The following is a 72,089-nucleotide window of genomic DNA, read 5'->3' on the forward strand; positions in this document are numbered from 1 at the left end:
AAAGTATCTATTGGCATATTTAGCAATGGGGAAAGGGGGAGAGAAGATGAACAGAGACACCGTTATGTTAATATAAATATAAATGATAAATTAGGAGGTGGTGGTTGATGCGTGAGTCCCATATTCTGATAGATCCCAAGGCTCCCACACTTTAGTAAATTGGGGAATGGAATCATGTACAGATGCCATTAGGAACTCCATCCTCCGGATCTCAGCCACTAATTACAGAAATCTAGACCATGGAGGAGGTGTATTGGACAGTCAGCATAATGGAATAAGCCGTTTGGCAGATAGCAGGATGTAAGAGATTAACCAGTATGTTCTTTTGGGTACTCCTGGAATAGGGAGGCCCAGCAGGCAATTTAAGGGATCTAGTGGAAGGGTCACGTCCATCACCTTCTGTATGAGTTTGTTCACATCGTACCAAAAGGATTGAATCAGGGAACATTGCCAAAAAATCTGAAATAAGGAACCTATGTCAGTTCCGCATCGCCAACAGTGCGGCGAAACTGAGGGGTCATATTTATGAGTTACATCACGGGTCTTATACCAGAACATAAGAATCTTAATGGATGTCTCCCTTTGAGTGACACACTTGGAGGATTTGAAGACAGAAGACCAAATCTTGTCCCATAGCTGTACTGTAATAGGTCGGGCCAGTAGATCAGACCATCTTTTCATATAGTGGTGCATGGTCTCCTCTAGAGGAGTCAACTCATGGAGGATGCGATAGAAACAGGATATTAAATGTCGTTGGTGTGGGCCCTGAGCGCATAAATGTTCAAAGGCGGTTGGGTTATCGAGGGTCAAGGTTGAAGATTGAGAGTGAAAGAATTGTCTAACCTGTAGGTAAAAATGGAAAAGATGGGAAGATATATCAAATTTCTCACATAGAGTATTGAAGGAATGTAATCTACGTGTGATGGGATGGACCAAATTCCGTAACTGAAAAAGAGGTGCGTGGAGCCATGGGAAGACCCCACCCAGCGACATACTGTCTGAAATGAATAGGTTGAACAGCACATTCACTAGAGGAGGGCAAGGTGAGGTGAGAGGATAGGCCCTGGAACATTTACGCCAGATGGTTAGGGTAAAGGTCATTGGAGCAGTGCACTGACGCTTATATATGGGATCCAGGGAGTGAGGGGTGCCCCATATCAAGGAGCACGGGTGAACCGGGTATAACACTCCTTTTTCAATGGCAGTCCACTGATTTGCAGCGTGCAGAGAGGACCATGAAGTAATGGCCCCTAAGTGTGTAGCGAAATAATATTTAGCAATGTCCGGGGCTCCCAGACCCCCCCTGGAGTGCTTTTAGCTGAGAAGAAGGCAGGGCAACCGGTAGCGTTTCAAAGTGGTAAAGCAGTCGGGGTAAAATAGACATTTTAAGGACGTTGATCTTACCTAATAGGGACAAAGGATACTTTGTCCAAATCGACAGGGATTTGTTAATATCTAGAATCGGAGGGGGGAAGTTAGCAGAGTAGAGGGATGAGTAGGAGGGGGTAAGAAGGACACCCAAATATTTGAGAGAGGCAGTGCACCATTTCTCAGGTTCTTTCTGCGTTCTGTTAGTTCGTTCTGACCAGCCCACTGTTTTGAAGCCATGTTGCAGTTACGTACTCATCATAGAGTTCATGCTATGTGGGGGGAAGAAAAGTTCATGGATGAAGAATTGGTTGCTCCAGTGTGACCAATTCTCGCATGCCTTTGCCGTGGGAGATCCATGAAAATAATCCTGATGATTTCAGGAATTATCTCCGGATGACAGACCCCGTTTTTCACCATCTATTGGCTTTGCTTTCCCCCTATATTACCAAGCAGGACGCCTGCATGCAGCAAGCCATCACTCCTGAACAAAGGCTAGTCGGCACCTTGCGGTACTTGGCAACGGGGAGAAGTCTGCAGGACATCAAGTTCTCGACAGGCATCCCCCCCCAGGCTCTGGGGATCATTATTCCAGAGATCTGTTCTGCCATCATTTAGGTCCTGCAGAAGGACTATATTAGGGTAAGTTTGCTCCTTTAACATTTATTTCATTATTCCCCAATTACCATAAATGTAATATGCTGTGAATGTCCCCTTTATCCTCACGCATGCTTGAATTTTTGTATGGTCTTTTTTGTCCTTCATGCATATTTGCCTTCACTAACCTCCCCAGCATGCTATCCTGGGCCCATACACACCTAGCCTAGTCACTTAACAATGTATTTTGTCAGCTCCATAGTAGTGTTTTACCCTAAACACCCCCTAAAATGTGTACAAATGTTATTGTTGTCCTTAAATTCAGCCAGAGTGCAAGAGGCTTTTTTTGGGGGGGCCCAAACTCATTTGGAACCCTCCCCCCAACCGCTAAGTCAGTCGATACCAATACTCTATCTGCTGACTCTGCCAAACCCATACATACTATACCTACCTCTTTTGTGGTCAGATTTATGGATGAATTCACCAAAGCATGTAGTGAAAGGGCCTGCCTGAATACTTTCAAATGGTACTGTTTAAAGTTTTGTTATCCTATTATCTTGATAGGTAATTGCTGAATGTAAAAATGTGCTTCAATTTGCACAGTGTGTATTCATATTTTTGTATTATGACACTTCTTACCTGTCCAGTGGGCTGCCAATAGTGTAAGTAAGGAGAGGCTGGCCAAAGTAACACACATTATTTATGCATCCATCTCTCAATGAAGTGGAGAGGGTTACCTGTCCAAAACATCCCCCCCTAAAATTTTTACAATGGGCCAACAGAGGGGATGAGGAATCTGATAAGTGGACTGTCATGAATATTGGAATAGTGACTGATTCATACCGTTGGGACTCCTACTGTTAAATGCTAATGTCATCAATTCCAGCTACCTGTCTGTTGTCTGCTAAAATGTGTATTGTAAATAAGTCTCTAGTATGGGATCTAAGAGTCATTAGATCCCCATTGTTGTTTGTGTTTAATTAACTCTGCTATTGTGATAATGTTGATTGAATTTTCTGAACTACAAGATGGCCAGTCTGGCCTAAAGGTCATGTCTGAGTCATCTAGGCTATCTAAAGGGATTACTTAATTAGCTCATGTTAATTAGGTTAATTAGGTTACAGCTGTATTGTTAGAGTAATATGAGCAGGAGGTCTGCACCTCCACTTTTAGTGTATAAAAGCCTGTATTTTGCAATAAAGTAGATTCCTGGTTGAACTTACATACAGCCTGCCTGGTGTTTGTTCTGAGCTATCACAACTGAGTTGGAACGGCACATAGCTGTGGTTCTAATCCCAGAGCATTGGATGACCGAGCAATCAGATGTTGCGATCTGCAATCTGATTCTATAGCAGCAGAGGAGTGTCGGGAGAGTGGAACCGAGCAGGAAAGGGGCTCGTTACATTGGTTGGCAGCTGTGGGATTTGCTCTCCAGTTACTGGGACACTCCAAACCACCACAGTGAATGGCCAGCTATGCAGCCTGCAGGAGAGCCACGCTGAAAGATTTACTTGAGAGCCGTTGAGGGACCGGTGGGACAAAGAACAAGGCCACCCTGATCAGTGAGCTAGCCAAGATGGATCAGAGGGATGGTGATGCAGGACCCCGGTCAGTTGAAGATTTGTTTCAGCAACGAGTTTGAGAGTGGTTGTCATTATATGGTGCTAACCCATCAGAGACCGCCATACAGAATGCCATTAGAGACATCCAGCGGCAGGATGAGCGACAAGAGAGAGAACTAGAGCGGCAACATGAGCGGAGAATAGCTGAAATACAGCAATCTAAGACAACACCTAAAGATACAGTGCCTTTCCGTAAGTTACCCTTTCGGGCGTTCAAACTATTTAAGGAAGGAGAGGAGGAAATTGAAGCATTCCTGCAGGACTTTGAGAGACTATGCCAGATACATAATGTACTGTCCCAAGATTGGGTTGCTTTACTGGTGAGTAATTTGACTGGCAGAGCAGCCGATGCGTATCGGGCCATGGAGGACGATGACGCTAATGATTATGACCGGGTAAAAGAAGCTCTGCTTGCCCGATTTGCCATTACACCCGAAGCCAGTCGGAGTAAGTTTAGAGAATCCCGGAAACAAGCCAACATAACATACGTGGAGTGGGCACATCGTCTGCAGCGGAACCTTAAGGGCTGATTCCAGGAAAGCCACGCTCATACCATAAAGGACATCACCCAGCTAGTACTCTTAGAACAGTTCTTTAACCACACCCCTCCGGTAGTACGGGTTTGGGTGCGAGATAAGCGACCAAAGACTGTACAGCAAGCGGCTACTTTGGCTGATGAATATCTGGACTCTCAAAGGTCAGGCGAAAGCGAGCGCTATCCACTATCTCGACCCAGTTTACCAGCCTCTAACCCAACTTCAGTACCTCAGTGGTCTGCCTCTAGACCCTCAACCCGACCCAACCCTCCTCCGGACCTAAGTGCTATACCTGTAACCAAACCGGTCATCTGCAGCGATATTGTCCTACCCGATCCACGAGGTACAGAGAGACTGCTCATCCATCCAGACCAGTGGCTCATTGCTTCCAGAACGAGCCCAACCATCGAGATGTTCAGGAAGAGTTTGGCAAACTTTTTGAGGCTGATCCTGTCCAAGCTGCTGCCGGAGATAATCGGCAGCACCATCGTCAGGCAGTATGGGTTAATGGGCAGCCAGCCCAGGGACTCCGCGATTCCGGGGCTACAATTACCCTCATCCAGCCTCACATGATTCCCCAGTCGGCCCGGACTGGCCAGACTGTTGCAGTCAGGGTAGCAGGGGGCAAGGTGCTACATTTATCCACCACCAAAGTCCTCTTGGATTGGGGCTCAGGGGAGCGACAAGTGCAAGTGGGATTACTACGTGGGTTACCCGCGGAAGTACTTTTGGGGAACGATTTGGGGCATTTGACTTCCTCATATGCCCCAGAGGCCGCCATGGCCATGACCACCGGACGTTAGAGCCAACTTCAAGGCAACTCTACTCCTATGGGGACCCAAGTAAGACCAAATCCTCCTACATTACCCCGACTTGACAGCCCTGTGTCCTGGGATTCTCCCTCCGACATTAGGCAAGAGACTCAGAATGACCCAACATTAGCTGGTTATCGGGACAGGGCGGGCAAGGATCCAGGGGGGTTGGGGGAAGACAGAATAGAGTGGGAGGAGGGGTTTCTATATCGTTACACCGAGGGAATGGGTACCGGTAAGCGGTAGGGTCCCCACAAACAGCTAGTTGTACCCCAGAAATACAGACGGGAGCTATTGCGGCTGGCTCACAACATCCCCTTGGCCGGACATTTAGGGATAGCTAAGACCCGGAGTCGGTTGTCTAGAGGCGTTCTTCTGGCCCAGGTTACATGCTGAGGTGTGAGAATACTGCCGGACCTGTGAGACTTGTCAGAAAGTAGGGAAGACAGGGGATCACCCAAAAGCCTTGCTGCAACCCCTGCTGATCATTAGAGAACTCTTTAGCCGCATAGCGGTTGATATTATAGGCCCACTGGCCCGCCCCAGTGCCACTGGGAAGAAGTATATTCTTACGGTGGTGGATTACGCCACCCACTACCCGGAGGCCTTTCCCTTATCCAATATCCAGGCTGATACAGTAGCAGATGCCTTACTGCGGGTATTCACTAGGGTAAGGTTTCCCCAGGAGATATTGTCCGATCAGGGTACCCAGTTCACATCCGAGCTGACGCAGCAGCTCTGGCGTCTCTGTGGGATTAAACCCCTCCAGAGCGCCCCCTACCACCCTCAGACTAACGGGCTGTGTGAGAGATTTAACGGGACCCTGAAGCAGCTGCTTCGTGGAGAGTAGGAAGGATTGGGAGAAATATCTTCCCCATCTACTGTTCGCCTATAGAGAGGTACCCCAAGAGTCCACAGGGTTTTCCCCATTTGAGCTGTTGTATGGGCGAAGGGTTAGGGGACCCTTAGACTTAGTGAGGGCCCAGTGGGAGGGGATAGAGGATCCAGAAGGCCTCCCCATCCTTAGTTATGTCTTGGAACTCAGGGAGCGCCTGCGGGAACTTACTGATCTAGTCCATGAGAATATGCAATCGGCCCAGAGTCAGCAGAAGGTTTGGTATGATCGGTCTGCGCGGAATCGCACCTTTTATATCGGACAGAAAGTCCTGGTACTAAAACCCCTGAAGCAAAATAAATTACAGGCCTCCTGGCAGGGCCCCTATCAGGTGGTAAAACAGCTGTGCGATACCACCTACGTGGTTGCCAGCTGTGCAGACACAAACATTAAGAGGACGTTCCACATTAATATGATGAAGGCCTATCATGAGAGGACAGAGGCCGTAGCCGCCATATGCGCTCCTGCCACCGGGGACTCTGAATATCTACCGATGCTGGAGCTTCCCGAAATCAGTAACTGTTCCAGGGGTGTGGAAGATATACGGCTAGGAGATAGATTAGGATCCCAAGAACGAGAACAGGCCAGAGAATTACTCCAGGACCGGCAGTAGATATTCTCGATACTCCCTGGGTACACTCACATGTGCACAAGGTAGAGACCCCTGGGCAGAAGCCCCTGAGACAACCAGCCTATAGGATTCCCGGAGCAGTGCAAGAAGGGATGAGAGCGGAGATTAGGGAGATGCTCGAGTTAGGGGTGATCGAACCATCGGCAAGCCCCTGGGCTTCCCCTGTAGTATTAGTCCCAAAACGGGATGGCACGACCTGATTTTGTGTGGACTATAGGCGACTGAATGACTGTACTGTGACAGATGCCTACCCTATGCCCCGAGTGGACGAATTGCTGGACAAAATAGCTCAGGGACACTATCTGAGGACTATTGACTTATGTAAGGGCTACTGGCAGATTTCCTTGGAAGCAGAAGCAATTCCAAAGTCGGCCTTCATCACCCCGTTCGGCCTTTACCAGTTTCGGGTAATGCCATTCGGGATGAAGAATGCTCCGGCTACCTTCCAGCGGATGATAGATGAACTCCTCGATGGTCTGCAAGATTTTGCATGCGCATATCTTGATGACATCACAATCTATTGCCAGACATGGGAGGAACATCTTAGACACCTGGGAATAGTGCTAGATAGGATCCGAGCCGCTAACCTGACCCTGAAGCCAGACAAATGTAATATCGGGATGTCTGAGGTGCATTATCTGGGACATAGAGTGGGGTGTGGGAAGCAGAGGCCATAACCTGCAAAAATCGAGGCCGTCCTGAACTGGCCAGTTCCCAGAACCAAGACCCAGGTACTTGCATTTTTAGGGACAGCAGGGTACTACAGGAAGTTTGTACCCCACTATAGTGACATAGCCAAACCCCTGACGGACCTGACCAAAAAGACTCTCCCTAGACAGGTCCCGTGGTCCCCGGAATGCGAGACAGGTGGCACCCGATCCTAACAAACGCTTTGTCATTCATACTGATGCCTCCATGTTCGGACTGGGAGCCGTACTAAGTCAAGTTGGCGATGACGGGAAAGAGCACCCGGTGGCGTATCTCAGCCGCAAGTTGTTACCCCGCGAAGTTGGATATGCTGCCGTGGAAAAAGAGTGTTTGGCCTTAGTCTGGGCTTTAAAGAAACTGCAGCCCTATGTGTATGGATGCTCTTTTACCGTCATGACGGACCACAATCCTTTGATATGGCTTAACCGGGTGGCGGGAGAGAGCGGCCGATTACTAAGGTGGAGCCTGGCTTTGCAACCGTACAATTTCACCATACAATATCGGCCAGGGCCTCAAAACGGGAATGCGGATGGGTTATTCCGGCAGACGGACTTGGAACCTTAAGACTACTTTTCCAACATGCTTGAGTTGACCCATTCGGGGTCCCACTGTGGCTGTTGGACTGTTTCCCGGGGGGGAGTATTGTCATGAATATTGGAAGAGTGACTGATTCATACCGTTGGGACTCCTACTGTTAAATGCTAATGTCATCAATTCCAGCTACCTGTCTGTTGTCTGCTAAAATGTGTATTGTAAATAAGTCTCTAGTATGGGTTCTAAGAGTCATTAGATCCCCATTGTTGTTTGTGTTTAATTAACTCTGCTATTGTGATAATGTTGATTGGATTTTCTGAACTACAAGATGGCCAGTCTGGCCTAAAGGTCATGTCTGAGTCATCTAGGCTATCTAAAGGGATTAGTTAATTAGCTCATGTTAATTAGGTTAATTAGGTTACAGCTGTATTGTTAGAGTAATATGAGCAGGTCTGCACCTCCACTTTTAGTGTATAAAAGCCTGTATTTTGCAATAAAGTAGATTCCTGGTTGAACTTACATACAGCCTGCCTGGTGTTTGTTCTGAGCTATCACAACTGGGTTGGAACGGCACATAGCTGTGGTTCTAATCCCGGAGCATTGGATGACCGAGCAATCAGATGTTGCGATCTGCAATCTGATTTTATAGCAGCAGAGGAGTGTTGGGAGAGTGGAACCGAGTGGGAAAGGGGCTCGTTACATGGACCTTATTATACTTTTGTCTTTAAATACTAATTTCAATAAATATCCTACTTATGTTGGCCAAGAATGTTTGTGTCATGTTTGTGTCTATCTGCTTGCAATGTTATGTGCAAAAGTACTATTTTTTTTTCTTGTTTCACTTCACAGTTTCCTTCAACGCCACAGGAATGGAAGATTGTGGCTTCCCAATTTGCCCAGCGGTGGGACTTTCCCAACTGCAGAGGGGCAATTGATGGGAAACACGTCCACATCGTGCTAACTCCCAACTCAGGGTCATACTATTATAATTACAAGGGGATGGCCGGATGTCAGATGGTGGAGTCATCACCCAGACTGAGTTCTATGGACAGCTCCAGAGTGGTGGCTTGGGCTTGCCACCTGCAGAAGACAATGTGGCTGGTCTTCCCTTCGTCTTTGTCGCTGATGAAGCATTTGGGCTGGGTGATCACCTGATGCGGCCGTTCCTGATAAGGATCCTCACCCTGGACCAGAGGGATTTTAACTACTGGCTGGCCAGTATCAGAAGAGTGGTGGAGAATGCTTTCGGGATAATGGCCAGCCGGTTCCGCCTGTTCCTGACGCCAATCAACATGGCGGAATATAAACAAAAACCATATAATACTTGCATGCTGCATTCTACACTATTTTCTCAGGAGAAATGCTACAAACTATCTGGCCTCAGTTGGGCCTGAGGCCAGATTTCCAGAACAAACAACAACCCTGACAGCGCTTGAAGCTGGCCATCCTGGCTTGCCTCCCCAAAGTGCCCGCGAGGTCCGTCAAAAATATATGGAATACTTTGCAGGAAGCTGGGCCATTGATATGCTAGAAAATGTTTGAGAAACCTTTTTAAAATAAAATTTTTGGCTAGAAAGAATATTTAATTTGACTTACTGCTGTGTTTCTTTTAGCTGTCTCCTAGGTTCTCCAATGGGCTTTTCTTTTTGGCCATTCTCTTCAATGTCTTCAAACGTAATTTAGTTGATACATGAGGTGACAATCTCTTCATCAGCTATTATGTTGTGGGTCTGCTACACACACACAATGTTTTTGTTGTTAATGTATGTAATGCATTAATGATAAAAAAACACATCCTTTTCAGCACCATGAAGTAATTGTTTTAAGTCCCCAAACTGGCCTGATTGGGGCAAATTTTAGAGCACTGTGGGGGTTATTTACTAAAGGCAAATCCACTTTGCACTACAAGTGCATTGAAACAGCACTTGTAGTGCAAAGTGGATTTGATTTTAGTAAATAACCCCCATTGTCACTGTAAACACCAAATTACTCCAAAAACTGGTATTGAGTATTGAAAGAAGAAGCCACACTTTGTTGCGTAGAAAACATTTCACTCAAAGCACATTCACATGTGCGTTAGAAAAGGGTTTTTGAACAAACCAGCATATTTGTTGTATAACATTTTTAGGCTTGACAGTACAAAAAGCCTTTTTTGGGTTAAACAGGCATGTTTAAAACCATAAACACACACAACTCAGGAACTTACAAAGTTCAACTTTGACAAAGTGAAGGCAATATCAGACATTAGTATGTCCAAACTGTGTTGATATTGCCTTCATCAGATGGGGTGATGTCACCCCTGTGAAAGCCAAATTTTGAAGATGCACACAAATTGGGAGTCAAAATGTGGATTTCCCTCCTGATCCGATGCCTAATGTCAACATGTGCTAGCTCCCATCATGGGTAATCAATGGATGTGCTTCGGGGGTGCAACCCCTTCCTCTCATCTACTTTAGTTGCGAAGAAGGGGTTGCACCCCCAAAACGCATACCTTGATATCCCATGATGGCAGATAGCACATGTTAATACACTGTATGCATCTTCAAAATTTGGCTTTTTAAAAAATATTTAAAATGTGTGACAATAATAAAAATACAACCAAACTAGAAGAATTTTGGGGTGTTTTAGATTTTGCCTAAAACATCAATGATGTTTTTGAGTCTTTTTTCCACATCATTGATGTCTTCCTTGATTTTCTGTAAATGACGACTGCACACCATGATCTCCCCGATGAGGACGTGTGCACTTGCACTTGTGAAATGAGATTCTTCTTCCACAACATCCACATCACCTAAAATAAAAAAAACACCATGTATTATAAATATGCAGGCATACATCTATTACCTGAAGCTGTGGTCTCAGACACTCACCTATTGTGGTCACTATTTCACACACTTCATAAACCTCTTCTTCTTCCACATTCTGAGGTTGTGGTGTTGTCAGTTCCCCTTCTTTCGTAGGTCGGGGGTCCCTGGTGACCACAGACGTCCCAAGTCTTTTCTCCCCTATGTGAATTAAAAAATAGGTATACTTAGCACACAGATATTTGAGGCCAGAAATGGGAATATGAAACATTGCTTGAAGTGTTGTACAATTGTCTGGTTTGGCAGAGTTCCAAGCTGAAAACATGATTTTTTTGCTTTTTGAAAGCTGGAATAATTACCTTTTTTGTGCAAGTTTCACAGATGGAGACACCCCTAGTATCCACTGGAGCACCTGTGTGGGACAACCTGCGTCCAGATGTGTAAACAGCTGCTGAGTGTCCTCTCCTTACACTGAATCAAGCTTGCATTTCATTCTAGTTACAAACCCATCTAGACAACAATGTAATAAACTTCTTTTAAAACAAATAGGCATGAACAAATGTAGTTAACCTGCATCTGCAAAAAACATCGTATTAGTGGGCGAACAAACGATGTTTACTACGAATGATTACTGTGCCCACGAACCTGAAACTTGCCATTTTAAACTGTACAGAAAAAGAAAAGCGCATGGAGCAGCATGAAAGTAATAATAATAATATGAACACACGACAAAATACTTACTTTTTTGCAGTACTCTCTTGATTCTTCTGTACTGAACCTACTCCCTCAATTTGAGGTCTGACCAGCGTTTCCTCAGTTGATCCTTGGATCGCCGTACCCCAAAATTCTTCTGCAGACTTTTCACAAGTTTAGCCATGATCTTGGGCTTTCTCACATTTGGGTTTGGGTAAGGTCCATGCTTCCCATCATAGTCGGCCCTCTTCAAGATGTCCACCATCACCACCATCTCTCCAAAGGACATATTAGAGGCCTTAAATCTCCTGGATCGGGACGTTTGTTGACGTGCTTTCGTCGTCCTCCTCGTTGCTGCTCTCCTCTGCATGCACTTGTACTTTCTTCGCCATGTGCTCTCCCACTGCACCGAAAGAGAAGAATATACTAGAAAGAAGGTCAGGGGCGGGCGGAGTTTCACGCATGCGCAGTGTATGTAAAGCGTAACACACGTGCGTCGTACGTACGATCTGTGAGCGAAGGACGGAGTAGAGTAAGCGCCGATCGTGATAACAAAGGTACAATTTTAACTTGGGGCATCAGTGGTCTATACTGCTTCTAGATTGAGGCCTATATTGGGAAAAGATTAGAAGAGTTTAGCCTGACATTAGGGTTTGTCTTGTGTTGTGTCTTGCAGAGAAAATGGATCGATTCAATGATCACGACTTCCTCCCCCAATTCATTGATATGTACAGAGAGCTGTCCTGTCTGTGGCAGGTGAAACACCCCTTTTATACTAATAAAAGAAAGAGGCAGGGGCAGGCAGCGCTGGATCAATTGCTGTAATTGGTGAAGCCGCAGATCCCCACGGCAAACATTAACTATTTGAAGGCCAAAATTGGTGGCCTGAGGAGCACATATAAAAGGGAGCGCAAAAAGGTCTCAGGAAACAGGAAAGCCTCAGCCAGGAGGAGGCTATGGAAAGTGGTAACTAGGAGGTGGCGGGGGAAAGTGGCACCAAGGAGGTGCGGGGGGAAAGTGGCAGCCAGGAGGTGGCCAGGCCCAGTAGCCTGACCGAATCCCATGTTCCTCCCCTCCACCTTCCAACAAAAGTACCAGGAAGGGGAGGAACATGCAGGAGTCAGCGCTTTCTTTGATTTGGGAGTCTATTGCTGCCCTCAGAACCACCCCCAATCTTCAAGAGGCCTATGCCTGCATGATAGCCAGCGAAATGCAGGAAATGGAGGTGGGTCAATGCCTCTTTTGTGAGGAAGTGATCTATCTGGCCCTAAATAAAAGGTTGAGAGGCGAAATCACAAGCAAAACCCACCTGTGTGAGTTGGACCATCCTCCTCCTCCACCTCCTGCCACAACTCCAACACCAGAGCCACAAGCAAGCGTGGAAGGAAGCATGTAAGGAAGACAAGAGAGTGATGGTCTGGGTTCAGTCTGGTCTGACAAAAGACACAGGCTGTTGTAAGACCACAGCCTCAGGACATAAATGTCATCTGCTGCTGCTCCCTATCTCTCAGTGTCCAGGACCGTATTGTGCTCCCTATTAAATGGACTCCTCAGGCTACCAATTTTGCCTGTCAAATAATTGATGTGTGCCCTGGGGTACAAAGGCTTTGCCAATCTCACCAGTTTATCCAGCATTGCCTACCTCTTTATTTTGTTATGACCCCTAATAAATGCCTATTTTATTTTCACAAATACTTGACTATGTGTTTTAGTTCAAAAAGGACAGTTTGTTTGTGAGTAGGCAGGTATATTTCAAAAAGACAATGTGAAATTAACAAGGGACACCAACAACAACCAATATCTTTAAGGTTAAAAAGTACAAGATAATAATGGTGCTGTGGTAACTTGACACACGAAATGAGAAAAAAAATTATGGAGTTTACTATAAAAAAAAAAAAAACAGGAGATCTTGATAAAAAAAAGTAGATCACTATAAAAATAAATAAAACATTATTCTGGAGATCTCGCAAAAAAAAAAAAAAGATTATTCATGAGATCTCAAAGAATAATAAAGAAATCAGTTTGTCAGAACTCTGTGTGAATATCAGCAGCAAAACAACTTCATTATTCTAGCATTCTAAAGAAGAAGAGAATGCGCTGCATTAAAAGATTAAAAACTTTGCAGCGTGACGAATGTGCTATCTTCATTACGAACGCTAGTTTTACCAGGCTGAGCACTTCCGTCTCATACTGGATTCAGAGCAAGCATGGAATTTTGTGCGTCGGAAATGTGTACACACGCTCGGAATTTACGACAACGGATTTTGTTGTTGGAAAATTTGAGAACCAGCTCTCAAATTTTGCTGGTCGGAAATTCAGACAAAAAATGTCCGATGGAGCCTACACATGGTCGGAATTTCCAACAACAAGCTCACATTAAACATTTGTTGTCGGAAATTAGGATCGTCTGTACGCGGCATAAGAGTGCAAAAAGTTCTGCACTCCTGTGACCTGTTTTCCCACTGTCTGCTGATGTCTGCTGGTCCAAATGCCTGGACCCACAGCTTGCTTAGCCTTTCAGTGAGCCGCTGAGAGCCTGAGCCATCTGCTCCCACCCCCTCCACAGCCCAGGGCTCCAGTGAGTGCTGCAGGGGCACAGCAATTTGACGACCACCCTGGTTTATGCAGGCAGACTACCCGGACCCTCGGATCTATGAGACACCACATAAGACACAGGAAACAAGCTTTGAGTGTTTTCACAAGGTGTCTGTCTTTATTGAGTACAACAGTAGCTTATATACCAGTAAAAATATGTGTCTAAGGGTTATACAAAAATTACAGTCAGGACTTTCTTATCAAGAGTTAAACTGCTGACTAGATAACAAGAAATAGCTGATGACTTGCTGGCATAGGACGTTACTCCCAGAATCGGCTTTACCACAGTACTTCATAGGGTGTGGTTCTATGCAAACTTGTTAGTTTAAGCTAATTATTGCAAAACTCATACATACAAAAAGTTCACTTCTACTTTATGTAAAATGGAGGGGAATCTAAGATGGAGTCAGTTGTTTATACATTCTCTTAAATCCCCTCTTAAGTCATGAACATGACTAACTTAAAATACCAGTCAGGGAAACGACTTCTACCCATTGTTGGAAAAGTAACAATTTTGTTTACATATAAACTTGATATGTTGGTTAAAACAACGGGAGGAGTTCCATTTAGAAAAAGTGTTATAGTTAAAGGTACAGCAATAAGGGGAACACAGGCTGTACTAGGATGCAGTTTACTACATATCCAACATTTCTCATACCCTGATTTCTGGGCATAATTATATTTGAATTTCATTAGCAACATTTTGTCTGTAAAACTATTGTTTTTAACGCCTTCATTATCTGATGTGTGTATCTCTCTTGTGTCTGGTATGTGTATTATCGGTGGTGTTATTGGGTGACCCACATATGCCTCCCAAATCCTTAGGATGATAAATACAATTAGTTATGATCCATGTAGGTAGGAACACTTGCAGAGAGATTAGGTACAGGAGGCAAAATGCCTTCCCAGAAGTCTGTGGTTCAATAAGCAAGGTCATCTTGTTCAGAGACTCTTTCACCTGCTTCACTCGCTTTTTGAGGATTTATTTCACCTCCTTTATCCTTGGCTTGCTTCTTAGGTGTTTGGTTCACCTTCTTCACATGACTGGCATGAATCCAGGACTGTTGTCCCTTGGTAAGGATTGCGGTATGTGTGACTGCGATCACAGTGGTCGGGGGTTGGAACGGGTACTCTCACTTCTTAGTACGATTCAGCTGTTGGACCACCACTATGTCTCCTACCTGGAAAGGGTGTGTAGGTTCCTGTGAAGAGAAAGGAGAGGTGCAAGCAACATTTCTTTCAACTCTGTCCAGAGTTTCAATGAGTTTCCTAATATACTCTCCCTGTATTACTTCTAGGTCCCCTCTTTTTAACATAAGTGGTTGTCTGGCCCACGGGGTGGGAAATGGCCTAACCATAAGGACCTCAAATGGAGAGTATCCTGTTTTCTTAGAGGGGGTCATTCTTATTTCGGCCAAAACTGCTGGTAGGACTTTCTGACACTTATTATATGTGCCTCCTGTTGCTTTTATTATTTAAAGCGGGGGTCCACCTATCTATCGTTTTTTTTTTTTTTTAGTTCATTCACAAACTTTTCTTCTCAGCATTACATACTCACATATTGTGTGTAATATGTCCCCCTGTCTCAGATTTCGTCGGATAGAATAACTTATATTATTCACTGCAGGCGGTTTCCATCTTCATTGTGGGCATTTGAAGCCCACAAGCATTTATTTCCTGGATGTGGTGAATGCTGTGCTCTCAGCATTCACCGCTCGTTCCCGCACATGCTCAGTGGCATCCTGGGAAGCCTGAGACTAGCTCCCAGGAGTCTGGGAGAGGCTAGAAACACGCCTACTCCCACGGGAGGAGAACCAGGAAGTGCAAAGAAGAATAGAAAAATAAAAGGTAATTACGGCGATTTAAATTTTTTTTAAAGGGCATGTCAGCATCTAGGCAAGGAAGAGAATACATACAGATATTGTTCAAAATTTGGGTGGAACTCCGCTTTAATTTTAATGGTTCTGTTCATTCTCTCAACAATACCTGAACTTTGCGGGTGGTAAGGTATATGACATTTCCAATCAATTTTAAGTGCTTTCACTAAATCTTGGCACACTTTTGAAATAAAGGCAGGACCATTGTCAGAATTTATTTGGAGCGGGCATCCCCATATAGGGTTAATTTCCTGCATGAGGACTTTTATAACTGTTTGTGCATCTTCCTTTGTGGTGACAAATGCTTCTGTCCATCTTGAGAACATGTCTACTATCACAAGTAATTATTCCTTTCTTTTACCTAACTTAGGCATATGGGTGAAGTCAATCTGTAAATGTGTAAAAGGTTGTGGATGGATATGTAAGGTGTTCATGTTTTGCCTTGTGTGCATTTCTTGAGTTGTTTCAAAAGCATGTGATGCCTTTGGCAACATATGATTCGACCAAAGAGGGAAGACCGGGGACAAAAATATCATTATCCAATAATTCACATGTGACTTGCCAGCCTCTGTGCCCTACCCCATGATACTGAGAAATAAATAAAGGTGCACTAGCTAGAGGTATACATGGTCTCCCCTCTTGACAGACAAGTCCAGTATCTGGGCTTTTCTGCACTCCTGCAATATTACATTGTTTAATATCTGTGTCTGTAGCATATGTCTGAAAATCTGTCAAGGTTTGGTCTAGCAGGGGCATTTCAGATGCAAGTGATGGCTTTTATATGGTAGCTTCTTCTTTAGAAGCTGCTTCCTTTGCTGCTTTATCAGCTAAGGCATTTGCTTTTGAAACATCATCTTGGTTTGTGGTATGTGCCTTGCAATGGTGGATAGCTATAGAGCAAGGCAATTTAATTGCTTCCAAAAGGCTGGACACTAATGTTGAATGCGAAACTGATTTGTCATCTGCTGCTATGTACCCTCTTCTTAACCAGATAATACCAAAATTGTGGGCTACACCGAATGTGTATTTAGAATCAGTATAAATGTTCACATCTTGTCCTTCAAAGAGCTGGCATGCTTTTGTAAGGACAATCAGTTCTGCAGCCTCTGCTGATTGAAATGGGACTGGGTCTGCTTCAAGCACTAGATCAGGCAACTGGACTACAGCATATCCTGCATGATATGTGAGATTGCAGTGGAAGACATATCTGCACATGGAGATGTGTCCTGGTGGGTTATTTCAATGCATTCATGTTGAGGAACTACCTCATCCTCTTCTCCTTTTAGACCTAGTAACGCATTTAGGATCGGGGCTGGACCTGAAATAGGTGAAGCATATTTTATTTCGAGATTTGGATTTGAGAGGAGAATAACCTCGTATCCACTCAATCTTTGGGCTGACATATGTTGGGTATGAATATTTTTCAACATAATGGATACATTATGAGTAGTATGTAAGGTGGTTGATACATTATGAGTAGTATGTAAGGTGGTTGGATGTCCTAGAGTAAAAGAAGTAGCCATTTCTACAGGATGCCAAAGCTCTGAGACACATCGACATGCCCTGTACCGCCATTGGCACTACTCTTGAAAAAAATGCAATAGGGTGGAGTTTTTATCCGTGTTCCTGCGCCAGGACCCCCGCCATTGTTTTACAATTATCCCTGGCAAACATGTGAAACATGTCTTAAGGTACACAAATGCATCACACATTTCATCTGTCCATTTTACACAATCTGGCAGGTCTGAGCCTGTGGCTTGCCTCAGGAGGTTATCATAAAAAAGAGCAGTCAGGTATCCATTGGTGGCAGTAACCAATCATACCAAGAAAAGATAACATATCTTTCTTTGTCAGTGGGCAGGGCAGACCCACAAGAGGCACAGCTCTCTTGTGACTGACTCTTCTTTCTCCTTTTGTGAGGGTAAAACCAAGATATTCAACAGTCTCTTGACACCATTGCAATTTCTTTTTAGAGACTTTGTGACCATTTTCTGCTAACTAGTACAATAAATCTTTACCATCCTCTCTGCTGGCAACCTGGCTCGGACTGCATAACAACAAATCATCAACATACTGTAATAGAACTGAACCATGGTGGGGAGTCCAGGACCACAGGGTTGCCTGGAGTACAACTGAATAGACTACAGTGTAGTCTACATACCCTTGGGGCATTCTGCACCAGGTCATCTGGCGATTGATAAAACAAAATGCAAGAATAGGCTGTGTCTCTTCATTCACCGGGATGCTAAAAAATGCATTTGCTAAATCAATTACTGTGAAATACTCTGCATCGGATGGTATGGAAGTCAGGAGTGATGGCACATCAGGTACTATAGGTGCTATGGGCACTACAAGATTATTTATGGCACTAAGGTCTTGAACAAACCTATAACTGCCATTCGGCTTTTTGACTGGATTTATAGGAGTGTTGTAAGGTGAAATTGTTTCCTTTAAAATTCCTCCTTTAAGGAAATTTTTCACCATGGGAGCAATTCCGTCCGCCTTTTCTTTTGACAAAGGGCATTGTTTGTGGTATATGGGTTCTGCCCAAGGTTTGAGGGTGGCTTTGTATTGGGTACAGGAGATGAGACCCACATCCAAAGACCCATCTGACCAGGCATTTGGTAAATCTTTTGGGAATTCTTCTGTTGGTACTCCATTGCTTAGGGCCAAAATGGGCACGATGGGGACATTATTTTTTGAATAGACAGTAAGACCGCCACTTGGGGACATTATTATCTTCATACCCAATTTTCCAAGCAAGTCCCTACCCAAGAGATTCACTTGACAATTTGGTATAATCCTAAAGCTGTGATGGATTATTACAGACCCATGTTCATCATCTACAATTGGGATGAGAGGGGTTTTGTAGGTCTTGGTGAGTATCCCATTAATTCCCTTGGAAGGCTTAGCATTTGTGGTGTCACCGCTATAATAGTCTTAGCTTAAAGTACTCTGGGTCACCCCGGTGTCAAGGAGAAACGGGATCAGTAACCCATTTACATGTAGGGTCACTAGAGGTTGGTCATCAAAGGAGTGAAACACAAGAGAAAATGCTGGGATACCATCTTCTGGGCAGCTTTATTGTTGTTTCAGTTGGGTCCACTGGATTGGAAACCTTGGGCCAGGAGCTGATTCACTCTTGGATCTTTGAGGACCAGGATTGGTATTATTCAAGAGCTGTTGATTATTTGGGTCACAGATCTCATAAGGACATTGATTCCTCCAGTGATCTTCAGCTCCGCAACTGAAGCATCCGGTTCTGGAGGGAGGGAGCCTTGGGAAAAAGTTCTGCCTCATCCTTTACCTCTGCCCCTGCCTCTGCCTCATCCTCTACCCCTGCCCCACTGCCTCCCATTTCCTGAATTATCCTGGGGTCTCATATCCTGTTGAGGTGGACCTCCTTGACAAAGGGCACCTGTAGCTTTATCCTTCAGTCAGTGCTTTCTGAAAGTCCCCCATTGATTTTGTGGGCCAATCAGAAATCATCTGCTTTAGCATTAAACTATGTTGTGGTTTAAAGTTGCTAATGAAAGTCTGGATCATCAAACTATGCATGTTTGTGGATAATCCAGCCTCCTGAGTCCATACATCCATAAATCTTTTCCAAAATTCTGATACACTTTCTCCAGATTTCTGTTTACATGCTTTGGCAGTGGGGAGGGAGGTTCTATCTTTAAAGGCAATTTTAAATTCTGTTTCTAATTGGGTCCATATTGTGTCCTTCCAGCTTCTGTATTTAGGCTATATTGATCTCCACGGACAGCATTGCCCTGAATATCATTAATACTGGGAACCTTTGTCCAATCAAAAGCAGATGTATGTCCGATCATCCCATCAACAATCAACCGCATATCTTCTTGTGTATAGTTTCTGCCATTACAAGCTTTTTTCAAATAACTCAAATAAGTGTAGCAGTGGGTTTAGGACAGTGTTTAATTTTTCGATTTATATCTATGATGTCAATTACCTTTTTAAGCATGTCATTACCTATAGTCATAAAAGGAACCTGCATGCTGACACTCTGTACATCTGCATTAATCCCATATTTCTTTCCACTCCTTGTTCTTTCAGGACTTAATGCATTTAAAATAGCAGCCCCAATTTTCTTTGTAGTTTCTATCATATTAAAATCATTTTCCTCATCTTCCTTTTCTACTATAACAGCAGGGGGGATTGGGTAGTTGATGTGTGGCCCCCTGTTGCTCCTTCTGAGGCACTATCACTATCCTCAGAATCTTGTGATGCTTTGTGGGGTGGCGGGTGCCTGTGTGGTTTATGCCACTAGCTGTTGAGGCTAGGATAGATCTGACTGATGTAAGGTGGTAGGGATACATGAGAGAAAGGCAATGGTGGAGCAGTGGGATCGGGTCTCTTGACCTCAGATTCCTTCTTATGTTTAAGGTCATACTCTTCCTTAGTTAAACAATTCTTTGCTTTCTTCTATTCCTTATTATCCCTCTGAAACCAGTATGGGGCAAACGTAAGCCAATTTTCCCCTCCCTCTTTCGTGTAGTTCATATCCCACTGAGGGTCTCCTGAAAACCATGGGAAAGCTTTCTTTTCACCAAGATATAAGCCTTTCACCATATCCATATGAAATTCATCATTATCTCCATCTCGGGGGAAGGGATCACTACTAAGCATAGTTTCAGTCCACCCTGCTAAATTTGACACCCAAGGATTTATAAATTCATCAGTACCACAGCCTAGCAAAATAATCCTTACAAATTTCCCTGGGGTTAGGGGGAGGCGGAGCCTCTTTACCATGTTCTTGATCCATATTACAGTGAACGAGAGGCTGTCTTACCTTACAGCTTCTTCCACAGAACAAATTATCTAATATAATAAAAATCTTCTATGCAACAGAAAGACAAAGCAAACAGAGGTTTGGGTCACGGTGATGATTTCCTAATAAACTCTTTTTCCCCTTCCCAAAAGAAGTTACAGTACTGTTTTGTCTAATGTTAATGAATCCTCTCTTTAGGACTCAGGTCTCCCAAAGACCTTTAAGGAGTGGTCCGTCTCCTTTCTATATAAATTTTAAAGGACTAAAGCTTTATCAGGGCTGAGGCAAGAAAAAAAATAAATAAATAAATATATATATATATATATAATTTGTGCTGTTACCTTAAATTTTAGTCAGCTATAATGTGCTACTGCAGCAATGCGTGTGGTTGATGTAAAATGCTGACAACCACCTACCCCCCAAACCCCCATGCCCCCCCCCCCGCCCCACTGCTTGTCCTGGGCAAGTGCTTGAAGCCAAGACAAGTGCTGGTTATCAGGCAGACATCTCCTTGCTAGCCACATTGTTGGATGACTGGGGTTGGATAGCACCCTGTCTGACTTTGTAGCTTGGCTTGTAAAGCAGGTCAGAACATGAGAAAAATACTACAGTACAGTACTTTGCCTATCGGGGGACAGAACACTTAAAAAATTGTGAGAATTTGTCTTTAATGTGAAACAACCTATATCTTGGGTCTAATTTTAACCCACTACCATGGTGTTATTGTAATATGTTGGTATTAATTTATTTCCTGATGGCTACACAAGTTTGTAATTGACAGTGAATGGCCAAAGAAACAAACCTAATTTTTTAGGCACACATGAGATTTCTATGCTTTTCCATAAAGACATAGATTTGTAGAACCAGAGCATATACATATATATATATATATATATATATATATATATATATATATATATATATATATATATATCCTTATGCAAAAGAGAAGCTTCCTGGTAAAATAAAATGCTTTACTCCTGTCATTATGGCACAGCAGTATTATATCTTGAACTATTAGGAACCTTAAGAGGAGAACCACAGTGTGATATCACTTTGGCTGCACAAGAAACTATGGTCTACTCTGAATAGACAAAAGCTTATGGATTTACAGATAACACCTTTCATACAATCACTACAAAGCCTAAAGCATGACTCGCCACAGGAACATGGTTTAAAACAACTCACAGAGATACTTACTTTTTCAATTAAGCAGGAAGTGTATCTATCTTACTCTGATTCTAAATACCCATCAACAGATCATACACCTTAAAATTCAGCACATTCAGTATAGTGTTGATCCATGTTTAGCACTTCTTTATCTATACAATACTAAAAGCTTACATATAAATGTTATGCTTGCTCAGTTACTGGTTGAGGCTAAGAAATACTAAGAAATATCCATAAGGAATATAGAAACAGACCTTAAGAAGTGGACCTCCAAACATTTCTCCTGGTTTGGAAGGGCATCTATTTTAAAAATGACAGTATTACCAAGATTATTGTATTTTTTTAACGCACTACCCTTCCAAATACCGGATTCATTTTTCAAAAAATTAACAAGCCTACAGCGAAAGTTTTTATGGGCAGACAAAAAACCTAGAATTAATCTTTGTTTGCTCACCCTCTCTAAATCCAAAGGAGGAATGGGGTTACCAGGCTTCAAAAAATACTATTATGCTACACACATCACCAATTGATTGTAATTGATTGGCACTGCCATGATAACAATAAAGATTGGGTGAACTTGGAAATTTCAAGCACCCCACAAAACCTACTATACTTCCCATGGACCCTTAACTTCAAATCATCCAAAACTGTGAAACAACACCCGCTAATCAAAACTACTTTAGAAATATTCTTCACACACACTTGCCTCCATACCGGCACCTCTAACACCTATCACTGAAAACCCTGATTTTCCACAAGGTATTAGTCAAAAAAAAATACCTAAACCTGAACACAGCAGAACCCGTCTAGCATTCCACTGCTTTCACAAGGGTAAAATAAATCGCTCAACTCATTGATAGAAGAATCTGAAGGAACATTTTCTGGATACTGGTTTTATATACAACTTCATGATTTCCTCCAAAACAGCCTTATGTAGCATTCCCATGACTCCTTTTGAGATGATTTGCTACAAAAGGACACCAGTCCACAAAACGACTTCATTAGCCTATTCCTGGCTAACTCAAGGAAACCACAAAGACAACAGCAAACATAAAGAGTCATGGGAACTAGAACTTAAAACCAAAATCACAGACACTCAATGGGAAAGAGCTTGCATTTTTGTCCATAAATGCTCATTAAGGTGGTTGTAAACCCTAGAAACCCCCCCCCCAAAAAAAAACAACCTGCAAGACGAAGGCATAATGAGTTAGTATGCATAGCATACTAGCTCATTATGAATTACTTACCTTAGATTGAAGCCCCCGCAGTGGTCCTCGTACACCGCTCCGGTCGACGACATCACTCCTGGAGTGTTGCGGGCTCCAGCGCTGTGATTAGCCGGAGCCGCGATGACATCACTCCCGCGCATGCGCGCAGGAGCCGCCGGTAACGACACACTCACTGAAGCAACGGCACGCACATCAGCACATGCAGATACAGGGGATATCTCCTAAACCGTGCAGGTTTATGAGATATCCGGTGTAGCTACAGGTAAGCCTTATGCCGCGTACACACGGGTGGACTTCTCGTCCGCCAGAACTCCGAAGGACTTTTCGACGGAGTTCCGACGGAGTTGCGACGAGTTCCAATGAAACGGATTTGCCTACACACGATCACACCAAAGTCCGTTCGTTTCGAACGTGATGACGTACGACCGGACTAGAATAAGGAAGTTCATAGCCAATATCCAATAGCTGCCCTTGCGTCCTTTTTGTCTGTCAGGCTAGCATACAGACGAACTGATTTTTTGTTCGGACTCGAGTCCGTCGGAAAGATTTGAAACACGTTCTATTTCTAGGTTCGTCAGAAGTTTCGACAGAAAAGGTCCGATGAAGGTCCAATGAAGCCCATACACGATCGGAATGTCCGACGGAATCGTTCCGTCTGACCTTTTCTGCTGGACAGTCCGCTCGTGTGTATGCGGCATTAGGCTTACCTGTAGCAAAAAGTGGTTGTAAAGGGTTTACAACCGCTTTAACCACGAAAATACAGGAAATCTCATGCAAAATTCTTACACAATGGTACATTACACCACAGAAAGCCCATGTTATAGTGAAGGACACTGCTGTTAAACATCAGCCACACAGTTTAGCTGGTGGTACTTGTAGTCCCACAGAAGTTAAATCCTATATTATAATGGACACAGCAAGCAGATGCCTATGCTCAGTACCCATTACTGATTTCAGTAGCCACATCAGATGATATCTTAGGATCGTAGAAGAAGGAAGTTATAATACTACCAGGATAAATCACAGCTTTGCTAAATTTACTATACCTTGCCATTTTGGATTACTTTATTTACAACATATAGAGGCTAGCTGAAGATAATTGGATTTCAAGGAATACCCTTTTTTACCTTTTTTATCATCTTCTTCCCTCGTCTGCCTTAATTGCGTTGAACTGCTAAAGGGAGCCATCCTATTGAACAGAATATTGGTTATACTGTTTCTCCACATTGTGCAGGATTTGCTGGCCTGTGAGTTGAGGAGGCAGAAGGGAGAGATCTGACACATAAGATATAGTGTCAGGTGTCTACTCTCCTGTTAACCTGTTCACATAGTTTTTTGTGATCAAGTTATTTGTGTTCATTCACAACTAAGGGAACTTTACACCAATATATTGTGTTTATTTGATACGTTTGAGATTAAGGGCGCTGTATACAGAAGTGTTTCCATTGTTGACAAAGTGTCAGGGCTGTGCTCAGCCCTTCCTTCTCTGAGCTGGCCGCTCAGCTGGCAGCTAATTGCCAGCTCCTATCTCTCCACAGAGACTCACCTGTTGATGATATCCTGCTCATCAATCCTGCCTACTTAAGCCGTCCAGCCCAGATGATCTCTGCCCTCGCCTTGGTCACATCTCTAGAGATGCTCTCCTGTGTTCTTTTTAAAGACTTGCTTGGCTGACATTCCTTCTGGCTCCAGATCCTGCTTGCTGCTCTAGGCTCATCTCTGGCTCCCTAACGTTTTGGCTTGTATGACTATCTGTTCCAGTTCCTGAACTCTGGCTGTTTTGACTACGTTTACTCTGTTTACCTTTTTTATTATTATTATTAAACAAGTAAGATTTAACTGTACTTCTGTCTCAGTCTGATTCATGATTTCTGACACAAAGTTCATATAAATATATATGTATCTTTTGATTTTTGATAACACAGTAAACATATTTGAACTGTTTATTTAATACTGTGTGAGTCTCTATTTACTACCACAGCTGGTGAAATGACGGAACCCAGGGTGTCAGAGGTAAGGGAGGATTTGCAGAGTCGAGGTAATCAGTGGGGTACAGAGTCTGTTAGCAGCCCTTACGGGTGTACCACTAGGGTTATAAGGTGAGAATACCTGCCCCTCTAATGTAAGTATACACACAAGCAATTATTATAGCTATACTTATATAGAAGATATGTATTTCCTTAATAGAGCAGTAATATCATACACTTGCACGCAAATTAACTGGTACATGGTTCTCTGGACATATCCCACAAAACACGCTCTGATCAAGCCCTTGGCATAGAAATGATAATGGAATGCTATCAGATTACAAAACAAAATAAAACCAACCCCCTGCAATATAAAAGTTTTAAAATGTACTTCTTTGGCAGACAATGTATCCTGCCATCACAGCATTCCAGTGCCGCAGCCTCCATCGATTCTTCAGTATTTCCAGGAGTCTTCTGTGCCTGTGTTCACTTCACATGCCATGCCATGGGGAGACGGGCCTCCAACACTCCTGGAAGCTTTGGACTCACAGAGCTGTAGCGCTGCAGCTGAAGAGAGGTAGAAGGCATGGGCCTCAGAAGAATATAATAGCTGTTCTATTGCACAGAACAATAGGGTCACTTTAAGCACCTTTATTTTACTTTTTTCTTTTGTTTTATTTTTGCTTTCCTGTTTTTACTAAATTTCTCTACACCTATAAAATGTGTGGGAGTGCTTATGTGGATAATTAAACATTATTTTGCTTCGGTTTTACTGCCCTGGAGATGTGGGAAGCGCATGAACTTCCATGCTTGTGGTAAGCTGCATTACCGGGTGCCTGGAAGTATCCAGTATGCCACAAAGAAAGGTGAACACTTTGTGTTAGGTGGCATTTTCTATAGGCTGAAGAAATAGCCATATAGCTAGTTGATAATATGTGTTTGCTGTTGGGTATGTGAATCAGTCCTAATTAGAACCGATACAAGTGGGGGAATGTAGTTTGTTGTTGGTGTGGTTTTGTGTGTGTGTGTATATATATATCTATATATATATATATATTGATAGATAGATAGATAGATAGATAGATAGATAGATAGATAGATAGATAGATAGATAGATAGATAGATAGATAGATAGATAGATAGATTTATATATAGATATATCTATATATCTATATATATAGATATATATAGAGAGAGAGATATATCTATATATCTCTATATATAGAGATATATCTATATATCTCTCTATATATGTAGCTCTGGTAGATTTTTAATCTACCGCTGATAGGTAAATCTTGTGGGTTACTTATTAGGTGAAGTTAGATTTGTCTCTGTTCCAGCTTGGCTGAGTTGCGTGTAGTTCCACACTGTGCCGGTGGGTGTCGTTGTCACCATGGGCTGGTGTTGGAAAGGCAACGTGTTGAAGCGTATGAGTGCTCCTCTGTCCCGGAGACAACTCGGTGGAGGTGGTCCTCCGAGTTGCATTCTGGGAGAGGGTATTTATGGGGCAGACGCCATGTTTAGGGGTTCGTTTTTAGCCACCTGCTGGCCCTCCTGGCCGACGGGTATGCGTTAGGAGTACCACCTCGTGGTCCTCCGTTCCGGAGGCCCGCATCGCTGTGGTGTGTGGGTGCGCCCAGAAGCCTGTCTGGGGCCTACCACAGCAGCAGAGGAATGGTCCTGAACTGTTTATCCTGAGTGAAGAAGCTGGACAACCGAGGAGATCCCAGGGGAGGACCCATCATGGAAGGATCATGCAGAGTGCTGGTCTGGAGAGGGGCCTGGTGACTCAGTTGGAGGACGTATCCTAAAGTAATCTTACTGCATAGTACTGCCAGGTTGGCTTAAAGGTTCAAGTACTGTGTTTGACATTCATTGCAAACCAATACATCCTGTGGCAGAGGATCATACGGTTTTTATCCCAATCAAGTCTGTGGCAGAGACTTTTGTTCGTGCTGCGTACTGGCTGTTAGGTTAGTGAGAGAAACCTATCCAGGCGGGCAAAGATTGTATACCACAAGGGGAGTGTATTCAACTACAAGTGTTAAATTCTAAAGAATGTTCTAAAGAATACTAAGGAAAGGTATTTGAGCTTCCCTGCAATTTTCCTTCTGCCTCTTTCCTGCTACTTCCTTCATTACTTGTTCATTAAAGCATTGGAAAATATATTCAAGTGTTTGATGTCTACGTCGTCCAGAGGTAAACTCAACGGGACCTGGTGCCGGTGAAACAGAGGTATCAAGAGTGAAGGTAACAGCCCGTTTTAAACGAGCAGCTCCACCGAGAGTTAGTGCTACATATATATATATATATATATATATATATATATATATATATATATATATAGAGAGAGAGAGAGAGAGAGAGAGAGAGAGAGAGAGAGAGAGAGATAGAGAGATATAGATATATCTATATATAATATATGTGTGTATAGAGAGAGAGAGCTATGCACACACACACATATTCACATACATACATTCTTAACAGGCTAGTGACAAGTCCATTTAACACATCCAATGTTAATTTTTACGCAAGGTCACCTTGGTATCTGTGGAATAGCCTGTTAATCTAATTGAACATTTCAAAGGGTACATTGTTTACCTACTTAAGGCTCGGTTCACACCTAGGTGTTCCGGACCGCAGGCGGAATCACAGCGATTCTGCCTATATTTCCCAAATCGCTGCAAAATGTGGGACACATTACTTTCAATGGCACCCCAAACTTGGCGCGATTTTGCTGTGATTGTTGCCTGACAAATCGCTGCAAATTTGCACAACCAAAATCGCGGGACGGCTGTTGCCCAAAAGAAGTTTCAGAACTTCTTTTGGGCGCCAGACGACCCTCGGTTTTCTTTGCTACATTAAAAGTTATAGGATTACACGCATACATCATCTGTTTTGCGTCGATTCGGGAATTGCAGGCTGAATCGCGGCGATTATGCCTGTGATCCAAAATGCCTAGGTGTGAACGGAGCCTAAGGATGATAAAGTATGTTATTTGACCATTCAAGAAGTATTTATTGATGGTAATTAGATTTGAGGGGGTATTCATGAGAAATGGTGATATCTTGGCCTAGTAAACATTTTAGAGACCTTAAAGCGGAGTTCTGCTTAAAAAGAAAAAATAAAAGTCAGCAGCTACAAATACTGCAGCTGCTGAGTTTTAATAATTGGGCACTTACCTGTCCCAGGGTCCAGCGAAGCGGGGGAACGAAGCCCCGCTCATGTCCCTCTTCCCTTTCCGGCGCCAGCATTGTAACTGTGGGTGCCCGGCTGTGACTTCACAGCTGGGCACCCACTGCGCATGCACGAGCCACGCCGCGCGCCGCGACTGGCCGGGCAATCATCTGGGACCTGTGACGTGTCCCAGATGATTGCCGAGAGGGAGGGGGGAGAGGTGATCTCCCTTCCGGTGCCGCGGAAAAAGAGGGTATCCGCTCCCCTCCCAAAAAAATATCATGCCAATTGTCATTAAAGCGGAAGTTCCATTTTTGGGTGGAACTCTGCTTTAAATGCTATCGTCATTAAATACAGGTAGGGTCTTTTCATGTTCAGATCAAACGTGTTTGGTCAACCAATCAGGAACCCCTCTGGTTTCAGACACTAGTATTTCAGGGGAAGTTTTTTAGCTGTTAAACACATGCATTCATTCATACATTCATTTTTAATCAAGATGAAAGCACAGGTCTAGATTACAACCCACATTATTGAATACATGGAAGCTACTTAGGTGCATATTATACGTTGGACATATGCTGAATTGTAATGTCTCTATGCTTGCTTTAACATGAATGGTTGGGTTCACACCTCCGACAGATGCGGCTTACAGCAGGGGTCCAGTGCATCCCTGTTCTCCGTTTCAGAGACGAATCAGGGCCAAATTTTTATCTGAATTCAGCCCTGAAAAAGAGGCACAGCGTTCCTGTGCAAGCCGCTCCACGGCCGCAACAGAGATATGTAAATCGGCTCTATAGAGAGCCGGTCACAATCTCCTGTCATGCGAATTGGATGCAAGCAAACCCACATCCAATCCGCATAGGTGTGATCTGGTCTGTTGCAAGTATCTTGTGGACTTTGTTCTGTGCTGGGACTCAATAAAATGCATCTTTTTGGATGAACCGAGTTGCTGCGGGAATAATTTGAATTATAATAATTATTATCAGTCCTCACCCCTACTACTACATCACTACAATTTTCAGTGACATTTAAAGTGTATCTAAACAGTGAAAATACCCGCACTATGTGACTTCTAAAAATGCTGATACAATATTATATGTGACAGCTGCTGTTTTTCAGGACTGTATTTCCATCAGATTACCTAAGAACCACTATACACAACGCTTTTATAATTATTTAAAGTCAAAATCATATATTCATCTCAGTTTGTAGACTTACTTTGTGAAGATGCCCACATATTTACTTGAATTCTGTGGTACCTATTCACTATGTCCTGTGAGTAGGCATTGCTGTGTCACACATTTCACAGAGCCTGCCCTCTGATCTACAGAGGTGACAAGAGAAGGAGTTTCAAGAGGTGGAGTCAATAAGAGAATCGCAGCTTGCAGGCAGCAATGTACCATGGGATACATAGTCCTTATCCCCCGTTCACAGCACTGTGTCTTACGTGCATTTAGGTGCACTGCGCTAAATAAAGTCCTTCATGTTGCAACTTTGATGCGCTTTCATTAAAATGCATGTTCTACAGAGTTTAATGGTAGCTCGCCTAAAACAAGTGTAAAAGGCACCCAAAATGCATTGCACCAAAAGCGCTCTGTGCAGATGTTCCCTTGGAAATTGAAAGTAAACAGCAGAGGAGAAGCTGCAAAGCATGCAGGGAATCCAGGAAGGTTTGGAAAGAGATGGCCAGCAGATAAGCAGCAATAACAATATAAAAAGGAGATTTTTCAAGTCAGCTTATATTGGATTGTCAAAAAATAACTATTGCTTGTGTTACTATTACAAAGCTGATTTTATAAAACGAAAGTGTATGCTGCGAACATGGATTTCTTAAAAGCTAAGGGCTGGCTTTAATAGTTTTCTACCTTTTGTCAAGGACCACTAGTTAGGCTTTGCTTTAGGGAATGAGGATTTACTATTAAAAATCAGAGTTCACATGAATCAGCAGAGCACAGTTCAGCATTGCCAAATATTATTTTCTAGCATGTTTATTGTTAAGAATAATACAATTAAGTTATAAGCTCTATCACATCAATTACAATATAGGCAAGGTTATATGGTCTCTGGCTTCCCAGTGTATTATGGATATTTGACATCATTACAGACGGTCAGTCTGTTGTTTTAAGTCAGACAAAGGTTATCAGTTAGATAAGATAATCAGCAAGTAATAAGCAAATATACACAAGAATAAGGTTTTAAAAGTATTAACACATTTTGGTAATGTTATTTACATTTATCCTAACTTTTTGCACAAGTATAGCTAAAAACACATCAGTAGGTCCTTTTAAGTGCTACAGTACAGGATTTCCTCCGTAATCAGCCATGCATGGGAACTGATGTCACTTGACAGAAGATAAATACATATTGACGAAGACAAGAGTGGAATAAGAATGTACTTTATATTGGATGGCACTCAGAATGTTAAATCAGGATAATTATGAAGAAAAAAAATATTTTATTACACTGCTATTTCTCAACCCATTGCATTACAATGTAGAGCATGTTGGGGCCTTGCAAATACAACATAATTATAACAATAATTGTGCTCATCATTTGAAACTATCATAGAAACATTCATCAGGCAATGAAAAGTTCATCAATAAAGTAACAGACAGTTTTTATGTACATTTAGTTTCTATTTGAATAAATCATCACTGCCATCTAGTGGTGCAACATATATTTCTGGCATTACTTTTCTTTCAAAGGCTTCTCAGACCTCTGAAAATATTCTCTTAGGCATTTCCTACACTATTTATGAGCATACAGAAAATGCAAAAAGCAAACAAGAATTGCAAAGACATATAGTAGTATGTAAGACCACAGCAACAACTCACACGTTCTAGATAACTGAAATTATAATTCTGATTGACAATTGATTTTGAAGGATTTAGATCATTTCTAATTGTCAACATACCTTGCAGATCGATATTTAATCAATGGCAATCAGCTACCTATTAAAATTGATTGAGTTTGATTAAGATTGGCTCAACTTCTTATGATCTCTTTTGTGGTCAAAAGGGGTCAGATGCCTCTTCTTGGTCATTAAGATAGATAGATTGCCTGATAAATCTAACCCTTTGAGCCGGATAATAATCATTTTAATAAAGCTGCAAAATAATCAATTAGCAACAGTCAGTCTGTTTGTTTAGCATAGGTAATTATAACCAGTTAAGTTAGGTTGCTAAGATTTGTAGATTATTCTTCAATTAGACCTGTAGGTGTATGGGAACCATACGTTTATTCCCCAAAAGAGGAGATGCGATAGACTGTTGTTGATTACTGCTCTTATTGCATATGAACTCTTGAGCAAGAGTTGCATATTGTTTAGTTTAAGGAAATAAGAATACAATTTACAAATTGACAATTATCAATAAAAGTGTTACTAAACCCACAACAGTAAAATCAGTCTGTATGTGCAGTAAAACAATCTTCTTATACACACTGTGGAACCTAAGGGGTTAATCCTCAGCATTGTGTAAACAGGGTGTTCGCTCCTGTCTTCTCAGATCCTCCCCTTTCTTCCACAGTCTTCAGTCCATCTGCTGTTAGTACAAAGTCTTGGAGTCAGGCTGCACATGCTCAGTTTGGTGTGTTTTGCTTGAGAGTTTTATTTTATTTTTATTTTTTTTGGGGGGGGGGGGGTACATGTGATCAGCACAGGGCCAATCAGTACTGTCCAGACAGAGGGTCAGGGGTCCTGCAGCCTAATAGGACATTCAGAGGAGAACGAAAACTCCTCCAACAAGCTTTATCCAGACACTATTTATAAGTTTATATTTACTAGGGTTGTCCCGATACCGATACTAGTATCGGTATCGGCACCGATACCGAGCATTTGCCCAAGTTCTTGTACTCGGGCAAATGCTCCCGATGCTTCCCCCGATACCTGGAGGACAGCTGTGATCGGCGCGTGGGGGAGTTACAGGATTCTCCCCCAGCGGCTTTCACCAGCTTTAGTGACATACAGCGGTGATCGCTCACAGCTGACTGTCACTGCATCCTCCTCCATGCCCCCTCTGTTCCTCTGTGCCTCTCCGCTGTCCCCTGCATTCCTCTATCCTTATCTGTCCCCTCCGTACTCCCCCTCCGTTCCTCTATCCTTATCTGTCCCCCTCCGTACTCCCCCTCCGTTCCTCTCTCCTTATCTCTCCCCCTCCGTTCCTCTATCCTTATCTGTCCCCTGCATTCCTCTCTCATCTGTTCCCTCCATTCTCCCCCTCAGTTCCTCCGTCCTCCCCCTCCTTCCTTTGTGTATGGATAGAGTCAGCTGACTCTGTCCATTCACATAACTGAAACATTGTAATCTTCTGTGATTACGATGTGTCAGTTTTTGAATGGAGAGAAGCCGCTGTCTTCTCTCCATTCATTCTCAGTGCAGCTGACGCTGCAGAGAAAGGGACTGGGGAATCTCTATCCTCTGTCTCTTTCTCTGTTTCAAGGGGGAGATATCAGAGGTCTGTTAAGACCCCTGATATCTCACCAAAGCCCCCCAACAGGGCTGATTTAAAAAAAAAAAAAAAAAAAACAATAAATAATAAAAAAATATTTATTGTAAAAAATAAAAATTGTAAAAGAAAACAAAAAAAAACCACACACACATACAACGTTCACCCCCCCCCCCCCCCCAAAAAAAAATAGCAAAAAAAAAACTGTCACGTGACATTAAAAAAAAGTATCGGTAATCGGCATCGGCGAGTACTTGAAAAAAAGTATCGGTACTTGTACTCGGTCCTAAAAAAGTGGTATCGGGACAACCCTAATATTTACTAAAATAATTGCTTTTCCATGTTCTGCGTACTGTGGGAGACCAGATATAGGGAATGCAGGCTCTTGGGTTTAGTAACACTTTAAATATTTTTTTCCCTCTGTACCCATCCCTGTGGTAACACGCAGATGGCACTTTATTTACCATTATAGGGCCACGAAGCAGTCAATAACAAATACATTAGAAAAATATGTCAGTGGGATGTTACAGAAATAGACATTTTTTACAGATCAATTAGCAATGTTTAATAGCAAAATGCTTCTCAGTAACTTATCCAGAGGAGCTATTACACTTTTCAAATTGCTTGATTGCAGTTTTCTGCAGTCAGATTTCACAGTGCATTACATTCACAATATAACGTAGCAAATTAACCTTTTTAACCACTTTCAACTGTAGACAGCCAAGACTCTTCCCCAGATACCGTTAGAGTTACTATCACTTATTCCAATGGAGGGTAAGGGTCAATTTTTGGGAGATATTGCTCCAAAACAGGTTTAAAGCTCTTCACAAAAATACTAGCGAACAAGTTGTAACCAACCATCCAAAGTATCATCCATAAGGACCAGGTTGGATTTGTTCCCAACAGGAAGCAAAAAAAAAAAACACCACTAGGACATTAAATACAATTCGCCTATCTGTCCATCAAAAATTTCACACACTATCTACCAATGGCAAAATGGCATTCAGTCAGCTTGATTGGATGTTCATGAAAGCTACACTCTTAGCATTGAAAATTACCTAGAGAAATAAATAGGGACATCCTACTGCAACGACAGTGATCAATGACACTGGGGTTGATTTACTAGGCAAATCATTCACTTTGCAAACAATGTTGCACTCTGCAAGGGAATTTTCCCCTGAGCTTAGTGAATGAGGTGAAGCATACTGCTGACTCCCATCATTCAATCATGTGCAAGCAAAAATGAGCCAACATGAACATCACAGGAATTAAGTCCTATGAAAAACAGAACACAAGCTAGCATCCTGCACTGATGACTTATTATTTTTCATTATGTGATCATTTATACCCCTCCTGAACCTTCAGAATTTAAGTCATGCAGTATACCGTATATACTCGAGTATAAGTCCTTCTGAGTATAAGTCGAGGCCCTAATTTACCACAAAAAAATGGGAAAAACTTATTCACCCGAGTATAAGACGAGGGGGAGAAATGCAGCAGCTACTGCAAGTGGAAAAAGAGGGTCAACAATGCCCATCTGCAGCTGTATACCTCCCTGTGTTCTGTGCAGGTATCATGTGTCCTGTGCATATGTGTCATGTGTCCTGTGTCCTGTGCATATGTGTCATGTGTCCTGTGTATATGTACCTGTGTCATGTACCTGTGTATAATGTGCATGTGTATATGTACCTGTGTCCTGTGTATGTGTATGTGTATATGTACCTGTGTGCATGTGTCTGTGTGTGTGTGTATCCTACCTGTGTCCTGTGCATCCTCCGTGCGCCGCTCTGCACCGATCAGCGTGTAGTATTCAGCGGCCATTCAGTGTTCAAAAGCCGTGCCTCCTCCTCGTCCAAAAAACTCAATTTCCCAGCAGTCAGCGGTCAGCCTATCACGGACATTCTCTCATCCTCATACCACGGACAAGGATGAGAGAATGTCTGTGATAGGCTGTACACTGACTGCCTATCACAGACGAGGAGGCGCGGCTTTTGAACAGCGAGAGCCGCTGCCGAGTCTATGGAGCACACGCTGGCCGCCGTCTGCCTGCATGACACGCTGATCATGTAGGCAGACGGCGGTGACTCGTGTATAAGTCGAAGGGGGCACTTTCAGCCCCAAAAAAGGGGCTGAAAAATTCGACTTATACACGAGTATATACGGTACTATCAAATGTCAAAATACATTTTCCAAAATCGGAAGCTCTAAACATTATTGTTCCAGTATAACACACCTAGGTGGATTTCATCCGCAGGGTGGTTTCTGCCAAGTCCCAATTTCTGTATTTGCCCCTAGCCCCCCAGAATATTCAGTACGTTGCTTTCCAGCTAAGTTTTACTGGTTATAGCACTTTTGGATTATATTTCTATGCTGAAATCTTGCCTAGTTGCTTGACTCCAGTTTCAATAATCCTGTACTGACATGACATGTTGAATGTCCTGGAATGCTGATGACGCTAATAATAAAAAAAAAATATTGAAAAATAAATACAAATATTAAACTGATACTTAAGGCTTATTATTTAAAAAAAACACATTATTCTTTTATTCTTACCGTTCTGTGCAATGGTTTTGCACAGACCAGCCCCCCGGTCCTCTTCTTATCAGGTCCCCCGCCAGTGCTCTGGGCCACCCCACCCGCCGCAGAGTGCCCCCCACAGCAAGCCACTTGCTATGGGGGCACTCGTTCATGCTCGCTCCTGAGCCCCACTCTGTGTGTCATTAAGACACACAGAATAGGGCTTGGCTCCACCCCCTGCTCTCTCCTCACTGGCTGTAAATAAAAGCAGTGGAGCCATTGGCAGTGTCTGAGCCAATGAGGAGGGAGAGAGCCACAACAGCAACTGCTTTAGTACACATCGCTGGATTGGGCTCAGGTAAGTATTGGGAGGCCTGCGGGGGGAGCTGCGTACTGAAGGTTTTGCAACTACTTCAAGTAACAATATCAAATAAAGAATGGGCTTGATTTAGTAAAGCAAATGAACAAGAACAGGAACACATCTCTACCATATTCTTGCATCACAGGCTTACAGGTATGTTTATACGTACAAGCTGCCTGATAATGTGAACCCTAAACCGGCATAGCTGGTTGTAGACTAATGTTTATAGCCTAGTTTGCCATGCATGTTGAACATCCAACTAATGCTGCGTTTTTGCCTTCTACAGCAGTAAATTCCACTAAATCAAGTGTCTGTCAACATTTACCTGAAAATGAAAAAAAAGAAATCATCTTACCATCTCACTAAGCATTGAAATATGCAAACCAAAGGAAAGCAAAGCACCAGGCTTGAACTGTTTGAACTCTAGTCGAACAGATAAACACAGAGATGAGATACGTAAAAGGGAGCTGTTTAACTTGCCAAATGAATTTGTATTTCTGTCCATCCATTTCTGAGATTTACACAGCTCTGCCAAATCACTGTCTGGCTGGGCAGAATAGCTACTTTTTTTTCTGCTGCACTTACGTTACAGGTCAAGAAAGGTTACAGGTCAGTGGAAGGAGAAAAAGGCTCAACTCTCTATTATGCTGATTTCTCCCTCCTATCAGCATGCCCCTTTTTAGCACATAACCACTGCAGCATAGCTAGTTTCTTGTTCTGATTCTCCCTCTCACAATCTGAGCTCTTCTCTTAAATTCCAGTATCTACACTGTTTTAATTTGACATTTCATGATGTATTAATCATCACAGAGATGCAACAATTTAGGGTTGATTTACTAAAGGCGAATAGACTGTTCACTTTGCGAGTGCAGTTGCTCCAGAGCTTAGTAAATGAGGTAAATCTTCACTTTGCAAAGAATACTCAATCACGTGTGGGGAAAAAAAAAAAACAGCATTATTGCTTGTACATGATTGGATGATGGATGTCAGAAGAGTTTCTGCTCATTTACTAAGCTCTGGAGCAACTGCTCATGCAGAGCGCAATTGCACTTTGCAAAATGCACAGTCTATTTGCCTTTAGTAAATCAGCCCCTTTGTGTCTTTTATATCTGCCTTGAATTCAGCTTTAAGGAGAAGTGTGGGAATTGTTTTTATTTTGGAATCATACTTACCTAGGTGGATGCATCAGTCCGATGCTGCATCTGTCCCCCACCTGCTCTAAGGCCGAGAACCGGGCAATCAAACACCACTGAACACTCAGTTCTCTCAGCTCCCTGAGCAGAGAGCCCTGACTGTCAGTCACCGCAGTCTGCTTACCCCTCCAGTTCTCACTGGAGTGCTGGGCTGTGGAGGGGTGGGAGCCAGGTGCCAGTCCAGGCAGGTGAGAAGATTCCGATCATATGGTCGCGATCTTGCCAGAGCCTGGACCAGCTCTTTGATGTCAGCCAACAGCGGGCTTCGGCACGCTGTCTGCTGTTAATGGGACACAGGAGTGCAGAATGAACTGCACTCCTGTGATCCACAGGAGAAGTACAGCCAAACGCACTTTGGCTGTACTTCTCCCTTAAAAAAAAAAAAAAAAAAAAAAAAACAGTATGCTGTGTTATCAGGAAATATGTACAGATATTTATCACTGGAAACCCACTCGGAGGCACCAGTGTATAAAACTGTATATGCATGATGGCTGCTGTCACAGTGAACTTATCTGAGCATGTGCACCATAATACCCACAGCGCAGCCTGCATGGTCACCTTTCACTTTTTTACATTTTTTTTCAGTCACATTTAACAGTATCATTATGTACATTATGTGATTGGTTCCTGCATGAAATGTACATGTAACTCCCTAACAGCAATCAGATGTGATACCTGCAGCATCTACAATGAAAGTAAAACCCATCCTTCACTAAGTTAATGACTTACACAAACTGCTCAGTCTGTTTGAGACAATGATACTCCTTGAAAATTGTATTAAAATCTGATATATATACGGCCTTGAGAGATAGCTTGCAGTTTTCACAAAAAGTAAATGATATATTACAAACAAAGTTTACTTTTCTGATGTGTAACCCCACTATCAGCTGCAAATGATGGAGGGCAGTAAAAAATGAAATGTGAGATTGGATCTTATCAACTGCCCCTGGGTTTAAATACATTTACAAAGTGCTTCAAAATACAACCCTTTATCTTTTAATGAGTTTTGTGAATTCCTAGTTCCATCCACATGGATCTCTGATTTACAAAGGCTGAAAAAAAAGTGTGAAAATTCTGAATTCTGTTGTTGGTAGATTTTTATTATTTTTTGAATTACAGCATTTCACTAAAGATGCTGCCCAATGATTATTGCCAGCAGTGATTGAAAATAACAAAGACCAGGGTAGATATACTAAAACTGGAGAGTGCAAAATCTCGTGCGGTTGTGCATGGTAGCCAGCTTCTAACTCCAGCTTGTTCACTTAACCACTTCACGCAAATCGCCGTACCTGTACGTCGGTACTTTGATGTTAAATACCGTTGTTATGGCAGCAGCTAGCTGCCATAACTCCGGTACTGTCAGGAATGGCGTGCGTTTCTTTTTCATATAAAAGTGGTCTCTGTGGCGTGAGATCACTTTTATTGGTGGCATGAGAGGGACCCCTCCCCTCCCACCGCGCTCCAGTCGTGTCCATGGCTTACCAGAACCGTCGTTAGCTGCAGAGACGATTGTGTCTGCTCCCCTCACTGTCTGGATGCCGAGTGAGGGAAAGATGGCCCCCACTCAGCTCCATAGCATTAGAGGGCAGAAGCAACTACAAACATCACTTCCGCCCAATGCTCTTAAAGAGGACATTTTTTATTTATTTTTTTAATGACATTTATTTTTTTTTATTGCATTTTAGTGTAAATTTGAGATCTGAGGTCTTTTTGACCCCAGATCTCACATTTAAGAGGTCCTGTTCTGCTTTTTGATCCTTGTAATAGGAATAAAAGTGATACAATTTTTTTTTAAAGGACAATGTAAAAATGAAAAATAAAAGGTAAAATAAATAAGAAAAAAAAATCAAAATTTTTTAAACCGCCCCGTTCTGCCGAGCTTGAGCACAGAAGCGAAAGCATGCGTAAGTCGCGCTGTATATGAAAACGGTGTTAAACCACACATGTGAGGTATCGCCATGATCGTTAGAGCGAGAGCAATAATTCTATCTCTAGAGCTCCACTGTAACTCAAAACTGGTAACCTGTAGAAATTTTTAAATGTCGCCAATGGAGATTTTTAAGTACCAATGTTAGTCGCCATTCCACGAGTGGGCACAATTTTGAATCGTGACATGTTGGGTATCAATTTACTCAGCGTAATATTATATTTATATATTTCACAATATAGAAAAAGATTGGGCTAACTTTACTGTTGTTTTATTTTTTAACTCAAAAAAAAAAAAAATTGCGCTTGTAAGACTGCTGCGCAAATATGGTGTGACATAAAGTATTGCAATGACCGCCATTTTATTCTCTAGGGTGTCTGAAAAAAAATATAGTGTTTGGGGTTCTAAGTAATTTTCTAGCAAAAAAAAAAAAAAACTGATTTAACTTGTAAACAACAAGTGTCAAAAAGAGGCTTGGTCCTTAAGTGGTTAAGTTTGACAATAAACCTGGAAGCTGGTTTCTATGCAGAACTCCACTAGTTTTGCACTCTTCAATTTTAGTAAATCAACAACACCAAGTAAAATTTCTACCCCATTAAAATATTTGACAGTCCGATGATGTTTGCATGAGATACATGCCAAGCAGCAAAACTGGATAAGTTAGAAGATGCTCGGGGGATTTTTAATATAGGAGAGACACTTGCGGCTCCTTGGGAAACTTGAATCCATGCAATGTTCTGTGAATGTTCCTGTCAGATCAAGAGATGATCATTAGAGCTTTTGACCCTTCAAGAATGAACAATCACAAATCCTTAAAGTGGTTGTAAACCCTTACATATTCCCAGTGAGGTGACTGGCATCAGGTTATACACAGAGGTGAAACACCTCCTCCTACACAGGATGTACCTGCCTATCTGCAGTCTTCTCTTCTCTACGTCCATTTAAAGTGCTGAATTATTAAAGCTTATCTGAGTGGACAAAAAAAAGGGGGGGGGGAGATCTGAAATGACACTCTGCAGAGCTCAGCGAGAAAAGCTCTAAGAGCTGATTGGAGAGAAGAGACCCCCCTACACAACACACTGGAACAGAGATGAGACTGTCAATCTGTTGGAGACCCCCCCACCGTCACCATTTTTCTTTTGGTGTGAGGAAAGCTTGATAGAAGACTTTCAGGCTGATAGCAGAGGAATGAAGTAGCGGACAGAAATTACACTTGAGGGTTAATTTACTAAAGGCAAATAGTTGCTCCAGAGCTTAGTAAATTAGGTAATGCTTCACTTTGCAAAAAATACCCAATCACGTGCAAGGAAAATAAAAAAAAACAGCCTTATCGCTTGCACGTGATTGGATGATTTACTAAGCTTTACTAAGCCCTGGAACAACTGCACTTTCACAGTCTATTTGCCTATAGTAAATTAACCCCTTAGTGCTGCTAACTGAGACAAGTACACACTATAAAGGGATATGCTTTGTTCATATTTCATGTCTGAGATTTAAAACCACTTTAACCGCTTTAAGACCAGCCGCTGCAGTTGTAATGCGGCAGGTTGGCTCTCCTGGGCGAATCAACGTCATTGTACATCGCCGCTTTAAGAGGTCTAGGGGGCATGCGCATGTGCTCTCGGCGCGACGCATGAGCCAATGCACGTAGCCGGCACCCACGATGTCCGCCGGCCACCCACGATCGCTCCTGAGAGAGACAGAAAGGGGATCTGTCAATGTAAACAGACAGATCCCCGTTCTGTCAGGGAAGGAGAGACAGATCTGCTGTTCCTATTGATTGGGAACAGCGATCTGTCTCCTCCTCCAGTCACTACACTGCCCCCACATTTAGAAACACCTACCTAGGGAACACTTAACCCCTTGATTGGCCCCTAGTGTTAAGCCTTTCCCTGCCAGTGACATTTATACAGAAATCAGTGGCTAGTTTAAGCACCAAAGTGTCTGTCCACTGCAATGTCACAGTCCCGCTAAAAATCGCTGATTACTAGTAAAAAAAAAATATAATAAAAATGGCATAAATCTATTCCCTATTTTGTAGACAATGTCATTTTTGTTTTGTGCAAACCAATCAATATACGCTTATTGTGATTTTTTTAACCACAAATATGTAGAAGAATACATATTGGCCTAAACTGGTGAAGAAATAAGTTTTTTTACATTTTTTTTTGTGGGGGGGGGGGGGGGATTTTTATTATAGCAAAAAGTTAAAAATATTGTTTCTTCACTTTTTTTTGTTTATAGCGCTAAAAATAAAAACGCAGAGATGATCAGATACCACCAAAAGAAAGCTCTATTTGTGGGAGAAAAAGGACATCAATTTTGTTTGGGTACAGCATCGTACGGCCGCGCAATTGTCAGTTAAAGTGACGCAGTGCCGTATCGCAAAAAATGGCCTGGTCATTAAGGGGGCAAATCCTTCTGGTCCTTAACTAGTTAAGGAAGGTCAGCTTTAGGCATTCTGCTGGTTCACACTTATGCATTATTTTCAGGTTTACAGAGCTACAAAATGACTTTATATGTTAGTGATTTCAAACAACTCAGCTGTGAAGTTCTGGAATAGTAAGACAAGGAAAAAGAACCATTCACAGTATTCTTCAAGCTCTGTTTTATGTGTGATATGTCAGTGCTATCCTTTAAGTAAGACAAATCAAATGGTTTCCGTGCTGTTAATGTGCAGTATCATAAGATCCCACAGACTTTTCTGACCATCACTGAGCAAATGCCAAAGGTTAAAGTGTGATGTATTGAACAGCATTTCTCCTGTGATGTTAAGACCAAACACTCAGATAAAGCTTAATAAAACTCAACAGTCTAAGACCCAGAACAATTAAGTATAGTGGGCCCATTGCTAACCCCGCACAGAAGAATTTGGAGGTGAAGTTTAAAAAAGTTTTAAAAAATAAATAGATACATAGAACTATTGCAGGATTTCAAAATAGAGCTTGCTACCTTTAGGAGATAGACAAAGGCTGTTTTAACAAACTTTCATTATAAAACCAAACAATAAATACAGAGAAATATGTTGTGCAATTACATGAGTTTGACATACTTAAGGAAATACCCTGTTTCCCCAAAAATAAGACCTAGCGTGATTGTCGGTGATGGCTGCAAAATAAGCCCTACCCCCCAAATAAGCCCTACCCTGTTTCCCTGAAAATAAGCCCTACCCTGAAAATAAGACCTACAAGGACTTTAACTAGTACTTATTTGGGGGGTAGGGCTTATATTGCAGCCATCACCGACAATCACGCTAGGTCTTATTTTCAGGGAAACAGGGTAGATGCAGACGGTTCTGCAATTTTACTGACCTTGGTTCAACTTCAAGTATACATTGGTTTTCGCTCTGTGCAATGACAGAGGGACTTGCTATTATAGTTTCTAGTGAGGGATGGCCATCCTGGATATACACTTGTGGGGAGGTGCAGTGTGGTGCAGCGGCAGTAAACAGAAAGTCCAGTTGCAGAGAACAGAACTTGTATTAATGCAGAATCCAGTAATTTGCAACAAACACAGTGGGAAGGCACCCAATTGAGAATACTCATGGCATGGACAAGCAGTAGCAGAGCTAAACTTGTGCATTTGTTTTCGTCCGAATGCATTTTCATCTGAATTTCATGTATTTTCGTTATTGTTTTAACAAATGATAATGCAAGTGCAGAGTACGATAACTGAAAGATCCGACATAAACAAATGCTTTATTTTCATTTTCGTTGCGACAGCAGTTCGATATAGATAGGAAATTCGACATGACGCTGACAATTACAATCTGTGTCTATGGAACCTGTGGTCGAATGTGCCTAACCTTAACTCTTAGTCCAAGATTATTCGACATAGAGAGAAAAGATTCGACATAGAGAGAAAAGATTCGACATAGAGAGAAAAGATCGCTGCTGGAATTGGGTGGGGGAAGTAAAATAAAAATAATGATAATGATGAATGTTGTTGGCCGATTGTAACCAAAGAGGAGGGGCAGTAAAATAGCTAGAAGTACACACTTACAGCCAACTTACTTTCACTTACGATTTGCTAGCAGAAAGAGAGACACACACACTGAATCATTTCAGAAGACAGTCAATCTTAGCTGGTCCGTTTGTCAGAGAACCTGAATGATTTAGCAATTAAGCATAAGCACAGCAGCAGAACAATAGTGAAGCAAGCTACACTTCAACTTAACTTTTTCATAATAATCTGCTGCTATTGTGTTAGTGTTGTGAACTTGATAGTGATACTAGTGTTGCTAGTGTTGTGATAGCCTCAGAGGCTGCCCGTGTTGTGGGGGGGATTTATTATTATAGATTCTATATTATAATACCATATCAATATCTGACACAACATCAGATGCCGCGCCCGCCATTGCACTTGGAGATTGAGAAGCGAATGTGGAAGTTGGCTGACTGTTGGGGTAGAGTAGACTATCCAACATGAACGACGAAGATTCAACAAAGCAACGAAAAACATACAAACGTCGAATCTTTGGCTTATGGTGTCTGTCGAAAGTTCTAAGAAGATTCGATGAAGCAGCTAAACTGTACGACGCTGCAATCACACATTTCTGGTCAAATGCATTCACCCATAGGCTATAGAAAAATTCTAATGTTGGTTGACTAGTAAAATAATTAATAAATATAATTATTACTAGTCATACAACATTAGAATTCTACTACAGCTAGCTTGTAGGCGGAAAATTTGACCGGAAATGTACACGTACAGTTTAGATGCTCCTTCGAATCTTCTTTGAACATTCGACAGACACCATAAGCCTTCAATGGCAGATTCGACCTTAATTAATTTGGATTTTCGGACAAATGCAATTTTTAATGAAAAACTAAATAAATAAAAACAAATTTCGGGAGTAAATAAATAAATTTATTTTTCAAACAAAAACGAAATTCCGAAACAAAATATTTCAGTGTGCACATGTCTAAGCAGAGCAGGCCTCAGATGTGCCAACAGCTTCTTTCTTGAGGGGTGGAATGCGACCTGGCCAGTCCAAGCCCAAATGGGAAGGTCTTCAGAAGGATGGTGTGATCCTATCCTTTCCCTACTCATCTGAAATCTCTTCCTGCTGCTAATCACGGTCCCTATCAGACAGGTGACCTGTCCATACACTACCCACAGGCAGAGTGTGCAACAAGCCTGGGAACCAGAGGCTACAATAGTCTCTGTCTGACCCAAGATGGCTGCTATAGTCAAAAGGGGCCGCAGCATTCAATTGGACAGCTTCCCCAGTGACCCTGGAAACCATAAAGGAACATGTTCATCTTGACTTCCTCTCTCCCTGCAATGCCGCTGCCCTTAAGCACCACCTGCAGTGGAAAAAGTAGACTGCACCTGCCTACACACTGCTCCCCGCTGTCTCTATGCATTAAACTACTTCACCTGTAGTTTAATTATTAGCAATACATTTTACCTCTGTTTAACTCCTGCAGCTTTATTTTGAGCCCAGCTGAAGTCTCACACCCCTTTATTGTCCTGTACACCTACACCACATATGCCATGTTACCTTGCTGCCTGAAAGCAAATATGATGTGAATTATTTTCTGTATTGACTGTGCTCTCTGTAGTTCAGACAGCAGGCTCTATGAAATGTGTGACCCCCCAGCAATGCCTACTGACAGGGCATAGTGAATACATGTCAAAGAATTCAAGGAAGTAAATGTGTAGGATTCTTCAAAAAATATGTTTTCAAAACATCAAGATTGTTCAGGTTAATAGGAGTAGGCTAAAAATTATTGAAATATAATGTAGAAATTAATATATGAGTTTATATTGTGACCACAGATACACATCAAATTAGCTTATTGTCCATATAAAGTGGTGGTAAAGTCCACTCCCTTTTTTAAAACGGCCCCCTACAGTAGTATGCTATAGCATGTACTGCATTCTAGCACATAATGGCAGACTTACCTTAGAAACTGAGCCCTCCAACCCTCCAGCGCTGCACTATCACCACAGGCGGTGCCCCCAGACTTCTTCCAGGTTCATGTTCTATGGTTGTTTGAAAGGCTGGGCCCCAATGACATCACTCCTGTGCATGCACAATGGAGTCATCATCGCTGCATTATGCTCTGCATTCACAGCACACTCACTGTGCCCTGAATGCAGTGTGTCACTGCACAAGCTATTGCCAATGCGAATACTTCCTAAACGACACAAGTTTAAGAGATATTCACTGTACCTACATACAAGACTCACTATAAGCTTATCTGTAGGTACAATTTTCATTTCACACTTTACTACCACTTTAAACAGGGTTGTTTAAATGGACATATAGCATGCTGAAAACAGTTTACTAAGTATTATTATTATTATTATTATACAGTATTTAGCGCCAACAGTTTACGTAGCGCTTTACAACTTGAGGGTAAACAGTACAAATACAATACAATTTGATACAGTAGGAATCAGAGGGCCCTGCTCCTTAGAGGTTACAATCTAAGAGGGAAGGTCAAGAGATACAAGAGGTAATAACTATGGGTGATGTGCTGATTGAGAAGATAAATGTACAGTTGTTAGGTGGGGGCCAGATAGGCTTCTCTGAAGAGATGAGTTTTCAGGGATCGTCTGAAAGTGGATAAAGTAGGAGAAAATCGGACGGATTGGGGTAGAGCATTCCAGAGGATGGGGGAGGCTCTGGAGAAGTCCTGAAGGCGAGCATGGGATGAGGTGATAAGGGAGTTTGAGAGCAGGAGGTCTTGGGAGGAGCGAAGAGAACGATTAGGTTGGTATTTTGTGACTAGGTTAGAGATGTAGCTGGGGGCCAGGTTGTGGATGGCTTTGTAAGTTGAGTGGCAGCCAATGGAAAGATTGGCAGAGGGGTGTGGCAGACGCTGAGCGGTTTGTGTGGTGGATGAGCCTGGCAGCAGCGTTCATGATGGACTGAAGTGGGGATAGCCTATTTAGAGGTAAACCAATGAGGAGGGAGTTGCAGTAATCGAGGCGGGAGATGACCAGGGAGTGGATTAGAAGCTTTGTGGTGTCATTGGTTAGGAAGGGGCGTATCTTGGAGATGTTGCGAAGACTGAGGCGGCAAGCTTTGGATAGTGATAGAATGTGGGGTCGAAAGGTTAGTTCAGAGTCCAGGATTACACCTAGGACCTTGGCGTGGGGAGATGGGTTGATAGTTGAGCCGTTGACAGGGAAATCAGGGGAAGTGGCACCTGAGGGAGGAAATATCATGAGCTCAGTTTTGGATAGGTTGAGTTTGAGAAAGTGATGTGACATCCAGGCTGATATGTCTGCTAGTAAGTTGGTAATGCGTGAGGAGACAGATGGAGAGAGCTGGGGGGTGGAGAGATAGATTTGGGTGTCATCAGCGTAGAGATGATATTTAAAGCCGTGGGAGGCAATCAACTGACCCAAGGAGGTGGTGTAGATTGAGAAAAGGAGAGGTCCAAGAACAGAACCTTGGGGGACCCCAACGGAAAAAGGAAGTGGAGAGGAGGAAGTAGAGTTGTAAGTGACACTGAAGGAGCGGTGGGATAGGTAGGATGAGAACCAGCGAAGAGTACAGTCACGGAGACCAAAGGAGTGTAGTTTTTTGAGGAGGAGGGGGTGGTCCACTGTGTCAAAGGCAGCAGAGAGATCCAGGAGAAGTAGTACAGAATAGTGTCCATTGGCTTTAGCCATTAGTAGATCATTTGAGAGTTTAAGGAGAGCAGTTTCCGTGGAGTGTTGAGGGCGAAAACCAGACTGAAGGGGATCAAGAAGTTTATTCATGGTCAGATGGTCGCTTAGTCGGTTGTAGACCAGTCAAGAAGTCTGGAGGAGAAGGAGAGTAAGGAGATGGGACGTTGAGAGTGAGGGCTTTTTTTGTATGGGGGTGACTAGCGCATGTTTTAGAGAGTTTGGGAAGATGCCACAAGAGAGGGAGAGGTTGAAAATGTGAGTTAGAGAGCGTAGAATCGAGTCAGAAGGTGAGCGTAGCATTTGCGAGGGAACAGGATCCAGGGGGCAAGTGGTTAGATGAGTGCTAGATAAAAGTTTAGCAACCTCAGTAATAGTAGCAGGGTTGAATGAGGGAAGTAATGATTGTGTCTGTGGACATGGGGTGTTGCATGGGGGAGGTTTTTGCGCATTGGTGATCTCCTCATGAATTGTATCAATCTTAGTTTTGAAGTGATTGGCGATCTCCTGGGCAGTGAGTGAGTTGGTGGGTGGAGGCAGTGGAGGACAGAGTAGAGTGTTGAAGGTAGAGAAGAGTTGACGTGGACTGGATGAGAAGGTGTTAATGAGTGTGATAAAGTAGGTCTGTTTGGCAGTGTGAAGGCAGAAGTAGTATTTTAGGAGGGCAGATTTATATTGTATGAAGTCTTCCTGGGTCTTAGTCTTATGCCACAGGTGCTCAAGAGCGCGGCTACGTTTTCTGAGACTTCTGGTGTCATCTGTTTGCCAGGGTTGTAGTAGTCGGGGCCTAATTCTGCGTGTAGTGAGGGGGGCAAGCTTGTCTAGGGAGAAAGACAGTGAGCTGTTGTAGATGAAAGTAGCTAGGTTGGGGCAGGACAGAGGTGAGATTTTGTCATAGAGGTGATCAGTAGCAGAGTAGAGAAGAGAAGGGTTGAGGTGGCGAAGGTTTCTACGTGTAATTGTTAGGCGGTTGGAGGGAGAAGAGGTGGAAGACAAGGAGAGAGCAAAACTAATAAGGTGGTGATCAGAGAGTGGGAGTGGATTGTTGGAAAGGTTGCACGGAGTGCACAGATAGGAGAAGGCAAGGTCAAGGGTGTTGCCGTTGGAGTGGGTAGGAGCCTGTATCCATTGCTTCAGGTCAAGTGATGAGGTTAGACTGAGAAGTTTAGAAGTAATAGTAGTGTTAGTGTTGACAGCGATGTTGAAGTCCCCAAGAATAATTGTGGGGATTTCAGAAGAGAGAAAGTAGGGTAGCCAGGCAGAGAAGTCATCAAGAAAGGCTGATACTGGTCCAGGGGGCAGGTAGATGACAGCAATTCTTAGAGAAATGGGAGAAAAAAGACGAATGTAATTTGCCTCAAAAGAGGAGAGTGTCAGAGAGGGAGGTGGGTGAAGAACCTGATAGGTGCTGCATGGGGCTAGAAGGATTCCCACTCCACCTCCCTTCCGTCCACTTGGTCTGGGGGAGTGAGTCCAGAGAAGGCCCCCATGGGAGAGGGAAGCAGGAGAAATAGTATCCGATTCATGAAGCCAGGTTTCAGTAATGGCAAGTAGGTTAAAGGAATTTGTAATAAAGAGGTCGTAAAGGGCGGTGAGTTTGTTGCAGACAGAACGTTCATTCCACAGGTCACAGGAAAAGGGGGGGCTGGTTTTGGAAAGAGGAATAGAGACCAAGTTCTGTGGGTTACGGCTCCTGCCAGAGAGTGTAGGGGGATGGGAGCGATGGGCAAAGACAGATGATGGTGGCCCAGGGTTTGGGGATATGTCACCAGAGATTAGGAGAAGCAGGAGGGTGAGGGAAGTAATGTGGGACTGTGATTTATGTGCAGGGGCATGTCTCAGAGTACTGGAGGTTTTATCAGTGTATGGATGTAGAATGAGCGAGAGTTGGTAGGAGCAGTAGTAGGGAGAAGACAGAAGGCAGGGTGATATGTATAAGCAGGCGGGTGGAGAGGGGGGTGAAGGTAAGAGTGTTTGAGGAGAGAGGAGAGGAGTGTCAGAAGCAGTGGTAGAGAGTGCATGTTACAGAGCGGAAGGAGAGCCTATTAGAGAGACAGGGTCACCTGCAGTCTGTTAGCTGCTTTCCAGTGCAGATTGCTGTATTTGTTTGCTTCGTGCAATCGCTGAAGTGCAGAGATTGAAGTGCATATCACTTGTAGAAAGAATCACGTAGAGAAAGAAACCTTAACGATAGAAGCCCCTGCAATGTGCTCCCCGAGCAATGTGCTCACCCTTTAAGGATGCTCAAATATATACTGTTATAAGGGTGGGGTTGAAGTTTGTTAATTAATCATGAGTGACTATAAGAATGCCTAGCAATCAAAGTGGACTTTTTGCTTCAAAAGTCAGAATAGCAAGAGGCCAAGATAAGATCAACACATAAAACTTAGGTAAGACAGTCAGAGCAACAAATAATGTCATGGTTGTGCGCACAGGGCAACAGATAGAGAAGGCCACATACCAGAGACACACACATACAGACAGCAGGCAGATCCCAATTTCAGTTAACGGTGGAAGATGTGGGTGAGCTGACACATACCAGAGACACACACATACAGACAGCAGGCAGATCCCAATTTCAGTTAACGGTGGAAGATGTGGGTGAGCTGACACATACCAGAGACACACACATACAGACAGCAGGCAGATCCCAATTTCAGTTAACGGTGGAAGATGTGGGTGAGCTGACACATACCTGTAAGAGACAGAGAAGGAATGATCAGGTGAGGCAGAACTTGAAGCAGAGATTGAAGCAGCGATTGAAGTGCATATCACTTGTAGAAAGAATCACGTAGAGAAAGAAACCTTAACGATAGAAGCCCCTGCAATGTGCTCCCCGAGCAATGTGTATTGAACTATACTGTATACAACTAATATTATACAAGGTAAAATATTCAATATAATAGCCATGCTTTCCTCTAACCTTTTGATCCGTGTTAAAGAAATAAAAACAAAGCATATAACGCAAAGAACAAAAATTGCAAACTACTGTTGGTAAATGTGATAAAAAAGATTACAGTCAGGCTTTAATACAGAATCTATAACACTTACTGTATTAACTACTTAAACTCTTACCCTGATAAACCTGTAGCTTCACAATACACGTAGACCATTTTTCTTCTCTGGCACCTATAATGCTCCAGTACATGTGCTGCCTTGTTTGTTGATTGAAATGAGATATCATCCCAGCATACAAACTAGTTAAATAAATGACTTGATAACACTCGGTAGAAAATACATTTCTTTTTGACTCTGGGGAGTATTTTGATGTCTCCTGCAAGCTCTTGGTACTGAAGCTCATTCCCACAAGTCCAGGGCTTCTCAAATGCTCATTATGTGTTAGGAAAACAGAAACAATTGTAGCTAAACTGTGAAGCTTGTTGCTGAAGCAGAACATTGTCTGCAGTGGTGATTTGTTAATAGAAACTGTCAAAAAAAAAGAAAACAAGTGCTGGAGGCAAAGCAGTTATTACCTTTACAATTTTGACACAGAACAAAAGTCATTTCCAGGAAAATATACCCACGGCACACAATAGTTTGGAAGTATACAAAACCTTCACTAAATATGCTGCCAAGTAGCCCACACCCATATAAAGTTTATAAATTGTTCTAAGCTTAGCTGTGGCATCTGTTATCAACAATGCTGTTAGCCAAGAATTTCTAGAAGGTACAGGTAAATGGAAGATACAGTAACTGCTACTTTTCAGTAAAAATACATGTCATTACAGTAGACATGATTTGTCAGTGTCATTCCACAGTAATAAATCCCAGCAGCATCAGAAATAAAAATACAATGCACAGAAACTAGTACATTTTCTTACTATGGTCAAAACCTAATACCATCATTCATTAATTTATATATACCGTACGTATGTATAGATATACTGTATATATCAGGGGCGGCCTGTGCACTCCTCCCATAAATTCAAGCCACAATACTGGCCTTCTTATTTATGGTCGAAGGCCTTCAACTGGGATGGATGTGAACCACATAAACACGCCACAAGACTTACAACATGAAATGGACCTGAAGTGCGCCCTGGTCTGCTGGTCGGTATACCAAAAAAGGGGGAAAAAACATTCAGGTAGGGGTGAAAACTCTTTATTGGTTTAGTGTTATTTACTGAGCAAGTTTGGCAAATACTTGCGACATTTCTACCTGAGGATTCGGGATGTACCCGGCAAAGCAGGCAGACTTCCACCTGCCTAATCTCTTGATGATATGGTCTGGAACCCTGTGCTGGGATGCGGCCGAGGCTGCTCCAATTTGGAAGGAGTGTCGAGAGTACTGACTGGGGTCGAGGCCTAGATTGGAGGATCCTGAGGATCCTGATGTGCTTGATGAACTGGCAGCCACTCAAGGGATTGGTCGGGAAAGGTAGTAGGGGACTGAAGTTCGATTGGCTGGGTAGGAGCGACAGTAGGCGGTTGAGTATCACCACTGGGCACCAGATGTTGTTTGTCTTGAAAAGATTGCTGTCGACCCCGGGGCCAGATTTGGAAGGGTAGTAGGGGATTTGCTTAGGCCACAAAAAATGTAGTAGGTCAGGTAGATGGCCGCTTAAATGACCAAGCTAGGAATAAAGCCAAATGAGAGAGGATGGACGACATGTCTTAAAGATAATACTTATGATGGACAAGCATTTGGAGATGGTTATGAGCTGCTGCTTCGGAATGCCGTGGGGAAATGGCTCGGATTGCATGGGTTGCGAACGAGGATGGCTTTGCGAGATCCTGTAAGGCCAGGAAGTGTTGGATGCCGGCTAAGTATAGTCTGATGGTGTTGTGTGATAGAGCCAATTTAGTGTGGCAATATGAAATGAAAGCTAGTATGTGCTTAGTGACTGTTGACGTTGCCGCAGGGCAGGATACCAGAAACTTGCAGAAGACGTTCTAAGCTGTTTGGTAGGCCTTGAGTGTGTTGCGGGATAAGGATTGATTGATGAGCTGGGTCGCGCTGTGGAGGTGCTGCTTTAATCCAATGTCAGCTGAGACCAAGGTGGGATAAGAGATGACATTAGGTCAGCTCCTGGTTTCTGCTGGAAAAATTAAATGAAGTTAAAACGGAACAGTGCGTCTGCTGCAATGTTGCACTTGCCCGGTGTGTATGCGCAGTGCACATTGAACTGTTGCTGCAGGAATATTTGTACCAGCCTGCGTAGGAAGGACATAATAGGAGCATAATAGGGAGCGACCTGGACCCGCCCTTGTTAATGATATCGGCCGTGAGCGGCTGCCACGATCGGGTATAGCTTGAACAATGAGGAAGACTGGATGAACCCAGGGATTAGGGGTATCTCTGGAGCCCACGGTCCTGGAAACTAATGATGGCCAAAAATTGCAGCAAAGCCTGTGGAGGCTGCAGCATACGTTACTACCTGCGGTGATAGAGGCGATACTGACGGTATGAACATGGATGTGCCATTCCAACTAGTAAGGAACTCATCCCACATAGACAAATCATAAATTCATGAAGAACCAACCTGATACGGGTCGGTTTGTTGGGGGGTAGGCTGGCCTGCATGGAGCGAGTGTCAAGACTGAACCCGAGGAAGGTGACAGAGTGTGCCGGGCCTTCCACTTTGTGTTCTGCTTTGGGCACATTGAGATACCCAAACACCACTCTTAACCTATCTAGGTCTACCAGGGGCACGCTGGGCTGCTAGATTTAGCAGGCACTGGCCTTGGTGCGACAGAATCCAAGTGAGGGACTGTGCGAAGGTGTCAAAGAGCCACGGGCTGCTTTTAGAGCCAAAGGTCACTTTATTGGCGAAGTAATATGACTCTTTCCATTTAATTCTGTGCCAGCACCAGAGGGATGGTTGGATGGGTAGAAGCTTAAAAGCTTAAATGCGTCTGATATGTCGGCTTTAGAGAGCCAGGCACTTGTGCCTATTTTGATATTGGCCTGGATCACCATGTCGACTGAAGCATATTTCAGGGAGAATTCCTCTGAAGGAATAAAGGAATTCAAACTTGGGATGTGGGAAGAATGAGGCACAGACAGGTCGTACACCAAACAAAATTTTATGTGAAGCTGAGGAATGGCCGTGGACTGAAGAGACGCCTGCTGGGAGCTGGGCCCATCTGTCTCTGGTGGTGGGAAGAGGAGCCTGAAGAGCTTGGCTTTCCTGGCAGTAACGGGGAAGGGCACGCCCCTGCGCCTTAGTTCCGCTGTTAACTTGGGGATGGTCCATCCCCTTAGGTACTGCATGCTGCTGCTCTCTGAAACTGGAGAGGGTGACAGAGGGGCAGATGTGAGGTCTTTGCTGCCAGCCTGTGACATGGCTCTGGCTGACTTGTGCCCTAGTTGCGAAGTCCTGGTTTTTGAGGTTGAAAGTTCAGTCGACCGGAATCTGGGGGAATAACGTCCAACCTGGTGCAGGATGGAACTATCTGAACTCGACTGGCCTAGAGGAGAAATGACAGATGGACAATGGAGAGTGGCTTAATTACATGCCATTAGAAGGTGAATGAGTGGCCGGGTCATGCAACTTTGAGATGCGTTTATAGCGACTGCAAGGTAAACCTTATTGGGAGGCGAATGATGGTTAAACAAAAGAATTTGAAACCATTCATGGAATTTGATGAAAAATAGCTTTGAGAACAGTTGATCTGAAGCTATGTGGGCCGATGTGCCTTGTTGCGACTGGATTCGAACTGGACCATAGGATGAGCCATACTGAGGGGTGTCTCTCAATGACGTGACAAATCATAAAGTGATCTGAATTTAAAAGTGAACCGTTGCCTCGCTGAGGCGACTGACATCAAACAACAGTAGAGGGTATGACTGGATAAAAGAAATGAAAAATACACAAATGACCCAACACAAATCGACTGCCGAACTTAAGGAGAACATGACAGACAATATACGAAATAAGACCACTGAATGATTGAAGTGACGGTGACATGAATCGGGGTGCCGTAACTGTGACTTGACAGTGAACTGAACTGTGGAATATGGGATGAAATAAGGGTGAAATGAAATGAGTGAAATGAAGCCGACACGAATTGGAGTGCTGAGACTCGGATCGGCGTGTGGGGTATAGGAAATTAAATCACCAAAATGATTGTCATGACAGAGGCGAACCTGGCGAATCCTGTCTGTGGAACAGGAAATAACAATGGCTAACACGAGTTAATGACTGAATTAGAATCGGAGTGAAGAGTATGCGAAATGTAACAAATGAAATGTTTGCCATGACAGTGACACGAATCGTGTGCCACAATTTGCGACTGATAACGAACCGGACTGTGGAGCATGGAATTGTATGAGATGGAATGACTAGAATGAACCGACGCATATTGGTGCATCGCAGATGTGATTGGTTTGAATCAGAGTAAAGGGTATGTGAAATGTAACAAATGAAATGATTTGCCAGAGGCACAAATTGGTGTGCCGCAATTTGCGGTTGATAATGAACTGGACTGTGAAGCATGGAATGCATGAGACGGAATGACAAGAATGAGTCGACACGAACCGCTGTGTTGCAGATGTGACTGGGTTCGAATCGGAGTGACGGGTATATGAGATGAATGGAATGATTGGCACGACAGTAACATGAATCGGTGTGCCGCAGTTGCGACTGACAACGAACCGAACTGTGGAGCATGGAACTGTATGACACAGAATGACTAGAATGAGCCAACAAGAATTGATGCATCGTAGATGTGACTGCATTTGAATCAGGGTGAAGGGTATGCAAAATAACAATGGATGCCATAACAGAGACCTGAATCGGTGTGCCGCGATTGCCACTGACAGCGAACCGGAGCATTGCTTGAGGTGACATGACAAAACTAGCCGGGACGAATCGGTGAGTCGCTTATGCGACTGGATATGGACCGGAGTGTAGGGTAATGCAAACTAAAATAACTGAAATGATAGACAGTGTTTTTTAAGTGATATGGGCTGACTATGTGGTGTGAAACAACAAAGTACGAAAATGTACGAATGAAATCGATGAAAAACGGCTCTGTGTTCGTGCTCACAAATTGAGCCACGAGTTTGTGGTTTTGCACAAGGTTAAAAAGGCTGCATATGGAGACTTAGTGAATTACTCGTAAGTTCCGTAGCAGGGTTTTGGTGATACGAGGTACTTGGCAAACAACGATATGTGAAATGAAGAAAGTTCCATAGCGGGCTTCATTTCACGCAAGACATTTTGGACAATTTCATGCTCCCAACTTTGTGGGAACAGTTTCGGGATAGCCCTTTCCTGTTCCAACATGACTGCGCACCAGTGTACAAAGCAAGGTTCATAAAGAAATCGATGAGCGAATTTGGGGTGGAGGAACTTGACTGGTCTGCACAGAGTCCGGACCTCAACCCGATAGAACACATTTGGGATGAATTAGAGCAGAGACTATGGGAATGGTCAAACATTCTCATAGACACATTCCTAAACCTTGTGGACAGCCTTTCTAGAAGAGTTGAAGCTGTTATAGCTGCTAAGAGTGGGCCAACTCGATATAGAATATAGAACCCTACAGACTAAGACTGGGATGCCATTAAAGTTCATGTGCGTGTAAAGGCAGGCATCCCAATACTTTTAGTAATATAGTGTGTGTGTATATATATATATATATATATATATATATATACACACACACACACACACACACACACATTAAGGTTTGGGCTCCCCCACTACCATGGGCTCGCGCCAGATCCAGTGGGATTGAAATTTGCTCTCCCATCGTATAAATCAGAAATTCACTGGACCGAAATCTTTGATGCACTGCTAGGCCTTTGAACTTAAATTAGCTGGCTTTGAAAAGCTAATAAGGGGGCTTTTGGACAAGCCTAACCCTTATGCCTCGTACACACGGTCGGATTTTCTGACGGAAAATATTCAATGGGAGCTCTTTGTTGGAAATTCCAACCATCTGTAGGCTCCATCAGACATTTTCCATCGGAATTTCTGTCGCACAAAATTTGAGATCTGGATCTCAAATTTTCTGACAACAAAATCCGTTCTCGTAAATTCCGATCGTGTGTGCACAATTCTGACGCACAAAGTGCCACGTATGCTCAAAATAAATTACGAGACGGAAGCGCTCGGTCTGGTAAAACTAGCGTTCGTAATGGAGATAGCACATTCGTCACGCTGCAATTTTTTAAATAGTTTAATGCAGCGCATTCTCTTCTTCTTTATAATGCTAGAATAATGAAGTTGTTTTTCTGCTCATATTCACACAGAGTTCTGACAGACTGTTTTCTTTATTATTTCTTGTGATCTCCTGAATAATATTATTTATTTTTTTGTCAGATCTCCATAATAATGTTTCTAATTTTTGTTTAGATTTTTTTTTTATCAAGATCTACATTTTTTTTTGTTTTTTATAGTGCTCTCCATAATAGGGATGAGCTGAACACCCCCCTGTTCGGTTCGCACCAGAACATGCGAACAGGAAAAAAGTTTGTTCGAACACGCAAACACCGTTAAAGTCTATGGGACACGAACATGAATAATCAAAAGTGCAAAAGTGCTAATTTTAAAGGCTTATATGCAAGTTATTGTCATAAAAAGTGTTTGGGGACCTGGGTCCTGACCCAGGGGACATGGATCAATGCAAAAAAAAAGTTTTAAAAACGTCAGTTTTTTCGGGAGCAGTGATTTTAATAATGCTTAAAGTGAAACAATAAAAGTGTAATATCCCTTTAAATTTCGTACCTGGGTGGTGTCTATAGTATGCCTGTAAAGGGGCGCATGTTTCCCGTGTTTAGAACAGTCTGACAGCAAAATGACATTTCAAAGGAAAAAAAGTCATTTAAAACTACTCGCGGCTATTGCATTGCCGGTCCGACAATACACATAGAAGTTCATTGATAAAAACGGCATATAAATTCCCACAGGGGAACCCCGAACCAAAATTAAAAAAAAAAAGACGTGGGGGGTCCCCCTAAATTCCATACCAGGCCCTTCAGGTCTGGTATGGATATTAAGAGGAACCCGGCCAAAATTAAAAAAAAAAATGAAGTGGGGGGACCCCCTAAATTCCATACCAGACCCTTTAGGTCTGGTAAGGATTTTAAGGGGAACCCCGCGCCAAAATTAAAAAAAAAACGGCGTAGGGTACCCCCAAAAATCCATACCAGACCCTTATCCGAGCATGCAACCTGGCAGGCCGCAGGAAAAGAGGGGGGACAAGAGAGCGCCCCCCTTGAACCGTACCAGGCCACATGCCCTCAACATTGGGAGGGTGCTTTGGGGTAGCCCCCCAAAACACCTTGTCCCCATGTTGATGAGGACAAGGGCCTCATTCCCACAACCCCAGCCGGTGGTTGTGGGGGTCTGCGGGCGGGGGGCTTATCAGAATCTGGAAGCCCCCTTTAACAAGGGGACCCCCAGATCCCGGCCCCCCCGTGTGAAATGGTAAGGGGGTACAAAAGTACCCCTACCATTTCACTAAAAAAGTGTCAAAAATTTTTAAAATGACAAGAGACAGTTTTTGACAATTCCTTTATTTAAATGCTTCTTCTTTCTTCTATCTTCCTTCATATTCTTGTTCTTTTGGTTCTTCTGGTTCTGCTGGTTCTTCCACCGATGTTCTCGTTCAGCATCTCCTCCGCGGCGTCTTCTTCCCTTCTTCTCCTCGGGCCACTCCGCATCCATGCCATGGAGGGAGGCTCCCGCTCTTCTCTTCTTCATCTTCTTTTCTTCTTCTCTTCTTCTCTTCTTCATCTTCTTCTCTTCTTCATCTTCTTCTCCGGGCCGCTCCGCATCCATGCTGGCATGGAGGGAGGCTCCCGCTGTGTGATGCTTCTCCTCTTCTGACGGTTCTTAAATAATGGAAGGCGGGGCCACCCGGTGACCCCGCCCCCTCTGACGCACGGTGACTTGACGGGACTTCCCTGTGACATCACGGGGAATGCCACAGGGAAGTCCCGTCATGTACCGTGCATCAGAGGGGGGGCGGGGTCACCGGGTGGCCCTGCCCCCCCGTTATTTAAGGACCGTCAGAAGAGAAGAAGCGTCACACAGCAGGAGCCTCCCTCCATGCCAGTATGAATGTGGAGCGGCCCAGAGAAGAAGATGAAGAAGAGAAGAAGATGAAGAAGAAAAGAAGATGAAGAGAAGAGCGGGAGCCTCCCTCCATGCCATGGATGCGGAGCGGCCCGAGGAGAAGAAGGGAAGAAGGCGCCGTGGAGGAGATGCTGGACGAGAAAACCGGAGGAAGAACCAGAAGAAACAGAAGAAGAAGAAGGTGAAGGAAGATAGAAGAAAGAAGAAGCATTTAAGTAAAGGAGTTGTCAAAAACTGTCTCTTGTCATTTTTAACATTCTTGACAGTTTTTTAGTGAAATGGTACCATTTCACACAGGGGGGAGGGCCGGGATCTGGGGGTCCCCTTGTTAAAGGGGGCTTCCAGATTCCGATAAGCCCCCTGCCCGCAGACTCCCACAACCACCGGCCAGGGTTGTGGGAATGAAGCCCTTGCCCTCATCAACATGGGGACAAGGTGTTTTGGGGGGCTACCCCAAAGCACCCTCCCAATGTTGAGGGCATGTGGTCTGGTACGGTTCAGGAGGGGGTGCTCTCTCATCCCCCCCTCTTTTCCTGCGGCCTGTCAGGTTGCGTGCTCGGATAAGGGTCTGGTATGGTTCTTTTGGGGGGACCCTATGCCGTTTTTTTTTTTAATTTTGGTGCGGGGTTCCCCTTAATATCCATACCAGACCTGAAGGGTCTGGTATAGAATTTAGGGGGACCCCCACATCATTTTTTTTTTAAATTTTGTCCGGGGTTCCCCTTAATATCCATACCAGACCTGAAGGGCCTGGTATGGAATTTAGGGGGACCCCCACATCATTTTTTTTTTTTTAAATTTTGGTTCGGGGTTCCCCTGTGGGGAATTTCCATACCGTTTTTATCAATGAACTTCTATGTGTATTGACGGACCGGCAATGCAATAGCCGCGAGTAGTTTTAAATTACTTTTTTTCCTTTGAAATGCCATTTTGCTGCCAGACTGTTCTAAACACGGGAAACATGCGCCCCTTTACAGGCAAACTATAGACACCCCCCAGCTACAAAATTTAAAGGGATATTACACTTTTATTGTTTCACTTTAAGCATTATTAAAATCACTGCTCCCGAAAAAACGGCCGTTTTTAAAACTTTTTTTTGCATTGATCCATGTCCCCTGGGGCAGGACCCAGGTCCCCAAACACTTTTTATGACAATAACTTGCATATAAGCCTTTAAAATTAGCACTTTTGATTTCTCCCATAGACTTTTAAAGGGTGTTCCGCGGCATTCGAATTTGCCGCGAACACCCCAAATTGTTCGCTGTTCGGCGATTTTGCGAACAGCCGATGTTCGAGTCGAACATGAGTTCGACTCGAACTCGAAGCTCATCCCTACTCGATAATATTTTTTCTTGTTTTGTGTGTCAAGTTACCACAACACCATTATTATCTTGTATTTTTTAACCTCAAGGAGGTTGGTTTGTGTTGGTGTCCCTTGTTAATTTGACATTGTATTTAGGAAATGTACCTGCCTACTCACAAACAAACAGTTCTTTTTGAAGTAAAACACATTATTTCTGAAAAATAAATAGCCATTTATTCTGAGTCATAACAAAAGAAAGAGGAAGGCAACGCTGGAGAAACTGGTGAAATTTGCGAAGCCTTTGTACCCCAGGGCAGACATCAATTATTTTACAGTCAAAATTGGTGGTCTGAGGAATCCTTATAATAGTGAGCACAATCCGGTCCAGGACTACAAGAGATCAGGAACAGCAGAAGATAACATATCTGTCCCCAGGCTGTGGTCATACAACAGCCTGCGTCTTTTGTCAGACCAGACTGAACCCAGGGCATCACACTCTTGTCTTCCTTACATGCTTCCTTCCAGGCTGTGGCTCTGGTGTTGGAGTTGTGGCAGGAGGTGGAGGAGGAGGACCATGGTTCAACTCACAAACGGGGTATGAAAAAGGGACATAGATTTAGTTTTTTGTTCATCAATCACACACAATTTTCAGCTCATGACTGTTGCAAATTGAATGTTATTAAATAGAAAAGACTATCATTCTGACCCCAGCATTTTTCATTCTTGTCCCAATCATTTGTGGCCACTACTGTCTATTAATATGTAAAATACTTTGTGAAATCATAAATTAGTGATCAAAACTAACATCTATTTAACATCATTATTTTGACAACCAGAAATATTTTGAAGAATGCTATACCTGACTCAAGCTGGGCTCCTCCACATGTTGCTGCCTGGAAGGCCCAGGTTGGGGTCTGAAGCCTCAGCTGGGGGAAGGAAGCCTTGAAGAAAGACTGGAGAGTGCTGGCCTGGGTTCCCTCTGGTCTGACAGAAAATGCAGTCTGTCATAGTACCACAGCCTGGGTACATAAATGTCATCTGCTGCTCCTGATCTCAGGGAATCTTGGACCTTCATGCGCTCCCTATTATAAGTGCTCCTCATGCCACCAATTTTGGACATTAAATACTTGATGTCTGCCGTGGGGATCATCGGCTTCACAAATTCAAGCAATTTCTCCAGCGCTGCCTGCCTCTTTGTTTGATTATTAAAAAAACGGGTGGTTCAGCTGCCACAGACAGGGCAGCTCCCTGAACATATCAGTGAATATTCCTAGAAATTCCCTATCATTGAACGGATCCATTTTCTCTTCAAGACACAACAGGAGACAAACCCTAATGTCAGGCGAAACGCTCCTAATCTTAACCCAATCTGTAAGCAGTATAGGCCACTGATGCAAGTTAAAATTGTACCTTCGTTATAACGATCGTCGCTTCCATTACTCCGTCCTCCGCTCACAGATAGTACATACGATGCACGCGTGTTACGTGCATTTGTGAAACCCCGCCCGCCCCTGACGTTCTTTCTAGTATATTCCCTGTCCCTTCTCTTTTGGTACAGTGGGAGAGCACATGGCAGAGAAACAACAAGTGCATGCAGAGGAGAGCAGCAACGACGGAGCTATGAAAGTCCTGATCCCGGAGGAGATTTAAGGCCTCAAATATGTCCTTTATAGAGATGGTGGACATCTTGAAGAGGACCGACTATGACAGGAAGCATGGACCTTACCCAAACCCAAATGTAAGAAAGGCCAAGAGCATGACTAAAGTTGTGAAGAGTCTGCACAGGAATTTTGGGGTATGGCGATCCAAGGAGCAATTGAGGAAATGATGGTCAGACCTCAAATTGAGGGAGCAGGATCAGTACAGAAAGATCAGGAAACTGCTTCTAAAAATTAAGTACTTGTTGTGTGTTCCTATTATTATTTCTTCCATGCTGCTCCATGTGCTTTTCTTTACTGTTGTACAGTTTAAAATGGCAATTTTCATGTTCATGGGCACAGTAATCTGTCATAGAAAACATTGTTAGTTCGCCCACTTATAAGATGTTTTTGGCAGATACAGGTTAACTACATTTGTTCAGGCTTATTTGTATTAAAATAAGTTTGTTGTCTAGGTGGGTTTGTAACTAGAATGAAATGCAAACTTTGGGGGGGCAAGCCAGGACAAGCAGCTTCAAGTGCCGTCAAGGTTTCTTGTTGAAGTCCGACCTCAGGCCCAACTGAGGCCACATAGTTCATTGAATTTCTCTTTCTAATTGTGTAGAATGCAGCATGCAAGAATTATATGGTTACGTTTATATTCCGCCATGTTGATTGGCGTAAGGAATAGGCAGAACCGGCTGGCAATTATCCCGAAAGCGTTCTCCACTACTCTTCTGGCTCTGGCCAGACAGTAGTTATAAACCATCTCGTCCGGGGTGAGGGTCCTCATGGCTTCAAAACGGTCGCCTGGTCAGCACGAACTAACAGAAAGCACTGGAAAAACAAAAAGGCCGGAGCTAAAAATCAGAAACGAGCGGACAAGAATGCAATTGTAATCAAGTACATAATATAAATACGAACCCACAAGCACAAACTGAAGAGCAGTAACGATCGGAAAAGCACGAGGCTGAAAAGCGCGAACCGTCTGTCACCAAACTTCTAATAACACGAGATTAGCAGAAGGAGCCCAAAAGGTGGCGCACTTGGTATTGAACTTCCCTTTTCTAATGCTGTGGTATGTGTTGTACGTCACCGCGTTCTTGACGTTCGCAAATTCCGACCAACTTTGTGTGACTGTGTATGCAAGACAAGTTTGAGCCAACATACGTTGGAAAAAAAAACATGGATTTTGTCACGGAGGGAGGGACCCGATGTGGACGCTGCGTCTGAGTGGCAGCTGATTCCCCGAAGCCGGTGATCCCCCTCGTGGGGATAGCTGACTAAAGAAGAGCCGTTCCGTGTCTCTTGTCCCGGCCGTCTCCCCCCGCTACTCCACTCACTGACCTGCCGTCCATATGACCCTCCCGCTGCGGGTTCCAGAGCGGTAATTTCCGCCGCAGCGGGTAGAGGATTCTCATCTCCCAGAGCGTAGGGTGCACACCTGACTTCTCGTGTCTTCATTATGCTCTGAGGAGCTGCAAGGAACACGGAGCAATAGACACAGCTGACAGCTGACGGCTGATGCTGGGAGCACACTGCAGCTGAGTAAAGAGAAAGAAGGTTGCTCGGGATGGGATGCCTAAAACAGCAAGTAACACTGTTATTGAAAAACAAGTCAAGAGTATAAATGTTTAAACTGTTGCAGTAAGGTGGGGGGAACTTGAGTCTGACCGAGATAGACTTTCAGTGTATGGTGAATCCAGGATACCAAAACGTAAGATTTAGGATTGGAAGATCACTGATCCCCTCACTGGATTGTAGATATGTTGACTGCAAAGTAAACTATGTGATTTTATAACAATACTAACCTAAGTATACAGCTACGTTTAAGGTGTCTGTTTAAACCGTACGGGGGAGAGAAAAGAGTAAAGGTGCTTGTATAGCAATATAAGAGAAGTGATTACACCGAAATATATAAAGACCAGCGAGACTGGCCCATATTTAAAAATGTATCCCCCCCAGGCAGAGGTGCACAGAGACAACAAACAATTGGTGTTTGCATAGACCTCCTGTCACTAGTGGATGTTCACCGGTTAGTTTCATGTACGTAGAGACTAAAGAAAAGTTGTTTGACGATACAGAGGTCCCACAAGGTGGGGAGACTGAATCGTGAATTACCTAATCGAATTACTTTAACAAAAGCGTCAGTATTTAAGAGAAATGAGAGGTAAATCAGTGAAGGGGGCAACAGGGAACCCCCTCCAACCCCCCAGGTTAAGCGCAAGCCCAGGTGCTATCAAAAAATATATGCTACAAGAAGGGAGCAAGGAAAGCCCAGGTAAACAAGCAGTGGCTAAAAACAAAACAACAGAGGGAACTCAAAAGTCTGGCGTAAGAAGACAGTTTGAAGACGCAGATACCAGTCTAGCGGGCAGTGAGGCTCCCGTGGCAGCATAGGAGGAGGCCAGAATGGAACCCAAACAAAAAAAAACAGCTTCCAACCAAGAGTGAAATGGCAGAAATGTTTGCAAAATTAGAAACATTCATAAAGGGGGAATTAGCAACCCTGCATGAAGATATGAATCATATTGTTAGAAGGGTGAAAGACACTGAAGTCAGGTTGGACTTGCAGGGAGAGGAGATAAAAAATCTTAAAGTACAATTAAATGAGATGCAGAAATATCAGAGACATATATTATACAAAATTGAAGATCAAGAGTACCGGAACAGAAGGAAGAATCTCAGGATTAGAGGTCTCCCGGAGATACAAGGGAAAAAGGAGGATCTGCAGGAGAAAATGGACAAAATTTTCGGGCACATGGTAAAGACATCGAGCATAACCAGCAAAATCAAGTTTGAAAGAATACATAGGATTAGAAAACCTGCAAGATTCCATAATTACCAAGATAAAGAGCAGATCAGGGTATGCCTGAAAAATAATCAACCGGCGATATACGGAGATAAAACACTGCAGGTCTTCCCAGACCTATCAGCTGAGACCTTGGTCAGAAGAAGAATTTTGAAGCCCCTGTTGACCCAGCTTAAAGCGCATGATGTCCAATACTCATGGGGTTTCCCTGCTTGCTTAAGAGGACGTAAAGAAGGCTGCTTAGCAGTATTAAGGTTCCCTGAGGACACCCCAAAATTCTGCAATCGCTTAAGTGTGCCATTAATAGAAATCCCGGGTTGGTGGGAAAGGCCAGAAAACATAGGTGGTCATGAATTATCGCAAGCATGGCAACCTGTCCTCAAACCGAAAAGACCAGGAGGGAGAAAGATGTAAAAGCAAGCTTAAGGACTTTGTAATTTAGTTCAGAGGCGTAAAAGTGTGTTTGAAGAGGCTGGAGGGAGGTGGGATGTGGATGGGTGTGGGGTGGGGGGGCCAGGGTGGGGAACGGGTAGGGGAACCCCTTAAAAAATCCAGGGGAAATAGTGGCTCTGATGGTGGCCAGGCCGAGTTCAAACTCTAGGGGGCTAACCGTGGGACCAGGAGGAGAAAGTGGGGCCTCGATTAGTTGGGTCATGGGGAGACCTGCACACCCCAAATGGGAGGGTTGGAATGAGGGAGGAGGGAGGGGGGAGGGTGTGGGGATTGTGGTGGTGGGGGAGGTGGGGTAGAGTAAAGCATCCACCTTATCGTCTCCTGCTCCTTCGGCCGGCTTGGATCTGCAAATCTCCTCCTACTGTAAGAAAAGATGTCTAGTTTAAATATAATCTCTTATAACGTAAGAGGCCTGAACTCCCCCATAAAATGCGCTATTATATTGGGGGAATTTAAATTTTTGAAAGCAGATGTGGTCCTGATACAGGAGACGCACCTCTTTCTTCGTAAGAGTCAAAACATGTATTCCAGGGATTACCCGGTTTGGTTCTATGGAGACTCTCCGACTAGTGGTGTAAAAGGAGTCGCGATAGGGTTTTCCAAGGAAGTAAGATTTAAGCTAGAAGACAGAATGACCGACCCAGAGGGGCGCTTTCTGTTTCTAAGAGGTAAACTAAACGGATTAGAATGCTTACAGCAAATATATATGGCCCGAATAAAAACTCAAATAGATATCTACTGGGAGTCCTAGCGAAGTTCGAGGAATTCAAGAAGGGGGGGCCATAATAGCAGGAGATTTCAACCTATGTTTGGAACCAGGGAAAGATAGTATGTCCCATGCACGGAGGACGGGAGGGGTTTGGATGAACAAACTTAAAAAGAAGTTGCACCAATATCAACTTGTAAATGTATGGAGGATGCAACACAACATAATAATGTAAGAGACTACACATTCTACTCCCCCGTGCATGCGACGTACTCTAGGCTGGATTTTTTTCTAGTGGAGCATTGGTTATTTGGGTACAAATATTGGAACAATGACCTTCTCTGACCATACGCCTGTGAGTCTGCAACTGAAAATAGGGGAGCGTCAAATTATGGGCAATAGTTGGAGACTAAATGAGGATCTTCTCCATGACAAAGAAATTGATAAGCGAATCATGATGAGCTAGAACTGTACTTTAAAATAAATGTGCCAGGTGAGATATCAGAAGCCACAGTCTGGGAGGCTCATAAAGCGTATATCAGAGGTATCTTAATGATGGTGGGATCTGAGGAAAAAAGAAGAAAGGAGAAAGACAAGCTTGCCCTGCTAAAAGAAATTTACGATCTAGAACAACAACACAAGAAAACAGGGGATGGGGAGGTTTTGGTAAGGCTATTTAGGAAAAGAGAGGCTATGCGGGACCTAATTGAACAAGAAACCCGTAAGATTAATAACCTTGTGAAAAAAGAAAGATACATAGGTGGAAAAAAGCTGGGTAAATTTCTGGCAAAGGTTTTGAGAAAAAAGAAAAATACTAACTATATCAAGAAAATAAAGACAAGGACAGGGGATATCAGACATAAAAATAGAGACATCGCGACAACTTTTCAAGAATACTACGGGGGGTTATTCGCAATTAATAAAAATGATTCCCAGGAGGGGAGGGAACAAAAACGAGAGAAAATTAAAAATTATTTAAAAGATATTGGATTGGCTAAAATTGCGGAAACCAAACAAAGAGTTTTAGAGGCCCCTATATCAGAGGAGGAGTTAAGAAAAGCACTTAAGGAAACGTCAGTGGGCAAAAGCCCCGACCCCGATGGGCTGACAGTTCTATATTATAAAAAATACCAGGATTATTTAATCCCCAAAATGTGCTCTTATATGAATGGGATTGGGGATAAATGGGAGATGAGGAGGGAAGCGCTGGAAGCCAACAAAGTCATTATCCTGAAAGAAGATAAGGACAGTACACTTTGCTCGAGCTACAGGCCCATATCTCTCCTAAATGTAGATACGAAATTATTTGCCAAATTGCTGACAGATTGAAATAAATAATTAATGAGATCATACACCCAAATCAGGTTGGGTTCATACCAGGAAGAGAGGGACGAGATAATGGTATCAAAACACTATTGGCAGTGCAGAAAATCAAAGATAGTGGAGCCCCAGGTCTATTTCTGTCAATCGACGCTGAAAAAGTGTTTGACAGAGTAGACTGGGGCTTCATAATGTGCACATTGGAGGAGATTGGACTTGGGGACAGAATCCTCAGATGGATAAAGGCATTATATTCCCGACCCACAGCGAGACTGAAGGCAAATGGCTTACTCTCTGAGTCATTTGAAATGTTTAATGGCACAAGACAGGGGTGTCCACTTTCCCCACTGTTATTTGTGCTGGCCCTCGAACACCTTCTTTCCAAGATAAGGCAAAACCCGGATATTAGTGGGTTAAAGATCGGTAAAGACTTGTACAAATTGGCTGTTTTCGCGGACGACATATTGTTTAATGTCACTCGTCCGAAGATTACCCTCCTGAATCTAATTTCTACCCTAATAGAATATGGGAAGTTCTCCAATTTTAAGGTTAATCCGGCCAAGTCGGAAACGTTAGACATTAACAAAAGCATATCTAGAGATTATTCATACCAAAAACATTTTCCATTTATTTGGGGGAAAAAAGAACTCAATTATTTAGGAGTTAAAATAACTACATCAAAAGAGACCTTGTTTCAGGTTAATTTTATGCCCCTCCCTAATGAGATCAAGAATGAGTTGAATAGAATCTCACGAGGTCAGTTATCCTGGGAGGAAGAATTAACTTATATAAGATGGTAATTTTACTTAAAATTACATATCAAATGCAGATGCTTCCAATATCATTCCCACAAGCTTACTTCAAAAGCTTACACACAATGTTTTTAAGATTCATTTGGAGAGGAAAAAAACCTTGTTTAAATTTTACACAGTTAACTAAAGACAAGGGGAAGAGGGGGTGGGGAGCACCAAATATTAGAAAGTATTATGAGGCAATTGCATTAACACAAGTAATAGAATGGGTTAAAAAGAATAAAGAAAAACAATGGGTTAAAATGGAAAATGAAATTAGTGAAACCACGTTGAATAGGATGGTATGGATTCTACCACACTTGCCGAAACACAGGATATTACAAGACATGTACTTAAAATTTGGTAGGTGTATGGGGTAAATCCGCGCAATGAATTGAATGTTTTAGTTATAGATATGGCTGCTGCCTCTACACATACAATACCACCTAAGTGGAAAGTATTAGAAAATGTTAAAAAAGCAGGAGTAGTATGGCGCTGCCCTTATGGAGACAAAAATTTTTTTTCTTCTTTGTAGTGAATGTATTGCCTAGTGTCCTTATAGAATTGCTTCTAAAACCTGTATGTGTTCAAAAATTGAATAAAACTGTGACTGGTGGTGAATATTTCTATTAAAAATGAAAATACAACAACTGGTGCTCCAATTGTTCAACAAAGATGCATAGTGCCCTTTAAATTAGGTAATAAAGTAGTTGTGGATATGGATACAATAACATCTAGGTGGAAAGTGTTAAAAACAATACAATACCACCTAAGTGGAAAGTATTAGAAAATGGTAAAAAAGCAGGAGTAGTATGGTGCTGCCCTTATGGAGACAAAAAGATATTTTCTCCTTTGTAGTGAATGTATTGCCTAGTGTCCTTATAGAATTACTTCTAAAACCTGTATGTGTTCAAAAATTGAATAAAACTGTGACTGGTGGCGAATATTTCTATTAGAAGTGAAAATACAACAACTGGTGCTCCAATTGTTCAACAAAAGTGCATTGTGCCCTTTAAATTAAGTAATAAAGTAGTTATGGATATGGATACAATATCATCTAGGTGGAAAGTGTTAAAAAGAAAAAAAGAAAAAAGAAAAAAAGGAAAAAGGAAAAAAATGAAAAAAAAGGAAAACAGGAATAATATGGCGCTGCCCTTATGGAGACAAAAAAAAAACTCTCTTTATAATGACTTTATAATTCCTAAAGTGTGTGTGCCAAAAATGAATAAATATGTGACTGATACCAAGTCCTTACTGTTAAAAGTACAATTGCAACCTAAGGTGCTTCAGTTATTCAACAAAAGTGCATAGTGCAGCATCACTAAAGTGACCAGTGTTAAATCATACAAATCCATACAACATTGTGCAAATTATCCATCTTAAATAGTGACTCGTGTGCTGTGACCAGTATTAGTTGAATAGGGGAAGTTCACTTTATGAAAAAACAAGTTCTTTTTGGAGTATTTTGTAGTGTTCAATCTTTGAGGGTCAAATATCTGTAGGAAAGCTTCTTATCCAGGTGCTGGTTTCTTTAATTAGTGCCTTGTCTGCATGCTCTGACAATGCTTGCACTCACCGGATTCTCCTTTCCCCTGCAGGGGTATGGATGATCACAGTGTCTGCCACTGTGTAGCAATCAAGGATATCCCCCAAACTTTACTTGCGTATTGTGGTGTAGTAATTACATGTAAAGGAAAGAAGGTATGCCCATCGCGTAAAACCATAGGAGAACTTTTATTAAAACTTAATAGACAAATGTACTCACATTTCAAATGAACAAATCAAGCATGGCAAAAGTTAGCGAATTCCCTTTGTTAGAGGTGCTGCAAGACGTTCGTAACCCGCCCTACGCACGTTTCGTCGTCAGACTTCTACTGGGGCATTCATCTTGCTGTACCTCCTGAGTTTAAATAGTGTGGCCAGTAATAAGTGCAATTGGATCGGCGGCCATTTTTGCTAGGATTTTGAAGACCGAAGCCTAATAGGACTGTGCATTAGGTTGTTAGCGGCCATTTTCTTGTGGATATTACAGACCGAAGCCTAGTAGAACTATCCATTGAGTCCTTATAGCGGCCATTTTCTTGGGGATTTTGTAGACCGAAGCCCGGGTAGCGCGCCTGCGCTTTACTGTTAGTGGGGGAACGTTGAGTCAGAGCTGTCAGCAAAGAACGTCACCCTTGACGCCCGGCCGCATTCTTTCTTCCCCCACTTCATATTGGAATCTAAGCTGACTTCCGGGTCGGTGACACCCCCAAGCCACTACTAATCGTTTTTTTGGAAAAAGGTATATGCACATGCTGGTCCCACTATTACTCTATGTTCTAAGGTTTAAACATACATGTCAAAAATTAGATATTATAAACGTATTAAAAATTTAAAAATAAATAAAAAATAAATTAAAATATATTAAAATATGTTAAAATATGAAAGTACACATTGTGAGTCTTATATATATATTTAAATACCAGCATATAACCTGGAGAGGTTGTCCTATATGTGTGTTTTAAAACTAAGATTAGAAGCAGGGAGGGAAGAGGGTGTGTGTATTACCCATAGTCTATGTATAGTTGGGGGCTTTAAATTCCATTCTGTATATGTGCCCCTAAGTGACCTTATTTTGAATTAGAGTTGGGATTGGGGAGTTTCTTAGGAGGTTAAAGTGCATGTTTCAGGTATCATGGACAGTGAGAAATAGACAATCTAAGGAACAAGAAATAAAAATAATTGATTGTTAAAAAAATTCTTTAGTTGCTAAGAAATTTTTCTAGAAATTTGTGAGAAAACAGTTTAGATCCACGTCTATGTTCATTCCTGCCGGTTGGAGGGTGTCCATCAGGAAAATCCATTTGGTCTCATTTTGTGAGATTTTGATTTTTTTTATTCTCACCTCTCCAATTTCCTTTAATTTTATAGATCCCATAGAATACCATACATGACGGGTCCTTATTGTGATAATCTTTAAAATGTCTTGAGACGCTGTGTTTAGGATATCCGTTTTTGATGTTTGTTACGTGTTCCCTGATTCTAACGTGTAGCTGTCTTGTCGTCCGACCCACGTATTGTATATGGCACGGATATTCCAGTACATAGGTCACATGAGTACTGTTGCAGGTTATGAGCTCTTTTATGTTATATTCTTTGCCATTAGTTGCTGATTTGAATGTTATTTTCCTATTAGTTTTTTTACTGCTTTTACACGGTAGGCATTTTCCGCACTTGAAAAAACCCTTTCAGGTTTTTTATTATTTTAATCTGTTTTGGTGGGTCCAGAGCGTTATGCACCAATTTATTTCTGAGTGGAGGGGCTTTTCTGTAGATGAAACTAGGCTTTTTTGGTAATATGGAGTTCAGAATTTTATCTGATTGTAAAATGGACCAGTGTTTCTTGATTATGGACTCTGTGATTTTATATTGTCCATTGTAGCCCGTTAAGAAGGCCATGCCTATGTTTTTGTCCTTTTTCTTGATGTTACCGGCTGGTTTTCCTTCTATTAGTGTATTTCTGTCCATTTTTTTCACCTTTTCCTTCAGGTTTATTAGCTCCCTTTTGTTATAGCCTTTTTCAACAAACCTCTTAATTATGATATCTGCTTGTTCTTCATAATCGTTTCCATTGCTACAGTTTCTATGTATCCGCATTAGTTGTCCCTTTGGAATGTTTCCTATCCATTGTGGATGGTGACAGCTGCTGGTTGGGATGTACCCATTCCTGTCAGTACTTTTAAAGAAGGTCCTTGTATTCTGGTTTCCATTTTCTTTGTAAATCTGTAAATCTAGGTAGTTAATGCTTTGTTTGTTCCAGCTACCGGAAAAGGAAATTCCATATGCATTGCAGTTGATTTCATCGAAAAAGGCTTGTAGTTCTCCCTCGGTACCCCTCCACACAATGACTATGTCGTCTATATATCGACGGTATAGTTTCAGGTTTTTTCTCCTTATGCTGAAAATTTGTTCTTCCTCCCATCTGTTGAGAAAAATATTTGCTACGCTCGGGGCATATTTTGCCCCCATGGCTACTCCCTTGGTTTATGCCAAAAATAATTATGGCTCATGGCCATTTTTAAGCCTTCCGTGATATATTTAATTTGCTCTCCTTTTAGATCAGTTTGCTTGTGTAGAGCCCACTCAACACTGCTAAGGCCGTCATCTTGTCTGATGTTTGTATACAGGGAGTCAACGTCTATGGTCACTAAAAGATCTTCTTGTTCTACTTTAAAATCTATTAATTTCTTAATCAATTGTCTGCTGTCCTTCAAATATGATTTTCCCTCTGAGACTAGTGGTTGTAGAAATCCGTCTAAGTATGCCCCCAATCTTGAGAATAACGATTCTGTGCAACTAATTATTGGCCTCCCTGGTGGGTTAGATTGATTTTTGTGTATCTTAGGCACATAGTAGATCACTGGGGTCTTTGCTGTTTCTGGGGTTAGGTACGTGGCTTCTTTTTTTGTTAATATTCCTCTTTTTTCTCCTCTTTGGATGTACGCCTTTAATTTTTTCCCATATTCTCCTTTTGGATTCCCTTTTAATTTCTTGTATGTGTCTGGTGTTTTCAGTAGTCTTACCATCTCCGTTTCGTAGTCTTTTTTATTAAGTATAACCAGGCAGGCCCCCCCCCTTATTGGCCGGTCGTATAACTATATTCTTTTTCTTCTCAATTTCTTTAATGGTATTCCAAATTTTTGTATTTTTATTTCTCTTTGGGTTGATTTTCCTTAAATCTCTCTCTACCATTTTTTTGAAGACTACTAGACTTTCATTTTGTTGTGTTTTGGGGTTGAAAATGGAGTTGTTTTTCAGATTTGAATGTTTGTAGTAGGGAATCTCTTGATTAAATTGGTCCTTTTCCTTCCTTTTTACTGCAAAGAATTTTTTAATATTTTGTTTCCTTACGAATTTTTGTAGGTCTATATACACCTCAAATTTGTCCAATTCTTTGTCCGGAGCATATTTCAGGCCCAAATCCAAAACTTTAATTTCTTCTTCATTAAAACTTACATCACTTAGATTAAAAATGCCACTTCCTAATATTCCCTTCTTCTTTTTCTTAGTCCCCCCTCTCTTTCTTCTGTATCGTTTCTTCTTGCCCATTTCGGTGGTCTGTAGGTATGATCTGTCTTCTCCTCCCATTGATTTTCCTCCTCCCTTTCTCTGTTCCTTGTATCTATGTTTCTGGTTACCCTTGGATTCCATCCATAGTTTTGGCTTCTGTAGGGGAATCTGAAGGGTCTCCATTCTCTTTGTCCTCTGTAGGGCCTTCTCTCCCTTTGGGGTGCATTGTATCCCCTGTGTACTGGTGGTCCTCTCCTGGGTGTTGGAGGTCTCCCTCTGTATTCTGTTGGAAAAAAAACCCTTCTTTGTATGGGGTATTGTGATGTTCATAGTCATCCCTTAATGGAGAATATCTGTTATGATATCTCGGGGTCCTGCGTGTAAATGGAACGGTATTATATTGGTGTGTTCTGTTATCATATCTTCCAGATTGTCTGAAGTTACGTCCCGGTCTTTCTCTTTCCCTTCTAATTCTTGGGGTTGTTCCTCCTTCAGCGATGTTTCTTGCTTGGGTAGGTCTTACTTCCTGCCATGGTGCATTGTCCCTTTCTATTGAGCTTTCCCTCGATTCTTCCATTAATGAGATGTTAAGATCCTCTTCCATATAATTTTCATCTGATTGCCACTTGTAGACGTGTTGATTTTTGTAATCTAATACATCTCGCTTAAACTTTTTTTGCTTTTTCTGTTGTATTTCCTTGTCATATTTCTTCATTGCTTCCTGTAGGTTATTTTCTTTGTCCTTATATTCCTTAGATTCTTGAAACGGTATCAATTGATCTCTTAATTGTAGGATTTCAGATTCTATATTCTTTAGTTTATGTTGTCTCCGTACTATTAGTTTCTGTAGTAAAGCATTTTCGCTTTCATTGAAAAACCTGTACCATTCTTCCATCAGTTCTTTGTTAT

The 72,089-nt window shown here is 42.7% G+C and overlaps 1 long non-coding RNA gene across 1 annotated transcript; it reads right to left on the reverse strand.

The window, feature by feature from the left end:
- Positions 1-14,468: 14,468 nt before the first annotated feature.
- LOC141129911 (uncharacterized) lies at positions 14,469-49,372 on the reverse strand. The gene is made up of 3 exons (XR_012241904.1): positions 49,152-49,372; positions 25,219-25,394; positions 14,469-14,997 (listed from the first exon to the last, which is right to left on the reverse strand). It is a non-coding gene; the product is annotated as an uncharacterized lncRNA (long non-coding RNA).
- Between the last annotated feature and the right edge of the window lie 22,717 nt (positions 49,373-72,089).

Source organism: Aquarana catesbeiana, linkage group LG02 (assembly GCF_042186555.1).
Source record: "Aquarana catesbeiana isolate 2022-GZ linkage group LG02, ASM4218655v1, whole genome shotgun sequence".
NCBI classification, from domain to species: Eukaryota; Metazoa; Chordata; class Amphibia; order Anura; family Ranidae; genus Aquarana; species Aquarana catesbeiana.